Raw genomic sequence first — 71503 nt, forward strand, 5'->3', positions numbered from 1 at the left:
GTATTCTCAAGACAAGATCTCCCATTTTTTGACTTTACCATCTAAGAATCTTCCCACTTTTTATTATAGTTTAACCATCTCTTATTAGCATTCTCAATTCATCCTAATATTTGGTATATTGGTGCTGTTAATCCCATCACAAAACTTAATTTTGTCATAAGGAAAGGACCCTCACCTCTTAAAAAATTGCCCTTCTTATCCCATCTTAACAGATTGCTCATTTTATCACTTCAGGGGTTTTTTTAAAGATATTTTACATTCTGCTTCTGAAATTCACTTTACTTGATTTATTTACATCAAGTTATGCCATTTTAAATTTGAAGATAATAAAATGAAGGAAGAAAGTGTGGTCTCACCAGTTTTGAAAAACCAGGCACTAAACTCAGCATGGATTAAGCAAAGTAAACTGGTTATATGATAACAGGGGAAATATGGAACATTGTTGGCTAAGTGCAAAATGACTTCATAAAAGCATAAATGGTCTTATACAGTACAGGCTACTATATCATCTAGTTAAACCTGTAAAAAAGGGATCACCTTTTATCTTTCCAAGATGTTGTACATCTGGTCACCAGCTTTCATGCTGTGTATTTTGTTGGCCCCCCAAAAAAAATTAGTTTTAAAGGAAGAGCCACTACACAGCTTAAGGCTGGCCTCTTACAATAAATATCATGAGATGATAATCCACTTATTTATGGACATGTTGGTAACTGTATAGGTTAAGCGGGTTCTGTTTTAGTCCAGATACTTGTCCTTCCAAGTTATGGAGAAGAAATACAGTTATCTGTTCCCAAAAGGAATGCATTTGCAAACTAAGCAGTATAATGCAATCCAACTGTAGGTTTTAGACAGTACTGAAAATTATCCAAATTGATATTCTGCACCAAAAGCCATTTAAACACAAAACACCCTGATAAATTTCCAGCTTTGGGGGACTATAAGGTTCAATTAAAAAACAAGCCAGCCTGCTTGATGTTAAGCCCAAAACAGTTATATAGTTTACAGTGAATTATACATTACAATCCCATAATAATGTCAAGTATCCATCTCCTTTTAAAGAACTTTCCAGTGTTGCCCTGAGAAGGATCACATAAGACATGTAGAAGTTGTGGATATAGCTGGAAGGTGAAGGCATAGAATATGGGTTCATAGCCCTACACTGAGCTGGAGGGAATATTTGGAAATGCTTTGTTCAGGTCCACAGATTACTGGCTTATTCCAGGTCAAGAAAGCAAGACACAGATAAGGCAATGTAATGCTTCTCTAGGTCCAAAAATGAATGACAATTGTTAATATAGATGCAGGGAAGGAGCTAATGATTAGCAGCTGTTTCTTTTCCAATAATGTCATTCTATGTTGTCTTTTTCTTTCTACCTTGTATAGCTTTTCTAATTAAATACTCAAGGGCTATATTCTAAAGCACAATTAGGCATATTAAAAGCAAGTTAAATCATTGGCTGTAACCTCAACATATCTAGGATAGCAATCAAAGTGATTTTTTAATGCAGCAATGTACAATTAACCAAATCCAAATTTTAAAAAGCAACATCAAAATAATTAACTTGAATCCACTACTAACGTTATAACAATAGTTGTTATATCTACAGTGGTTTTAAATGCATGAAAATCACTTCCCAAGCTATTCGAGAATACTTCTGCCAAGTCAGTTACATGTTTTGGGGACCGAGAGAGTATATTGATGGGCAATATTTTGGAAGTATTTTATGGTGTTTTTATGATTGTTTTATGCTATTTGATATTGTTTTTACTGTAGCTTTTAATTCTGTAAGCCCCCCTGAGACCGTAAGCCACCTTGATACCTATAGCGTGGGGTATAAATTCCAAACTTAAATAAATAAATTGCAGTACAATACTTGGGAGGGGGATCCCCTTCTGGAGGTGGGGTGGCTTCCGCTAGCATAAATGTCCTGTTTGGGACACTTCACTGGTGGAAAGGCAAATCCACCAGTGCCCAGCTGCTGTGATGCCCTGCGACAACTAGCCACAACACCAGGCCTCAGGCTGGTGCTTTCACATTGCCCCCAGCTACGCCAGCATTCTGGGGATGTTCCAATGGGTGGGGCCAGCCTTAGTTGGCCTTCAGACCCCTCTTGACACCCATATGAGTTTTGTGGGTGTATCTCTATTCTCCCCCATGGCGGAGTTGGAGAGTTTTTTCCAACTTTTTCAGGCTTCCCATACCATGGGAAAGCCCTGTGGAACAGATGGAGTGGCACTCAAGCCACGCCCTCCCCCTTCGCCTCAGCTTTGGATTGTTCTGTAAATATTTTAAAATAAGGTAAGCAATAATATCAGTAATTTCATTTGTCATAACTATTGATTGTAATACAGACATTAAGGGCGTTTTCCCACTCACCATGCGAACTCAAGTTCGACCTATGTTCAACCCAAGTGCTCCCCACATCTGCTGAGTTCGACGTAGGTTCGTCCTGCTCTGCTCCGTTCTGCCATTAAATTTTCGAATCCATCACGATGGTGAGGTGAACCGACGAAGCTAGGTTGAACTCAAGAAAAACCGACGGAGTGGGAAACGTTCGTCGGGTCGATTCGCCGAGTCAGCCAATCACAGGCGAGTGTTTTGGGCATGCGCAGAACGGAAGACTCGCGCCGGGTAACAGTGTAACACTACGATCATGCGCAGTGACGAAGGGTAGATTGGACGCCGCTCGTAGCAACGAAATGGCAACGTAATTTTTTTTTAAAAAAGGGACGCACGTTCGCATTCCCGCCCGAACGCAGCAGCCAATCAGATATGACGAGTGAATGATGAGTCGAGGTGATCCCGCCCTCTGAACTCGGCTCCGGCAGGACCACCTCGGCTGCTGTGGGAAGCAACGAAGGGATTAACACAGGTCGACTCTTTCAGCCTCATGAGTCGACACTATTCTACTCTCGAGTGGAAAAACGCCCTAAATGAACTTTTTTGCCACCAAATTGCAGCAAACCTATGCTACACTCAAAGGATTTTTAAGACAAATGACATTCAGAGGTGGCTTGCCATTGCCTGCCTCTGTATAACAACCTTGGTGGTGCAGGGCACACCTTGCTTTGCTTCAAAGGTCTGATGAAATCCATCTAGCCTGGGCTAACCAGGTCAATGCTGTTCATCATTGCTATATACAGCTGAATGTATGATTTAAATTCCATTTTTATCCAGTTTCATTTATAAAGTGAATATGTATGTCATATAGCATGACTTTCTTTCAAACTACATGCAGGTTGTATATATATTCACTGTAAAGTGTGATTAGATGTCATATATTTATGGCAATGTGTAGTCCCTGTCCTTTCATTTTGTTTTGTTTGTCTAGTTTTCAATAGCTAGCAAAGATGTAAAATCTGGTGCTTTTGTCCTTTGTTATATACAGTGGCTTTTTCCTTGCACCAAGGATGTAGGTAAGGGGCGGTTCTTGGGTTCAACCCCCCACATTCATGTCCGAAGCTCCGCGCCCCCACCCCCGTTTGTGGGTTTTAAAAACATTTTTAGTGTTTTTTGGTTTTTGGCCTGCAGGGGGGCATTGTTTAGGCTAGCAGCACCAAACTTTCAGGGCTTATTTGGGGGACTCTCTCCTGATGATACTACCCAGGTTTGAGCCAGAGCCACACACAAGGACCAGGGGGTCCAAAGCGGGACTCTGTGGCTGCCCCATCCTCCATTGTTTTCAAATGGGAGCCACAGAAGATGGGGGTTACACCCCTTGAGGGGGTCCAAATCTCTGGACTCCCCTGAACTAAATCCTCACTAAACCTAGGTGGAAATTAACATTAGGAGAGTCTCTTAAAGATACCCTAAAAGTTTGGTGCTTCTAGTTTAACAATTGCACCCCTGACAGCAGGCACCCCCCCCCAAATTTCCCCAGATTCTCCTTTTAAATGCACCCCCTCTGGCATGGAGTTTAGAAGAAGAAGAGTTTGGATTTATATCCCCCCTTTCTCTCCTGCAGGAGACTCAAAGGGGCTTCTATAATTTCCCTTGGCAATCTTCCCTCCTCACAACAAACAATCTCTGGTGAGATGTAAGGTGGGGGCTGAGAGAGCTCCAAAAAGCTGTGAGTAGCCCAAGGTCACCCAGCTGGCGTGTGTGGGAGTGCACAGGCTAATCTGAATTCCCCAGATAAGCCTCCACAGCTCAAGCAGCAGAGCAGGGAACGTAAACCCGGTTCCTCCAGATTAGAATGCACCTGTTTTTTTAACTGAATTACACCACTATTACTGAAAGTGATGTTGTTCTAGGGTAGTAGATAATTCATCTCTAAGTTTCAGCATCAATTTCTTACCAATGTTGTTTAACCCGCTGGGGATCTGGGAGTCTCCCTTGCTGCGGGTGGGATGTAAAAGGAGAATTTGGCCTTTCTAGCTTGCAATTACTCATTGAGCATGCTGTTTGGGGGTGGATTCCAGCATCACAGCAGCTGCCTGGGGGTGGAGGTGGGGCAAAACTCAGATTTTGCACCGGGCTCCATTTTTCCTCTACACCTCTGCCCAGAGGGGAGGGCAGAAGGAACTGCCGGCTGCCGGCTGGGAGCCCAGCTGGTGGGAGCAGGGGAGGGCAGGGCGGGGGAGTCTGCTGTCCTTGGCTTCGGAGATCTGCTTTTATAAGTGCTAGGCCAGAGGCGGGGCTTGGGGAGGTGTGGCCATGCCCTAGGGGTGGGTGGGGGTGTGGCCCCACCTCGAAACCCCTCCCCATAAAAAATCTATACCTACATCCCTACCTTGCACCATTTCTTGCTTTTCTGGATACTCATGTCATTTTTTCTCTGGAGTGCATAGGGAACAAATCCAGGTAAGATATAACATCAGTATAGGCTAAGGCTATGCCAAGTATTCAGTCATTTTTCTTTCTAGTCAAAAATAGTGCTTCCAGAGACAGGAATATTTCTGGAAAAGCTCTAAGCTGTGAAAATGTTTATTTAAAAACAAACAAGCCACTGCTTGCCATGACTATTTCTGATCTGTGCTCTATAACCTATTCTGATTCTGTTATTACTTCTCAATTAGATTTTTGATCATTCCTATTTTTTTAGTATATTTTTAAGTTTCTTTAATTAATTATTTTCCTATACTTGACATAAACTGTGTTCCTTAATACAGTTTCTTGTTCTCGACTTAGCATTCACTAAAGCTGTGACCTTTCTCAACTGAGGTAAGAACCCAGGTGCTGGAAGGAGGTAGTTTCTTTTCTGACTCTCTTAGGTCTTCAAAGTCAAGAACATCTGAGCCACATTCTAGCCAATTAGTAGAAATGAATCATGAGCCTTAACACAAGAGAAATATGGGAGGGCTCAGCAGCCAGTAATCCCCCACCGTTCCATCTCACTCTGACCCCTTTGGATCACCTAGCTAGTTACAAGGTTATGCAATTAATTGAAATCAACAGCCATGGATCTGATTATTTAAATATGCTCAGACCATCTCAGACCCCTGGCCGTAAAATTTAGCTTTATTTTTATCTTTATTAACCTTTAATAGGCATAAATAGATCAAGATTTACACAGACACATTCTTCAGTCTCAAGTATAGTTCAGTAGCAAGGAAATAGACCACATAACTTGACGGTTGACTTCAAGGGGTTCAAATCACTTCAGATTTTTTTTTAAAAAAAGAAATAACCAGAGCAAATGACAATAAATACCCCTACACATCAATGTAAAAATACAATCTAATATAAAATTGCAATAAAAATAGATCTGTTTAGCAAGTTAAAAGCAAAATGATACAGCAATAGGTATCCTACCATGCAGATTAGACAGATTGGAGAAGATACCTATCTTTTATAAGTTCTACGTTTGTTTTATGTATCATATTTTATATTTAAAAATTTGATTCTGTGCCAAATAATAAAAAACCAATTTGGTTTAGTGTACTGGTATAATATATATATATAAATACAGTTAAAAGTAATAAAATGGGAATAAATTAGCACTTTAAAATGGTTGTCAGGTATAGAGCTACCATACTTGTTGTATGAGCATTTCCTCGCCACTAATAAAGGGTGAATTAATCTGAGACGCGCATCTGCATTTATTTGACACTCTAGGAGGACATGGGTAAGAGAGTCAATGGAGCCACAGCGACAGTGTCTTTGTTGTTTTGGAATTTGGTGATACCTTCCGTTGGTAGAGGCTGAAGGAAGACTGTTGAATCTGGCTAACATAAATGCCCGACGGTGGGCAACTGGTAAAGTAGCTGCTATAACTCCATACTTGGGAAGGATGCCCAAAGCTCGAGGAGAACAGACTGGAATTTTGGATGAATAGAAAGCCTGGCGTTCATGGTCTTTCAGTCTGTCTTTGATTTGGCAAAAGATAAAGTTCTCATTGCTGTTTTGAAGGACAGTTAGATCTATTCCAATGCTCCTAATTTTGTTGGTAATTGCCTTGGACCAATTGGAGACGTAATTATCTTTGAGTAGGTGTATGGTGATGTCATCATCCTTGGATCTAAAGTGGATCTTGAGCCAGAATTTTATTGTGAAAATCCAAGCTAGGGTTTCGACTGTGGATAATCCACATTCAAGACACAGAGTAGTGAAGGTGATACTATTGGGGACTCCCATTACTCTTCTCAGAAATGATGCTTGGATTAGATCAATTTCTGAGTTGAAAGCATTGATCCATATGGGGATCCCGTAAAGAGTCTTTGGAATCACCTTTGCTTGGAAAATCTTCAGGGCAGCAATGATGGATTGAAAACCCTTCCCGTAATAGAATTGGGCGATACCTGATAGCAGCCTTTTCCCGGAAGTTATGGAGCAAGATCTTTGCAGTGACCACTGGAAATTATATTGGAAATTTAGGCCTAAATATTTAAAACATTTGACCTGATTAAGATGGATGTTATTGATTTTCCATGTCATCTGTTTCCAGCGAGTTGAGAAAACTACTATTTTGGATTTTACGTAGTTAACCTTTAGTTCGTTTATATCACAGTAGTTGAAGAATGCTTTTAAATATCTCATAAGGCCGACTGTGGTTTGCGATAGAATAGCAGTATCGTCGGCATACAGTAGCAATGGAATAGGATGGCCTCCTGCTTTCGGTGGATGTCCTTCTACCATGTTGAGATGGTCTTGCAGGTCATTTATATATAAGTTAAATAGGTGCGGGGCCAGCACGCACCCGTTTGACTCCTCTTGAGGTAGGTATTTTGTTGGAGAGTGAGCCCGAATGGTTCAATTTTACCTGGCAGGAGGTTGCACTGTACAATTTCTGAATTAGCATGTCCATTTGGTCTAGTTTGGACCAGAGAAGGGTCCTAGAGACACTGTCGAAGGCATTACTCAGATCCAAAAATGCTACGTATAATTTCTTTTGTCCTTGGTTGGTATATCTGTCCACAAGAAAAGAGAGAGTGAGACAGTGGTCAATTGTAGATTTCCCAACTCTAAATCCACCCTGTTCTGGACCTATAATCCTGTTTTTATTTTGCCATGTCATTAGTTTGCTCTCAAGATATTTTGCATAGAGTTTCCCTAAAGTTGATAGTAAGCTAATAGGTCTGAAGTTCTCTGGTCTGTCCGTTGGTCCTTTCTTATGGATTGGCACAATAATTGATGAGAGCCAAGTTTCAGGAATTATTCCATACTGGTCAATGAAGGAGAACAGCTTGACTAAAATAGGGGCCCACCAGTCAGTATGTTCCAAGAATACCTTGCCAGGGATCCCGTCCGGACCTGGGGCCTTATTTTTCTTTAATTCATGAATTAAATGATGTCGTAAAATTTAGCATTTTGAGTCTAGTTTTGATCTTGATGTCTTATCCATGGCTCCCTGAACTAACTTTGGACCTCTTGATTTTGCTTGAAAAAGATGGAAACCATGGTATCTGAACTACTATCTAGACTGAATAAGTATAAAATATAAAGTGATATGTGATTTAATAAATAGTAACATCCAGTTCTCTATATCATTGTATCATAGGAATTCCAAGATATGCAGCAGAGTAAAAAAAATATCAAGAATTATGCATCAGAGTCCACTTATTATAAGTCTTGCAAATGGATAATCAATCTTTATAGTAAGGTCATCCAAACCTCTCACATCATACAATCCTCAAACAGACAGGAACTCCCAAAGATGCTCTCTTATAAGTGGAATCATATGGTAAGAAGTCAATCTCCCAGTTGATTAGTAATCTGAGAAAAGAGAATTTCCCAGTAGGTGGCAGGTAATTGGCAACAAGCTGATAGAAAAACACAATCTGCAGAATATAACCATGTTTTCATGAAGTCTTTTTCAGTTCTCACATAAAGCTAGCCAATACATTTTATAGGGGGTTTAACGTAGAATCAACTTAGGTATCCCCATTTCTGGCTTAGAAGCACATTTAAAATGAAAGTTGATTTTGCACCTGCTTTATAGGCAAGAAATGCTGTCTGCCTATTCTGACTTTCAGAAAGAGTGGACTTTGATTGCTGGAGAATTTCAGCTGGAAGGGTAATGTCTAGTCACTTGAACCAATGTTTCTACTGTGTAGTTAGTCCTTTTGATTGTGCCTTTGTTATTTAACCCTTCACTGCTTAGTATTCTTTTGGAAATATTCTTGCACAATTACCTTAATTATATTGTGTGGTATTTTGCCTTCAGGTAGCTTCAATCTAATTCCAGTAACTAGGTATACATGGCTGCACCTACCAGGTTAATTGCTTTGTGAAACTTAAGCTACAAGTGGTCTACCTTGAAGGAGTGACTTTCTTGATTTTAATCCCAGGAAAACTGGAAACTGGTTGCTTGGTTCCTGACTGTTGGGGTAAGGGGTTGGTGGCAGCTACCAAGACTGAGATGTGAGGATTCATACCCCAGGGTTTTTTGTGTGTGATTTTATGTGTTGTTGGCCTATTCACAGAATCCCTTGGAGGAGGGGTCCTTGACAATAGTTAGTTATAGCAGTAGTTCAAGGGATGGCTCTTTCATTTCAGGATACAGATGAACATAGGAAGTGGCCTAATGCTGACCAATGTCATTGGGCCAATCTTGTACAGAAATGTATATTCTGAGGTTTCAGCCAGAGGTATCTTTTCCAGCACCCCCATATTCAATTCACCGGAGTTCCCTGGGACTGAAACTCAAATTTTAGTTTAGGAATGTAAAACAACATCAGCTGTTCTTGTGGATTCAGACTATTTAATGCAAACATCCTTGTATATATGTGTATGTGTGGGTATATGTAATTTCTGAATCAAATATAAATCGCCAGTTAAGGTCAGGTATGTCATTATTTCCTTTTATATAATTGACATTTGACTTTTTAAAAAGCACATTTTAGTATTTCCCATGAACAATGTAAGTAGTACAGCATTTTACATTAATCTTCATATTTAAATTTCAAATTTGAAATGTCACATTCTGCATTCAAATGGATACACAATATTTGTTACAGATCTGCTTGAAGGTAATTCCATTTTTCCCTTTTAGAAAGGTTTATTGCATTTCAGTATCAAACATGCCTAATTTATTTTGGTAAATTGTTTGAGGCATGAAATGTTACCAGAAACAGACATTAGATCTGGGCTCCTACAAGCCTCACCCCAAACATCATTAACTTCTATTAAAGTAGAATAAAAAGAAAACATTATGGTTCAGGTTTGGAGGCCTGCAACATTCAGGTTGTCATTTGAAAAACCCATTATCAGGATGTTTCTCCTCTAGTTTCCAACCACAAATGTCCAACAGAGGGTGAAGGACTGAGATAAAAGGCGCAGGGCTTGCTACTTTGTTTTAATAAATAAGGTTAAAAAAGATGTTTGGGTTTCATTTCCGCCAAGCCACAGCATTCAGGTTTGGCTCTGAAAAACCAAAACAAATAGAGGGTGGTTTGGGATTTAGTTAGGGTTATTTTATCTGAACTATTAAAGTGAAGCAGCAGGATTTGATAAAGCATTCTAGTTTTGCTCCCACCTCTGATAATAGAATAATGCTGTAATATTTCTTTCCAGAGGGACAGAAAACAATAAAAATGGATCTCTTTATTTAATATAGTTCTTTGCTAGCACATTGGTGAGAACTTTATATGACCACAACAACTATGAGACATTTGGGTGGCTAATGGTATTATCTTACAGAACAGAATCTGGCCATAAAGAAACAGATTCATGAGTCTGGTGGTATATTTATATGTGATCCCTTTGAATAAATTCCCTTAGTTTAAAACAGCAATGAAGGAAACAAAATGAAATGGATATCCTTAGGGTAGAAGTAAAGCTAGGAGTAAAGGCATTCAGCAGCTTCTGGATAGGGTTACACACCCTCCAAAGGGTGGGTATATAGCCTGTGCATCTTTGGATAAGAGTCTAAGGTTGCCAGGAGTGTCTTTTACCTGGGTGTTATGGTATGACAAAAGCATCCAAACCTACCCTCAGTCACAAAAGTTTTAATGTGATATAAGAGTTGTTTGACTCGTACCTGGGTTCCCACTAATTCCTCACTGGGTGACCTTCAGCCAGGCATTGTGCCTTGGCCTAATCCACGTCAAAGGATTGCTGTGAAGTATGCTGCCCTGAGCTCTGTTGAAGAGGAGTGGGATAAAAACACTATATACAGACAGGGGTGGACTTGATTACTGTAACATGCTTCACATTTGAAGATGCTTGGAATCTGTACTTAATGTACAGAATTTGGCAGTATGTGTGAACCAATTCTACACAATCATTAGCAGTTCAAAGGTTTTTGCATAAAATCTGATTCTGTATGGCAGTGGACATGTAGTATTTTACCATCTGGTGTCTTTATTGGAAGCAATTAGTGAGAAGGTGTTTCAGAGCTCCAGATAACTTTTCCTTCCATTGATTAAATATGCACCTGAAACTGGTTTACAGTTGATGTATGCGTTTCACCTACCAGTACATTATTTTTCATAATATAAACTAGTTATATAAACTAGGGAGTGGTAATTTAGGTACTATTTTTATTTTAAAGTTGTATGAATGTTTTAATTTAATTTTCCTGATTGTTATTGTACATAATATTGTTGATGTATTTTTTGTTGTGATCTGCCCTGAGTCCACTTCGGTAGGGGAGGGCAGAATGAAGAAGAGGAAGAGGAAGAGGTAGTGGCAGTAACACAATTAGTTTTAACTGTAGTTTTTTTGTAGTATGTGAATACTGGCAACCTGCCTTGTTCTCTGACAGTGCCTTCCTCGGCTGTAGAGTGAAAGTCATGAAACCAGCATTTTTCAAAGCCGATCAAGGCCTGAGTAAGCATCTGCAAGGTAAATCTTTGTTTCACAAACTAACCATGGAGCTATGATTTGGGGTTGTGTCTGAACTCATTTTATTTGTACACTGAATTGCATTGTTGCATTCTTTTATTTCACTTATAGCCCAATCCAGAGGGAGGTATAGTGATAGCTGAGGACAGCACCATGGCAGTGTACTCACTTTGCCACCAATGGAGTGTCAGGCAAAGCAAAAATAAAAAATCAAAATTCTGGCTAACCTGAAAAATGTCATTGTCCAGGGCTGGAGCGAGAAGAAACTGTGCCCGGGACACACATGCACCCTGCGCCCCTGCCATGCCCACCACCCCAGAATGCCCACGCCCACACCACACACATGCACCAGCGCACACCCAGTACATCGTGCACCCCCTCCCGTCCCTTTGGCGCTACACCACTGCTTAAGTCGACTGCCAGTGTTGGGGGCTTTCCCAGGCTAAAAGTCCTTTGAGAGCTGACTAATGTTTGCTTTGTTTCCAGGAACAACCCCAGAATGCCCCCGTGCACACCGGTGAAGCCTATTGTGGCAGAAGTCTGCCACCACATGACCAAACCTCCAGGTTTGGGTGTTGTAGCAGTCGGCCACCGTGGTAAGTCCCTCTGTGCCGACGTCCATGCCACTTTGCATGGTGCTGGTGCCAGCACAACCCTTCCAATGCTTGCAGTGTGGCTCTCCCCTCTTCTTTGGATTGCACAGTTAGTAAACTATTTTATACAAAGAATGAATGCAGTAAAATTCAATCAATAAAATGTCCAAAATCCTTTTTATAGTGATATATAGTAATATATTTTTATAACATCACTGAAGGAATTATTGAAATAGTAAATATTTTTACTAATCTATATAAACAGCTTCGAACACAGTGGGCAACTGTAGCACTTTTCTTGCACCCTGGACAAGCTTCTCTGGACAATCTTTGTTCTAAGTAGAACATCAGTGTCTAATATTCTGATATTTTCTCTTGTTGGATCTATAGCAAGTCATAGAATTACTGATTATATGTCTATCCAGCTTAAACTATATTCCAAAACATACAGAAATAAGGCAGAATTATTTTTTGTTTTCATCAGAGCTTCCATCCCACATTGATATTCTGGTTTTCTTTCACATTTCCATTCTAAAATGTGGTTCCACTTAGACACAGCTTGATAATTTCATAACCCAATTTAAATTTTCCTCCAGAACGGCTTGTTTCTTTTTATGTACACAGCATGTAACAAATGGGAAAATGGGCAATACGCTATACAGTTCCATTATGGCTTTACAGCACTATGTGAAAATAATTTTAAAATTCTTTTGTTTCAGTAATAAAAAGAAACCATATATTTCTACCTTTAACCCTGAAATTGTTTCATTAGTGATTAATTTAAATAGAATTGGATCCAATTCAAAATATAATATTGTGGAGTCAATACTTGGCAATTAGGACTATCAGAAAATTATATAGTATATGAAGTATTTCTGTGTATCCCTACCAGGGATCTTCCCATAGGAGTAAAGAGAAAGCTGCTAACCTGACTTGAATCCTGCAGTTTTTCTCTGGAATAAATTTAATGGAATGGGTCTACCTTTATTGCACTAAAAAAAATCCACTAAACAGCAAAAACTCTATTAGAAAATCACCCAAGGTGTATTAATATTTTAGTGAGAGTTCAAGATGTACAATAATAGGTAGTACAGAATTATTTTCTAACCCCTGGAAAGATTATGCCTGGAGTTGTGGGGTTTATACGGACAAAACATTGTAGGGGTTCGTGAGATGGTGTAGAATTACTAAAAACTACCTCCATCCCTTTCCTTTTCTATTTGCTGAGCTCTGTTTTCAGAACATGAGAACTTTGCCTTGATTTCCACTAACAGCATCCTCTGGGCTTTTTGTCCATGACAATGGAGGCATCATCTTTCCAGGAGTCAATGGATTGCCACAGGAAAGTGAATGTTGGGGCATCTGTGTTCTTTCCATTGGTGGATGGTGGGATATAATCAGTACAGTTAGTGTCAATGGGCATTAATCCTTTGAAAGTATACTATAGTTCATGCACTAACATTTTAATAGTCTGAGGCTAACTGGAAAATAATTGATTCTTTATTCTGTTGCAAACAAATAAAACATCCCTCCAGCTCAAACCCAATGCCACAAATATTTCTAGAGGAGCCAAAGATAAAACATTCCCTTCTGCAGAATTCTGTGACAACTTTAGTTCATTCTTATTTTTCTGACTGACTCCTTATTGATGTTTCCTTAGATCTCTCTATTCCATGTTTTAAGTCAATGTATGCATATTATGTCCAGAGTTGCCACCCATCTCCTCCCTGTACTCAGTACCAGTTCTAGTACTGAACCGCTAGCAAGCTGAAACCTAGGAGTGTTTGAAGTTTATTCTGAACCAAACTCCAAAGAAGACTAACCTTGAATTATTTCTGTTGGGGAAAAGGGAAAATTGGAGAGTCTGGAAATCACCTGAGCAACATTCTCAAGTATGGAGAAGGGCGGATTTTTCCCAAGCCTCCTATGAAGTTCCTAAATCATTTGCTATGAGAAACTTATCATCGGAGATATGGCTCGAATTGGCAACATCAGTCTTCAGCCTGGACTTGGCTTGATAAAGTAGCATGAGCTATAAGGGTTCAGGCTACAGAGCCCCTTTCCAGCACAGAAAAGCATCTATTGACCAACAGGGTTAAGGCTCTTTTTGGATTCACCAGAGAATTTGTGCACATGCCATTTTTACCACTGGGCCTGGGTAAGTTGTATATTATAGGTCATGTAGTAGTGAGACACCTGATTGGTTACAGGCTTGACTTGATCAGTTCTTCCTCTAGGGCAGCAGGAGCAGATGTGCACTGGGAGGTCAAAAAAGTCCTTGGAAAGTCCTGTCCCCTTCCCCTGCCTTTTACTGACAGAAACCAAGCTTTGACTTTGCAGAAAACCCAAGCAATAGGAAGATAAAGCTGTCCACTGAAATACTCTCAAAGGTAAATTCATGAGGTTTCTATTCCTTTTGTAGAAGTAAACCAAAGTAAGAACATTAGCTCATCTTCAGACCTACCAGTATGTAATTTCAACTTCACTACCATGTGTGCATCCCAATGTCTATATTATTTCTGACAGTACACGCTAAACATATTTCAAACTGGCACTGCCCATTAAAGAGCTATTGCAAGGAAGGACTTTGCCTGCTAATGAACCCAGACTTGCTTTTAATGCACTCCCTTTATAAAGAATGGGTAATCACACTCAAAAGTAATCAAAGTACATTTACACTCCATGTAAACCATTCATTTTTATGAAAGAGACATAGGGACATATCCATTTTGATGGCTGAACTCAATATACCATCCACTCAGTTGTAGTCAAAAAGAAAGAATAGAAGCAATCCTACTTTTTTCTGGACCTTTTTCACCTGTTAAGTTTGGTAAGGAAAGGTCAGTGACATAATAAAATCCTTTGACCCTCTCTGTCCCCAGTCAGTTTTGTGGGTTGACGCTTGGGGGTGGGGACATAAAACATGATGATAACTTTTCTTTTTTTTAATCTATGGAGAAGAGATATTGGGCTGCTGTTTTCTGTTGTAACATCAAAACTAATATTTTTATACATGAATTAAGTATAGATTGTTGGGATTTTATGGGTCGATATGGAGTGTTGGATAGGCTGACTGAACTTGGATTGAATTTCACTGAGCAGCCTGGAACAGAACTTTCATCTAATGTATTTCATATGTTTGTCATGGAGACAAAATGAGCAAAAGGCCAGAAAGTGAGTAGAAGGTCCCTGAAAGAAGTCTAGAACACATGTAGTGTGTAGATATTCATTTCATCCCTCAGTTTTATATTTTACCCTTCCTTTTCACAATAGAGTATGTGGAGAGATTATCCCATTCACCCCCTTCCAAGTACCCTATAGACGCGGGTAAGGCTGTTACAAAGTGACCCAGTAACTTCTATCCCATAGTAGGCAGTGTTTCTTCACCATACTGGTTCTCATCTTATCCAAGAGCACTTTTTATCCCTTTTTACTTAGTACTTTTCACACAGATAAGTAATTGAAGCTTTAAACATTTTTCCTGGCCAGTCTTTCTGGCAATGGCTAAACATTCCAATATATTGGTCAATGCCACCTCCTCTGGCATTGTTAAATTCTCTTCTGTTATCTGTTCTGCGACATGAGACAAGAGGATTAACTTGTTCTAGTTGCAGAGTGGTCTTGCCGCAACAGCAGTTCTCTTATCAATGAAATAATGAATTGATTCCCTAGTGAAGTGTGATTATCTTTTGTTCTTTTCTCCCGCACAGTGTCCTTTTACGACTCTGCTAAAAGCTTGAGTGATCTAAATGCCACTCCCAATCTCACCATGACAGAAAAATTAAAAACAATGTAGCAGGTCTGTGATAACAGTAAACCGCTGTCCAATTTAATGGAGTAAGAAACTCTCAGGAGATACCACATAATCTAAAACAGCAGACAGATAAAGGCTGGAAACCTTTTAGAATTATGCAGATGGATAAACCTCATCTTGAACTACCATTATGGTCAAACAAGAGCAAGTTTCTGAGGAAAAAAAGCATGCCAAGAAAAGTGCAGAAAGGTTTTTTAGTGTTTCTTTTTGAAGCATCCAGGGGGGAAAGGCATTTAAAGAAGGAGTATTTATTTTGCTACTTAATTTTTTTGTGACACTTCAGAAGGGAGATGGTCCAATAACTAGCCAAGCTGGAGGTCAGTTCAAAAAGTGTGAGTGGGAGATTTAAAGCTGAAACACCCAGCTGGATGCCCATTTAGTTTAGGCAAAGCAGCTTGTCATTTGTTGCCTTGTAGGACCCAATCCTAGAATGTCTTGTCCCTGGGTGATGCTGAGATGCTCTCTGCCTTCACAGATGAGCCTTTTCTTCCTTCTCAGGCCAGGAAGTAGGAATGATTGTTGGTCTCTCTCCGCAGAATGCTTGTTTATTTTTCAGTTCATTCCACTGGTTGTCTGCACTTTTCCTTCTCCTTGTTCAGCTGCTTCTAGATCTGGTGAATGAATTATGCCTACCCAAGGGATACACTGTAATACCTGCCATGTTTATTGTGTCTAAAGTATTCTTGACTCCAGTTACCTGCCGCCTGTACACATGGTCAAAATTAGTGAGTTCCCTCCTCCCAAACTTACACGAATTACATACATTGCTATGGATGTTCACTGCATATTCATGGTGTACCTGTCTTTTTCCCAGAGTCCAACTATTCATGGGCACAGAAGTTAATGTTCCCTAATCCTATATCACAAATGTTAGAATAATTAATTGCTTTTGCCTTATCCAATGCAAAAACAAAACAAGCTAGTGAAGAAAGCAGATACAGTCAGCTTTTAATTTATAAAAGAAGCCCCACTAATAATCCATAACAAATTTGGAGAATTAACACATGCAGTAGAAAATGTGAACTTGTCCTAGTTGTGAAATTCAGTGGATCCTGGAAGGCAAGGCAGAATATTAGGATACATTTCTTCAACCTGCCCAACAAGCTAGATTTCCTCATCTGAATAGGATGCTGAATTCTCCCACTGATTCATAGTTCCATGTCTTACTCAAATTCTTTTCAGGTCTACCAGGACCATTGTCTAACTCAGGAACTACATTTCGTAGCCTTTTTTTTCTTTATAATATTTGAACTTTATTAGAATTAGTTAGGGATGGCAGAAATTGAAGAGACTATCCCTAAATTCACAAACCTACAAGATTACTTCACTTTGATCCCTAGCTTGTCATTGCTGACCTAAAGGTGTTTGGCTGAAAATCTAAACATCTTTTATTTGCAAAGAAGTCTCACAGAAATCAGTTAAACTGATATCTGAATAAACACGGCTACCACTGAAATGATAATGATGTGGTCAGTGTTCTGTTGCAGTGAAGTGATTCCCCCAGATTGTGACATCAGCAGCCCAAATTCCTGCTTCTGCTTCTTGCAGGCGTAATAAATTCCAACCCTTCAGAGCAGAGAGAATAGAAGCCATGCAGTACTTACAGAACTCCTCTGAAGCAGTAGCCCATGGGTCCTTCCTAATTTAAAGGGTTAACTTTTATCAAAAGCAGTTATTTGAAAAACCATGGGGAAATCGTGCTGTACAGAAAAAGCAAGAAAAAATATGGACAAAATAGGGACACTGACCATTTACACACAGGTTATTTCACCCAGGTTCAATACTGTTGAGAAGTGTTCCTCCTTCCTGCTTCTTCCCTGCATCATTGTGCTGCATTTGTGTACCTCCTAGAGTTTTCTACAGTCTCTCTCAAAATTAATTTACTGTGGAATTTTGGGAAAGGTTTCAGCAAACCCTGAATGGCTCCAGTAGGAAAATCTGAATTTTCATGTGAAGTCCCGATCATTGATTATAGTTACATTTTCCAATCCACAGCAAAACCCTATGGTGGCCATTTCCTCCTCCCCTTGCTACCCAGAGATTTTTTTTAAGTGGGTAATTGAATATTGTCATATTGTTACAATAACATAATCTGTGAATCAGGTTTCTAAATTCTCATCTTTCAACTCTCATCTTTTCCTATATCACTTCAACAAAAGGTGCTAGAGACTTTTTTAAAAGAATAAAAGTTTGGAATTCAGAAAACCTAATATGATTGCTGTATGAATAACAGCCTTGTTGTGAGCCGCCTCGAGCCCTTTGGGGATGAGGCGGCTTATAAGTCAAAAAATAAATAAATAATTGGTAACAGAGTCAGCAAGATATATCATCACACAATGATAGAATGATACAGGAGTTGAATCGTAGATTTAAAACAAAAAAATGTGGAAAGTTTTTCAGTGGATGCTAACTCTTCTGACTTGTCAGGACTGTTCATGATAGGGTGGAATCTACTTTGCCCCTGAGAGTGGAGAAGTCTCCTTCTTTGGAGGTTTTAAAGCAGAGGCTGGATGACCATACATCAGGGATGCTTTGACAGTGCATCTCCTGTATGGCAGGGGATTGGACGATAGATGGCTCTCTGTGGTCTCCTCCTCCCACCCTATGATTCTACCGCAATTTCTAGCAAAAAAGAAAATACAAGAAAAAAATAACACATGCGCATGAATTATTTTATAGGGCAAAACAAACTGGGCCAGTAGTGAGGGAGCAGTTAAGAGAAAATGTACTCTAATCTGGAGGAAACTGGTTTGATTCCCTCACAAAGCTACTCTGAGCTGTGGGGGCTTTATCTGTATCTCCTTAGAGATTAGCTCAGTGCACTCCAACATAAGCCAGTTGGCACTTTGAGCTTAATCATGTTCTTCTGAGAGCTCTCCCAGCCCCACCTCCCACTCACAGGGTGCCTGTTGCTCATAGGGGGAAGGGAGGGATTACTGTTCTCCCTTTGAATTTCCTAACAGGAGAGAAAGGGGGGGATATAAATCCAACTCTTCTTCTTCCATGGAAATCTTGCATGGATGAGCTGCAAGCAGAGGAACCTTCATGGGAAACCTTCACGGGGAATCTTCAGCAGCACACAAAATGGCAGGCATGAATGGCAAAAGTGAAAGTAAGAGGTTTGGGTGGGAGAAACAAAGCATTTCCTGCCTGCTTTTGTTCACTCAACAGGCAGGAAATGTCTTCAGCCTGAGTTGGGGGAAAAGATAGCTATTTTATCAGTTTTTATAAAACCCAGATTGAAAGTAGTAAAATGCTCTAAAGATGTTTTGGGGGCAGAGCTATGTGATCTTCTTACCCAAAATGTTTTTTTAAATGTCCTCAATACATTTTATTTCTTCTGTGCAGAAATGACAGAGACATAGTGAAACAGGATATAACATATTCATATTCATATTCTGTGGAGAGTTCCAGAAATGTCCATTGGCCAGCTGAACTAAATAAACCTTTCACTGGGGAACATGACCATTTCAGAAACAAACTGAAATATCAGAAATAGAAAACACATTCAAGAGGCTTAGATTCATAGAACTTGAATCTTTTTTCCATGTACAAGTCCTGCATATCTTTCTTCAACCTCCAGATCCTTGAAACCATATTTCCATACTGGTCAGACATCCAGTCTGTACATCTCTTCTAGGACTAACTGTACTAATTATACAATTTATAAACCAGTCATTCAGTGAGGTTCTGGTATGGAGCATTAATTTGGCTGTTTTCCTTTCCTTACAAATATTTGTTTATTGATTTTCTATCCCACTCCTCCTTATGTGGGCTAGGTACAGTTTCAGAATCCTTTATTGTGATCAAACCTATCAGAAATCTTTTTCTCAGTTGCTAGAAAATGTGTGCTTTCCCTCCTGTGCTTTCTCTTCCACTTCCATGCATTACCTACATGTCTTTTTCCTGTATCGGTAGATTTTCTGTCTTTTCCCCAACTGCCTTCTGTTGTTTCCCAAACCTGCTTGGAAACAGCGTGAATGACAAGGTATAGATTTCTGTACTTTATCTACTTATATCTGGTGCCATTTCTTCCCTAGAATCCTCTGTTCTTGCCATTATACCTCTTCATTGGCATGCTTTATTTTAAAAATTGGTAGTAATAATATTATTATAGTGTCTTAACATAGCAGTGATATTCCTACTAAGATGGACTGGAGGCTGTTCTGTCACTGAAAGGTAGAACAGTAAACCACCTGTTTTGTACCTGAGTCTTTAGGAGTTCTGTTCTAGCACCCATCACTTTTCAGAGGGAAAATGGAATGTTGAAGTCAAGTAATGAAAGTTTAGATCTGTCTTAGTAAGACAGCAGACAGTTTAAAGGGCAGCTCTGCCTGGCAGGATGGCAGAAAGGTTGAACTCTACTTCCGGGGGTACCTGGTTGTGAGGTCTTTCTCTGGTAATCTGCATCCACAAATGTTAAAGGAAATTCAAATCACAACCTGAAACCATAACTAACATTTTATAATGGCTTTTCCTGTGACTGGAAATCTGTGCTGCTGAACTGTTTTTTAAACATATCTGTACATAAATAAATATTTTTTTATTTTATATAACTCCTGCTTCAGTGATCTCTGTATTCTTACTCACCACAAAACTTGCTTCATGGCAGTGAACACAAGGCTTTTATATGCACAGTCCCCCATTATTCCTTATAAATGAGGGAAACATGATTTTAGTTTGAAAGTTTTATTTTGAAAAAGTGCAGTTCCCCAAAATTTTTAACAGGTTGTGTGGATCCTGTTCATTGATTTCTGGGAGCATGTCACCTTTACCAGTGTATAAAAAACCTCTGGAGGTGGGAAGTTTTTCCTAGAACTTTTGCAGGTTGAAAAAAAGGCCTGTTCACAGTACAGGCCAAAAACGGCCTGAGGAACTACAGTTCCCAGGAGACCTTGAGGCTCACAAGGTCTCCTGGGAAGTATAGTTTCCATCAGGCCATTTTTAAGCCTGAACTGCGAATAGAACTTTTTTTCAGCCTGAAAAAGTTCTAGGGAAAGGAAAGGAACTAAGGTAAGTGTGGGAAGGGGGGAATGGGGGCAACGTGGGGGGACCGTGGGGGCAGAAAATATAGACTGTGTACCGGGCGCAGTTTGGCCCTGCTACGCCTCTGCAAAAGCAGGAGTCACCCGTAGAAAGAAACTTCTAAGAAACTTTACAATGCAATCCTAAACTGAATAATTGGGCTTAAAAGTGTGTAACTTCCCTTTAAGACTGCATACTGTTAATTATATTATACTTAATCACAACACCTGGTTGGTAAAGGATAACATTGTAATACATTCCCATATTTGTAAAGTGCTTCATCTGGGTTGGAACTTGGCACCAGATTTCAAAAAAGGGGTGTTGCTAAATTTGAGTCAACATTCTTCACATTTTTTTATGTTCTTTTATATTCCAGTTCTTTCTTCCCCATCTCAAAAACTGGTGTGTTTACAAAATGGGTGCATTATTAGTTCTTAATGGAGCATGGTGGCTTTAGATCAAAATTGCGTTGTTTTCAAGGAAAGGTTATTGTTCCCATGTGTGGTATCTTTCTTATATGGCCAACAGATTTGTTATGATGTTTTTCACATATGGTATGAGTATCATACTTGACAGTTGACTTTAATTGTAGTCCAAACCAGTCAGTCAACATGGTTTAAACAAAAGGGCATAAAACAAAGAATAAAACTCCTAGCGCTTAACTTGATATTTTGGATAGGCTTCAATAAGTCATTTGGCCACTAATATTTCTCTAACCATTTGAAATTACTAGACTTTTGAATGGTCTAATTGACGACGCCTTGAACTTTGGAAGATCCAATCACACATAATGCCAATTGACTCAGAAATACCAAAGGCTTAGTGTTCACGCTTTCATAGAAATATAGAAATATCTGGCTAGACGGTCCCTCAATGGTCATGGATATGAACTCCTCATTAGAAACAGGCATCACACCTAAATGTATCATTGTGAAAAGATTATATCCCTCCAGCTACATGGATGGGCAAGATGGGTTGTTGAACAAGCAGTTATTATATAAGCCTTCATTCAATCCTCTTACCTTAGAGATGGGAAACTACCTAAACTAATCAACCAAACATTTGTATAACTTGTTCTTAAACACATCCAGGGTTGGCATTCCACCATATACCAAGGCAGTCTGTTCCAGATTCTCTTTTTTAATGCCCAGTCTTACAGCTGATCTAGAGCTGTCATGTGGGCCGGGATGGTGCCACTCCACTCCACGCCTCCCACTCCCACTCCAAAGTGCTTTCCTGCAGTGAAGGAAGCCCAAAAGTTTTTAAAAACCTTATCTTTAACTTCCCCATAGCATTTAACCCCCCCGCCCATTACATGTCCAAAGCTCCGCACCCATGTTTGTGGGTTTTTTGTATCTTTAAGTGTATTTTAGTTTCTGGCCTGCGGGGGGCGCTGCTTTCAGACTAGAAGCACCAAAACTTCAGAGATTTTTTTGGGAGGCTCTCCTGATGATACCACCCATGTTTGGTGAGGTTTGGTTCAGGGGGTCCAAAGTTATGGACTCCCAAAGGGGGTGCCTCATCCCCTATTGTTTCCAATGGGAGCTAAGAGGAGATGGGGCCTACACCTTTGAGGGTCCATAACTTTGGACCCCCTGAACCAAACTTCACCGTACTTGGATGATATCATCAGGAGAGTCTCCTAAAGGTATCCTGAAAATTTAGTGTTACTAGCTTAACAATTGCACCCCTGGCAGCAGGCACCCCCCAAATTTCCCCAGATTCTCTTTTTAAATCCACCCCCTTTTGCAAGTTATACAAATGTTTGGTTGATTAGTTTAGGTAGTTTCCCATCTCTAAGGTAAGAGGATTGAATGAAGGCTTATATAATAACTGCTTGTTCAACAACCCATCTTGCCCATCCATGTAGCTGGAGGGATATAATCTTTTCACAATGATACATTTAGGTGTGATGCCTGTTTCTAGTGAGGAGTTCATATCCATGACCATTGAGGGACCATCGAGCCAGATATTTCCCATGCTAACAGAGGAGCAATTTTGCCATGAAAAACCAGCCCAGGTAGCCATCATACAGATGCCCTGGAGATCAACCCTGGCAAGAAAAGCCGCTGAAGAGGTTTGGGCAATGGTGGAATGAGCCCTAACTGTAGGTGTACAATGTACCTTGGCACTGCTATATGCTATCTCAATGGCAGAAACTACCCATCTAGAAATGGTTTGGAAAAAAGTAGCTTTGCAAATGTTAGGAACTTGAAGCAAACAAAATAAATTTTGTGTGCTGCTGTAGAGATTCTCCATGCCTTCGCCATTTGGTGAATGTTTTCCATGGAGGTTTGCTCTGCTTGCAGCTCATCCATGTGCAACTTCCATGTGAAAAGTAGATGAATAAAATTTGTTTTGCCTAGCAATCCCCCCTACATGTTGCTTTTTCTCTCTCTTTTGTTTTCAGGGGGATGTCTGAAAAGCTACGATGATACAAATATTGCATCTTCTCTAATTGTGATGTTGTAGCTTCACAGACATGCCCCTCCAAACCAAAAAAAGGAAAAATGAACTTGTGCAAAATAAATTTTATTCATCGACTTTTTACATGGAAATCACATGTGGATGAGATGCAAGCAGAGGAAACCTCTGTGGGGAACCTTCAGAGAATCTCTGCTGCAGCACACAAAATGGCAGATGTGAGTGGCGAAAATGAAAGTAAGAGGTTTGGGCAGGAACAGTAAAGCGTTTCCTGCCTGATTTTGTTTACCCAGCAGGCAGGAAATGTCTTCAACCCAGGTTGCAGGGGAAAGATCACTAGTTTAGGGATTTTCAGAAAACCCAGGTTGAGAGAAATAAAACAACCTGAAGATATTATGAGAGAGAGTTGTGTGAAAGTCCCTCAAATGGTTTTTAAAACAACCTCCAGACATTTTATTTCTGCTGTGCATAAATCACCAGTTTCTGGATGCAGGTGGCCCTTTGAAACCTGTTGTTACGAAAAACATTGATGAAGGATTGAATGGCCTTGAATGATGAAAATGGTAAATAAGCTTTTTGTGAAATGGCATCCAAAACTTCTGCAATAAACATGGTGTTTTCCATAGACCTTAAATTAGACTACCTTCATTGATTACCAGCCCAAGATTGGTTAATTACTGGGAGGTGAAAGCCAGGTCTTGATTGAAAGACTGGGAGGAAGAGGCAACAAACAGCAATTGTCTGATACTGCGCAGCTTTGACGTTAGGAATGCAACTATATCTGATATGCATTTTGTGAAAATATGTGAAGCTGTAGCTAAACAAACGGATAACACATTATATTCAGGCAGAATACTCCCATACTCAAATCTTGAAAATTCCCTAAAGGTTTTATGGATGGAGATGTGAAAAGTGGTGTCCTTTAGGTCGAGGACCACAAATTAGATATCTCCAGATAGCAAGGGAGGGATGTCTGAAAGACAGCATTATAAATTTGGGTAAGTTTAAATACTTATTGAGAAGTTTGAGGTCAAGTATGAGCCACTTACCACCATTCTTCTTAACAACCAGGGAATAACTACAGTAAAATCCCCTTTCAGAAAGAGGTGAACTGAATTGACTGATTGTATCTTTCTGGAGCCACAGCTGCTACTAGAGATGAAGAGCACTCAGAAGGAGAAGGTGGAGAAAAACAGGTAGGAATAGATTTAAAGTTAAAGTGTAAATTGTAACCATGCTTTATTGTAGAAAGGACCCAATGATCTTAGCTGGTCATCGACCATTGATCTCAGAATAGTGACAAACTGTGAAGAAAAGGACATTTGGCCTCCTGTAGTTCTGCCACTTGTTTCCCTCTGGATGGTGGGTTCCCAGACAACTAATCCCTGTCTCTTCTTTTGCACATGCTGTGAACATTGCCCATGTTGTCAGGGAATGGATTGAGACCAGTGTGGTGTAGCGGTTAAGTGCAGGTGCACTCTAATCTAGATAACTGGGTTTGATTTCCTGCTCTGCCACTTGAACCAGGTTAGCTTGTGCATCCCAACACATGCCATCTGGGCTAGTCACAGTTCTTTGGCGCTCTCTCAGCCCCACCTACCTCACAGGGTGTTTGTGGTGGGGGAGAAGGAAACGGAGATTGAAAGCCCCTTTGAGTCTCCTTACAGGAGAGAAAGAGGGGATACAAATCAAACTCTTCTTCTCTTCTAAAACCCTGGAAATAATGGGATTGTTGGTAGAGATATGATTTACCAGAATAAGACTGACTGGAATAACGAGTAAAGTACTTCTGTGTGAATCCCCCAGTACTTACCTTTCAGTAAGGTGACTTCTCCTAATACTATCAAGGACAGAATCAGTTTCCCCATTGAAGAGAGCCTTGTTCTTAAAAACAGGGTCTTCAATTCTGGCCCTAGCATCAGGAAGCAAAGAAGAAGCTCTGCACCAAGCCTGTCTTCTCAGAACCATCCCAGATGCCATGGCTCTGCTAGCACTGTCAGCCATAAGTCACAGTGTTTAATTGTTGTCTACTCAGCCTAGAACCTTAAGCAAACAGCACCTTGCCCAGAGTCTTTTTGTCCTCTAGCAGGGGATCAATATTTTGTGCTGTATGGTGCCAAAGGAACATTTGATATCATTTCATGGCAGCAGTGAAATTCAAAGACCTAGCACACATGAGAAATACACTTTTCTACATAAACTGTCTAATTTTTCCACCCTCTCTATCCATAGGGGAGGAATGGGAGCCAGCTCTATAACACAAAGGGAGTATCTCAGTGACCGTGGAATTTGAAGCAGGATGACAAAATAAGAATTCACATCCATCCTGTTTAATGTTTAATAAATGTTCCACTTTTTTGTGGTAGCCTGACTGGAGGAAGGTCTAATCTGCACCCCTTGGGCTATTTCTCAAATATCTTTACTTTAAGGGATGGCAATTGGCCCCATATCAGCAGTGTATAACACACTCATGATCTGATTCAAGGATCTCAGATATGACTGGGCATAGTCAATGTCCAGGGCTTTCACCACTCTAATCAATTGGTCTGAATAGAGCTTAAGGTCTTCCACTAGGAGATTCCCAACACTGTCTTCCAAGGAAGTCATGAAAGTATCTTCTAACTCTTCATCTGAATCCAGATTGTCTGCATCTGAATCCAGATGGAGATGCAGTGAATCAGCAGACTCATCATGTCTTGGCATCAAAGATGTTTGAAAGTCCACTTCAGAAGATGACAAGAAGAGATATAAGATGGAGGCATGTCCCAATGGGTGCATGGAGGCGTATACCTCTCCAAACAGCCTAAATAGGAAAGCTGGCAAGGGTAAGAGTTGAAACCTTGTGGAAATCTTGTGGCTGACAAGATGAATGAGGCATTGGTTTCCCAGATCTAAGGTGGGGGAGGAACCTCGAAGACATCATTCCCTGAATAAAAGAAGTGTGTCTTTCAAAGAAAGGAAAGGGTGTCCTCAGATGATGGAGCAGCTGTGGACTAATAGGGACAGCAGAGTCCATGACAGGAGACAACGATGTTCAGCATCGAGTAGTGTGGGGCTATGATGCCAAAAGGCAATCAGGTTCTGACTATGTGTCCTTTTATTGTTTTTATAATGTAATTGTTATATTGCTTTTGGAGAGGCAGCTGAAAATGTTTCTAAATAAACAAATAAGAATATGGCTACAAGGAATATAAAGAAGTATGGGGGGGAGAGAGAATATGATGTATTGGTGTTGAAAATAATTTACAGAATTGGATTGAAATACTCAGCTTGTAGAAATTAACAAAAGTATGTTCACTTTTGTTCACAAAGTACTGATAATTAGCCTAAACTGATTTCACAATGGAGCTAAATAAACACCATTTATCTGTGACAAGAACAGTTCTATGACAGGAGAATCTTAATATATTTTAGTTTGTTCCTTTTGTGCAGTCACAGGGATTATAAATAAACTGAAGAAAAAAATGGGCTTTTGCTGGACTTAATTAAAGACTTTTCTTTTCCAGAAGTATTTCAAGCTATATTAAAAAGAAACAATACTTGTTTTAACTCCTGCGTCCATGTTAACTTGTTAAGCCCAGATTGAAAAGGCCATTGCCCTCCCTGCAGATCAGCCTGCTTCTGCCACCAGCCCCCACTGCTTAGTTCTTCGCCAGCAGGTGTGTTGGATATCTCAGAAGCCATTTGCTTACACTCTGTCCACCGCGTGCATTGTGTACTTGAATGCTATTAAAGTTTATAGTTCGCTGCCTGCCAGGAAGCGTCTCCCTGGGTTCGACGTTGGTTCTCACACCACCGACTCACTGCCTGGAAGTCACTTTCTCCTTCTCCGCTTGCTGGCTACAGTCGTTGTTTACTTGAACAATGTCAATGTTTGTGACCCACTGCCGACCAGGGAGTGTCTCCCTGGTTTCGGCATCAGCCCTCACACCACCAACCCATTGCCCGGGAGCCAACTGCCCCCACTCCACCTGCCCACCATTGCTTACTTGAGCATTTTTTAAAACAGTCTTAATAACCTGACTGCAGACTTGGACTCATTTATTTATTGATATCATATCTTTCTATAACTTGGGAGAAAAATCTTGCAACAGCCCAAATGGCCTCATGTTGAGTATCTGCCAGGAACACTCTCAGTTTCTCTCCAATAGGTATATTTGCCGTCCCTTGAAGAAGCAGCAAAATCCATAATTCATTTCTATCTAGTTGTGGAGCTACAAGGGGGCCGGGGGGGGGGGTGCGCCATGCACCGGACACACGACTGGGGGTGCAAAAATCACCCCCAGTTCTTCCCATCATCTCTTATTTTGTTCATATTCTTTTTCCCAAACTTTAGGTTTGCCAGGCTCTGTACTCAGTAAAAACTGCCTGAGGTGAACTGATGCACCTCCTAGGAGAGACCCTTGGGGCCTGCTACAAGGTCTCCTGGGAAGTATCGTTCCTCAGGCAGTTTTTACTGAGAACAGGCCTTTTGCAGCCTGAAAAAGTTTTGAAAAAGGAAAGGAACTAAGGTAAGTGTGTGAAGGGGGTGCCAGAGGGGGGCACCGCGGGAGGGGGCATGGGGGGCGGAAAATGTAGAATGCGCACTGGGCGCAGTTTGGCCCAGCCATGCCTTTGTTTCTATCTGAATAAAAGACACATTCTAAAAGGCAATTCACCCCAGTTGACACAACCATATTCAAATAAGGAAGCTTCTTAAAACAACCATTCATTACATAAGCAGATATTGCATAACATATAATAAACACTCTTCTATATCATGGGACAATTAAATATTTTAAATAATCAGGAATTGTCTTTGGATGATTAACATAGGGTGCCATCCTTGCCTGCCTGTGATGCCACCCAGACCTAAGCAAATGCAGAAGGGGCAGGCTGGCCAAGGGAGCACTGTACCCAGTGTCATTCTTTGGAAGGAAATGCAGGCTGGCCTGGCAAGAAAAGGCAACTGGAAGCAGCAGCAGACCAAGACAGTACTGAATGCCTTCTGGCATTTGGGAAGGGTGCCACTGAAACAGTCTCCCCTACAAAGGCCTGCCACCCATGAGCTGGTATTGCTTGAGATGCATTTTGAGTGTGCAGAGGCTTTCCTCTGCTTAGATCCAGAACCAGTGTTTAATGCAGAAAACAGACCAGTGAATAAAAATGCCTTTGAAGGTGCAATGTCAGTGCTTTCTCTAGGCTCTATTTTGTACTGATACTCCCCTGACCCATTCCCATTCCTGATGTTGATCCAATTTTGAAGATAAATCTAATAAAACTCTCCAAGTTGGAGAAACATTTGTTTTCCATCAATAGGAATACGACTTAGGACCTGGGTGTGTGAGTAGAGTTGAGAAGAAAAGATGATCATGAAAAAAGCCACCAGAAATAATATACTGCTCTTCACTATGATGACATGGTATTTGATACAGCACAATATGGCTCCTTAATTTATTTTCAATCACCTCCATTTTAGCAGCAAAATAATGACCTGGGATGGAAATTTCATTAAGAAAGACATATTTTGCTATTATAGGTCCAATGGTCATCACTCACACATTCAAAGGGTACCTTCTGCACATACATTTGCAAACACCCAGAGAGACAGAGGATATTTTAATAACAGTCAACTGAATTTCCCCATCCCCCAAATATTTGTAAATCATTGTAAATAATCACTACTCTTAAATAACATAAAAGGCCCCACAAAATATTTTCTTTTTTTTCATGAAAAAAGAAGTACATTCTTCCCCTGCTTTCAGTACTTCAATCACAATAACTTTGAGCGCATTCTAGTAGACTTTCAACCTCAACATGGAGTCCATACTACAAAAAAACTGATTTCTTCTTAAAATGATGTATCAGGTGAAAGATTTCAAGGTACTATTAAAGGACAAAAAATGGTTGATTATTTAGTAATCGTTATATTTTTACTATCAGGAAGCCCATTCGTAATCTGCTTCTCGAACTATCTCTGTGAATAATTATATTTAAAATTGAGGTTGTTCACTCAAACAAGTCCTATTAAGTGCCAAAATGGCTGATCCTTAAAAAAAAAGGCCCCTCGTTGTTATCAGTCCTGCCATGATAATCTTCCAGTATGGCTTATCTTCCATCTATTTCATACTCATCACCTGTCTCCATCTGTGTTGCTGTACATATGTGCCTTCCTAGGAAATTGTACTCCTGACTTAGAATAAGTTCTTTTCCTCTGTTTAGCAAAAGAAAATGGAAAAGTAAAGCCTCATCAACTTTACTATGTATAATTGTATAGAAAATAAAATGTATCTTGTTCATATATAATTTGCCACCAAATTGTATTCAGTGAAACCCTGGTGACCAGTTTAAAGCCATAAATCCTCCCTGTGTTGAAAAAGCTCCTTTTCAAGCCAAAGCAGCTATGGAGCCAAGCTCCATCCATGGAATGTTTCAATTGTATTGGATTTATTGCTTTCAAGAAAGGGGTTTTTTTTAATGACCCCTAATTTTCTGCAATAAAGAAATCAGCAGGGATTCTCTGAATGAAATATCATTTGCAAACAGAAGTAAAGAAAACACATGAGAACTAATTAAGTCAGTGCTGTAGAGTTAGCACACTGAGTTCCCATTTCAAAGCCAAATTATGGAAGACGATAACAACAGCAGAACTGATTGAGCTGCACCTATTCAAATACAGAATAAATTTATTTTCTACTTAGTGCATTTTGAAAATATTATGATATCTTTATTTCCCTCAGATCTTTTCCTTTGTATAAGAATACTACAATGTAAAATGAAATGCTTGCTTTGAAGTGAAGCTTGAAGTTCAAAACGAAGAGCCTGAACATTTTAACAAGAGATGCAGAGACTGCTGAACTGAATGGCCAATCCCTCTTCAGTGGCATCAAAAGAATAATAGTATGAAGCAAGGATCTGAGTCAAGACTTCAGTGGCTCTTGGACAAAGTTCCCTTAACAAGCAAAAAAGTGGCAGAATTTGGTCTGACTATGCTAAGACGTGAGCAGGAGGCAGACACAAAGGTCACAGAAGAGGCCATCAGAGAAACCTGCCTTTTGCCAGAGATCTGACAGGCACCCCTTGAGCCTTTGGAGTAGATAAGATGGAAAGTCTGGATAGATGCTCAGCTGCAGTGGTGGAGGTACTAGTTGACTGCCCAGGATCTCTCTTCTATCCACAAAGCTCCATCAAGAGGTTTTGAAGGCTAACAGACCAAGTCAAGCTGTAAGAACCTGAAGATTCTGGTCTCAGTGACAGCTGTATGCACTCACCTTCATAAATAGCCTCAGTCCTGCTTGGGTGATTGTGGGATCAACAGCTCTACTATAACTCACAATTGCCTGCCCACCCAGAGCACTGATCTGCTTGAAGAATAGTCTGGATAAGTGGCATCCCAAAGACTAACCAAGCATTTAGTTCAATATCATTTAGTTCAAAAAACATTTTGCTCTTAGAAGTGGGAATAAGGCTACACTCATTTTGCCAGACAATCTGAGAGAGTTTTGGACTCTCTCAGGTGCTGGATTCCTAAGAAGTCAGGATAGTAAGTGAAGTGTAGTGGTGGACACTAATCTGGAGAACCAGGTTTGATTCCCCAGTCCTCCACATGAGTGGTGGACTCTAATTTAGTAAACCAGATTTGTTTCCTCCTACACATGAAGCCCACTGGGTGACCTTGGGCTAGTCATTGTTCTCTCAGAGCACTCCCAGCCTCACCTACCTCACAAGGTGTCTGTTTTGTTGGGGGGGGGGGGGGAAGGGAAGAAGTTAGTAAGCTGCCTTGAGACTCCTTAAAGATATAGAAAAGCAGCGTATAAATCCAAACTCTTCTTTTTCTAAGAAATCTATGCAGTCTTTTATTTGAACCAAGTGACTGCTGTACCATAGTCAGCCTTTGACTCATGATAGCCCTTCCCAAGGCAAAATGCAGTAGGAACATACTTTGACTGATCATATATACAAACCCTAATTGTACCAAGAGCAAAGGGCAAACATTATCATCATATATTGAACTACTTAAATTATGTCTGTTACAAGAAAGCAAGATGTACAGAACTAAATAAGAACTGTCTGTGCTCTCTGGAATGTTTGTGGTTACTAGAGATAAATTCTGTACAAGTTCTGAGTCTTCAAGTTTTTTTTTAAGTGTTATCACTGCAATAAAATTATAGGTCATAAAAATGGAAACAATAATATATTAATTCCCTGTCTTGGACCTCTCCTGTGTTTCCTGCAAAGAAAATAATCAGCACTTCCAAGACATGTTGACTGCTATTCTCAGAGGCAAAGCCCTTTGCCACGAGATCTTGATGTGATGACAGGAACAACTGAAAGGGAGTTGAAAGTTCATCCCAACTCCTCCAAAATTTGTTTTTCATCATCAACCCCAGCTCTCTGATCCATCAAACTGATCCAGAAAGTTTTTGTATTATGTATTTGTATTCTCATTGCCATTTGGTGCTTGACATCACTAGATGAACCCTGGGATGTCAATACTGTTGTATCTCTACTACATAGTTTAACCAGTAAAACAGTTACATTAAGGCTTTAGCTAGTTAATCAGAAGGGGTCTAGTTTGATTGATGGAGAGGGGGTGCAGTTTGATTTTTTAACTGAATAGTTTCAAAAATAAACATGGCTTCCTTTGAAAGAATGGGAGCATTTGTTTCAGTAACATTCACCTGCATCTATACAACATTAATTACTACGGTAGAACAAATTATGTATCAACAGATTCTGACAACAATAACAAAAATTGCTTGAATACAATAACAAAACCATGTAAAACCATGTAAATGACAGCATGTATAAGCCAAGGTGTGCCAATTTTAAGGGTTTTAATTGTTTTTAATTATTGATTCTGGACGTTGTTGCTGTAAACTGCCTAGAGCCCTTCGGGCATGAGGTGGTCTATGAAATCAATCAATCAATAAATAAACAAAGTTGAACACTTTTGGGGCGTTATATTTACAGAAAAAATCCAAGAAATTTAAAGAACATCAAGTGTAGTCAGGATCTAAAGGATTACAATAAATTCAGAGCTTATAGATTGTGCTACAAACTAGATTCCAAAAAGCACGCTACTTGGTCAGATCCCATTGCTAGCACATCAGAGCAGGATTCCTCAGCAGTCCACCTCTGGAGAGGAAGATTGTTCTTATCAGTTAAGACCTTGTTACCAAAATAGACAGCCACATTCTTTTCACAGGGCTCAATGCCCATGGGGACACAAGGAGGACTTAGTATCATCTGAGTCCTGTTCTCTACAGGAGTAACAAGTTCTAAATTTGGACTTAGGTTTCATCCCTACTGCTTTCTATGATCCTTTTCAAGTGCAAGTAGCCTTTTAAAAACTGATTAGATCACTGAAGTTGAGGGCTTTCTTTAATTATTCCCAACCTACTGACATAACTTTTTGAAAAAAAATCCTCCTTTATACCTCCATCAGAAATACAATTTAACTAAACAATGGCATACACTTAAGAACTTAGCTGCAGACACATTATTAATAATTAAGCCTGCTGACAAAGTGCAGTGCTTGTGGGAGCATTTTTGGGAAGGGCAGGCTGCAACACTCAGGCACAGAGATCAGGGCAGCGGGCGGCTGGGCGGGCACACCAGGTGACAGGGTGAGCATATCAGGTGGCTGAGCAGTAAAATACTCTGGTCCTGCTCTTGTGGTGTCTACATGACAGCACGGTCAGCTCACGATTTTTTTAAAGAATCATCACACTGGCGGTTTTTGAATACTCGAGGAGAAGGGAACTATTGTGGGGCAAACCCTCTTTAGGACCGGGAACAGTGTGAACATCTTGGCTGCCTAGGGATATTTTTCTTGCTCAACCCTGGCTATTTTGACCAATGATCCAATGATCAAAAGCAAATGATCTTTAACTCATCTTAAAGGGAATGTTTATCTTGGTGGCTGTAAATTTATATAAGATAGATGGATAGAGAAGCAGTTTGCACTGGGAGTACACTGGGAGTTAACTGAATAAAATTGAATGAATACGGAAGGACGTCTAGTGTCAAATTGTAGAACTGCACAGGAGTGAAGAGTAAAGATGACAGACAAGAGGCTGTGCTGCTTCTAGTGATCCGGATGCAGTGCAAAAAATATAACTGTTACTAACCTCTATGTGAAATCATATATCGAATATGAAAGATATGATGGGATAAACAGCTGCTATAAAGCAGGAGATTAAAGCACTAGCCACTGATTTTAAAAGGATTGCAGAAGAATTTAAGTCCCTAGAGGCAAAGGTGGAAGTAAACCAGAAAGAGATTCATCGTCAGGCTGAGAGAATACTCTGGCTCGATTTGAAGCAAAAAGATTGTGCAGTGAGAATACATGTGATGCCTGAAATGGAAGGAGAAAATCTCAGAAAAGATTTTCTAGAAGAGGCCTCACTTACTGTGGAGAGAATGGAAAGTGAAAGTGGGGCTCGGGGAAGTAAAGAAATCTTGCCATGACAGACATTCGCTCCCATTGTGCAGCGGACACCTTGAGCATAATCAGCCATTGTGTAGTATTTGCTCTAGATAGCTCCTATTCCTAAATTGCGCTTGTAAATCTGCAGCAGCTGACATAATCAACAGCTAAAGGGACATTCCTTCTAATATGTAAGAATTGGCCCAAAGGTAAATTGATTCTTAGGTGCCAAGGATGATAGAACTTAAAATTCAGCAAGGAATTTCTATCACAATATTTTTTTAAGGGACAGATAAGAATTATTTGGGATAAGATATCCCAAAGAAGCACCTCCATGTCCAGAAATGATATTTTCTCATGATCAATGTGCCCAGTAAATTTTAAGTGACCTGATCCTGGGCCAGTACTGATCCAATTTAAAAAAGGGACATGTTCTGGATCAAAAATAAAAAATCTATGTGGATCTTGTACACTATCATATGTGCTGCAAGTTTGTTATTTAGATTGTTAAAATAAACTTATTTTCAAAAGAAATCAGATATAAGTTGGTTATAGAAGGAGTGCAGGCAGAGTCCATACAGACACCATGTTTTTGTATATAAAGGGGTTGTCATAATGAAAATAATTATATTCAAAGATTTTAAGCAATTAAAATGTGTTGGTGACACATTTTCAGATATTTTATCAAGGATTTGTAAAATTAATTATTTGGTTTAATCTAAGGGTACCTTAGTATATAGGGAGATGACATCAAAGGTGGTTAACAGTGCTCCCTATGAACCTTCCTATGAATATTCTCTAATTTAATTATGAAATCCTATTTATTTTTAATGTATGACTGGGTTTCTACTTGAAGATGTAAGAAGCATTCTAGATACATAGAGTTCTTGGGGTTCTAGGATGGAATGACTCCCTGGGACTATGGGACAACCTGGTGACAAGTTTTCTGGTTTGTGAATCTTAGGAATGCCATAGAAAATGGGTATGCATAGGAATTCTTTAATAATAATAAGAAGAAGAAGAAGAAGAAGAAGAAGAAAAGTTTGGATTTATATCCCCCCTTTCTCTCCTGTAAGGAGACTCAAAGGGGCTTACAATCTCCTTGCCCTTCCCCCCTCACAACAAGCACCCTGTGAGGTGGGTGGGGCTGAGAGAGCTCCGAGAAACTGTGACTAGCCCAAGGTCACCCAGCTGGCTTGCGTGGGAGTGCACAGGCTAATCTGAATTCCCCAGATAAGCCTCCACAGCTCAGGCTGCAGAGCTGGGAATCAAACCCGGTTCCTCCAGATTAGATACACGAGCTCTTAACCTCCTGTGCCACTGCTGTGTGATCATCAATGTGCCCTAAACCTAACACCTTCATGCGTACAGCAGGTATTAAGGATCCTAGATGTTTAGTAGGATCTTGTACTATTTGAGAGTAAGTGTTCTGGTTACTAAACTATCATCTGATTTCCTGATCATAATCCTCTCTGTTCATTACAATGATCACCCCACTTTTTAAAAAATCGTGAACCAAAATAGTGAAAAAAAACGTTTTTTGCTCATTGTGTCAACCGAGTGTCATTTGCCTGGTTCAATCAGGAGTAGAGTCACAAAATGTGCCCATGGAATGCCCAAATGCTTATGGTGTGAAAATTCAAAAGGCAGGGCAGAGCCATTAATTGAAGCTTTCTCTTAAAAACAAGTGCCAATCATACCATGGAACACTGGGCATGTGTGGATACGCTTGTGGTGTAAATGTAGAAGTCCCAGGCTTGTGCGAAACAAACTGGGGCATTCTCTCTTGGTCTTCACTCGACCCATTCACAGAAACAGGCAGCCATGTGAACAGACAAACCAGGATAAAATAGACCCAGGTTTAAAAAAACAGTGGTACACAGGAATAGTTCAGCCGTGAGGAAACGACCATTAACTATCTTTCCATTGGTTCTTTAAAAAAAAGAAGGCGGCAGTTTTAAGAGAACATTTTAGTTTCTCTCTAGCTTTTCATTCATTAAACATGGCAACTGCAGAAACAATTATGCAGTTCATTAAATTGGCATACAGACAGATAGTACTCATCTCTCAGCAGGTCCAAAATTATCTCAGATTGTCTGGCAAAATGATCCTTCTGTTTTCACATACTCCATCATTTTTCAAAGGCAGCACTGCATCATGCTAACTTCTGACAGCTATTGTTTCCTCCTTCTCCCTCTGTCAGGATGGTATGAAGCAGGCTTCAGTGGGGAGAGGCAGTGGAGCTGCTGGCATTTCTCCAGTGCCCCTCACCTCTCCTACCCACCTCTGTGGAGCAAAGTGCTTCCTCTTTCAACTCTGTATAATCTAAAAGCTGGTCTTGCCCCAGAATCACATTCTGAATGAAATAAACAGGGGGAATCTCTCCTTTTTGGAGAGTTGCTGCCATTGACAATGACTGGCACCAGAACCACTCAGGGCGGCTTCCAACAAATGATTAAAAAATTCAACACAATATATCCAACAATCTGCAGCTAGCTATAAACATCCTGATGGTGATTCTACAACTATTGTAGAACTATTTCCTCATAGAAGCTGTTAAAAAGATTCACTTTACAGAAGAGATTGTGCTAGGGGTGAAATTTCTCAGAAATGTTTTCTCTAATGTCTTCTCTTTTTAAACTTGTGCCATGCTGAACACCCTAAACCTGGATTCACTTTGAAAAAAATATTCTTAAAGACCTCCACCTTTGCATAAATGTTTTTGTCTCCTCATAACCAAAAAGCAGTCTGGTCTTTGCAATGCTTGGCTTCCTTAACCCGAGTATTTACATGAAATAATCTGCAGGATTGGTGTCTGGGTGTGCCTACATAATAATAATGAGTTGATAGTCCAACACTTGCTTGATTTATTATCCTTTCAGAAAGAAAACAACCTTGGCCTTTTTCCTATCATGGAAATAAAGCCACTCCATATAAAACGAAAACAAGAACCAATGAAACATCCACTAGAATTGATTCAAACATGCAAACTTTCTAGTAAAACATTAGAACCAGATGTTGCTAAAGATTAGTGATAATTAAAGAAGATAAATTAAAGACATGTGAATGGCTCTTTTGCATTCCAATTGCTTCTGTATAAGAAAAAAACTAATTATGGCTGCTGTCTGTTGTCAAGTATTTGTGCTAATCAGAGGCAGAGCAGGTTCCTTCACAATTTTGCATCACACTCTACTTCAGCTGGTTTAAGCCTGAGGTAGTTTAGCAGTGTGAGGCTTTTGCCTCAGTGGGTCAAAACCAAGGAATGATTTGCCTTTCAGGTTTCTTTCTGGCATTGGCCCACAATGAGCCTCAGAAGAATGAGAGGAGGGAGGTTCAGTTTCACCCCATCTTTGGTCCTGCAAGCCACAGGAAGGATCTGGCTGTTCCTCCCTGACCCACCTGTAGATAGATTTTTAAAGGGTAGCCTGGAGGCATGCTGGCCTTGGGCTCTATCATTTCCAACAGCCCTACATTTCTAATGGCTGTGCCAGCTTTTAATTTTTCCTAAAAACAGTTCATAATATTAATTTAACCAGTAAAAAGGTTTTTTAAAAATGAAATATTGCTGACATCATAATCAATATTCATAAAAATAGCAAATATTGAATCAACAACAATGAATGCAGTTCTGTTATCCATACAGCGGAACCTCAGTTTTCATCGCCCTTCCTTTTCGTTCGTGTTGGTTTTTGACAATTGCCTGGGCGAAAAAGTTGACTCGGTTTTCGTCGATTGCCTCGGTTTTTGTCAATTTCCGTTGCCTGCTATCATTCAAAACCACATCAATAGAGGGCGACCCAGGATTGCAAGGTAGGTGGCCCTATGGTGCCTCAATTTTCGTCAGTTTTGGTTTTCGCAGGCTCCTGCCGAACAGATTACCAACAAAAACTGAGGTTCCACTGAATAATAAAGTTTCACAAACACAGTGGCGTAGCTGCAAGGAGATGGGGTGCGGCACTGTGCATCAGATACACACCAGCAGGTCATGTGGGGGGCGGGAAACCCCCCCCCCCCAATTACCTTAGTTTAGTTCATTGTTGTGTCTTCAGTGCAGTCTTGCACGGGGAATGCTTCCAGAAAGTTTGCGCACTCTCCCCCCTCCTCTCCAGAGCTCAGAGCAGGCTGCTTTACTCCCAAACGGTCGCATGAACTGAGGCAGAGAGAGTGTTCCTTGCAAGGACTCCTAGGAAATGTAGTTCCCAGTGAAAAGAGAAATATCTGAACAATTTATTTTCCAATGTAGTGAAAGCCAGCAAGGTGCATTTTTTAAGAGAAGTGGATTCTATTCTGGAGAACCAAGTTTGATTCCCCGCTCTTTCAGTGAAGTCTGCTGTATGATCTTGGCCTAGTCACAGTTCTTAATAAGTACCTCACAAAGTGCCTAGTGTGTGTGGGCGGGGGCGGGGGGAGTTGATTGTAAGCCACTTTGAGACTCCTTTTGGTAAAGAAAAGTAGGGTATAAAAACCAACTCTTCTTCAGGGTATAAAAAGTAGGGTATAAAAACCAACTCTTAGCACAAATATTATACCATGTTTGGTGCAGAAACAAGACTGGAATTCTTTGCCATTTGTGATCATCACACATACAATGAATCTAGGCTCAGTGTTTTTACCATAATTTCACCTGGAAAAAAATAGTATTTTGTTTTGAAGCAAAGTCTATTTCAAATGAAACCACAAAGTATTTTGTTTTCCATGAAATAGGAACATGTTTAAAGGCTTCGGTTCCAACTAGCTGTGGATAAAAGACAAATTTCCACAAGCTTGATTTTAAAAAAAAGCTAATTCTGACTGACGCATGGTTTATGACTTCCACACGTTTCTTAGTGTGGTCAGGTTCTTGACCTAATGAAATCTATTCTTTCATGAAAAGGTAGTAGAAGTAAAGTCTACCTTTTTGTATAAAATATTTTGAGTGACACACTCTGTTCCCTATGCTACCTTGTGCCTAGAAGCTGGACAACATCTTCTGGAGACCAGGGTTTGGTATATAATTTTCAAGCACTGGATCTAGCTTTGCTTCAGGCATGAGGACATGAGCCTCACTGCCTAGGCCTTAACTTTTCTGCATGCCACTGAATGGTGGGCCCACATCGAAGCGAGACCCCATGTCTTGGGCCTGCCTCCCGATGTTATAGTCATGTTCCCTCTCAACAAGATGTTCTCCACTGTAAAATCTAGACTTTTTGAATTAGAACATCAGGAATTTGATGGCTCATGTAAAAAAGTTCTGCTCTCCCCTCTCCCTTGGCATTCCATATGGGCGCCTAGGCATGGCCAGATATTTGTTTGCTTTTTCTGAACCAGAGCACCGACATGCCATCACTTTGGCCAGATGCAATGTGCTTCCTTCTGCTTTGAGGGGTGGAAGAGGCTCCAAAATACCCCATAGTGAGCGTTTTTGCATCTGCACGCTGAAAAATGCAGAAACCGTACACCATGTTCTGACTCATTGCCCCGTTCATAAGGGGTCCTGAACAAAGTTCCTCTCAACCTTATTGATGGGCTTAGAGTGCTGTGCAGATCAGCAGAAGACAGTTTATCTATTAAATAATGAATGCAGATATGCTCTGAGCAAATGACCAGGTTTTTATGCACAGACATAAACAAACGATCTTAATTTTGCTTTGTATGTTGTCTTTTAATTTTTTGTATCTTGTTTTGGGTCTTTGTATTATGCCATTAAAGGTTATCTGTTAATCTGTTAAAGTGTCCTGACAATAATTTTGATAAGACATTCAAAGGAAAAACAACAACAGTCAGTCCTGCCTCTCTACCTCTTCCCATCATCTTCATCTGTAGGATCTTGTACAGGTCAGACTTTTACACATCACAAAACTGTCTGTCAGCCATGCACTAGGAATTCCTAAGCAACTAACTATCAGTTATTTAATTATGGCCACTTAGCACAGATCTTTTTAAAAACAAGATTACACAAATTAATGGAAAATTGATAGATGACTGTTTGTCAGTGTAGTGAACATCCACATTTAGAGGAAATGTACCTCTAAATAACAGTTGCTAAAGAGCCTTGGGTATAGGCATTTCTTTCTTTACAAACAGCCTCCCTCCCAACTTCTACTACCGTGTTTCCCCGAAAATAAGACAGTGTCTTATATTAATTTTTGCTCCCAAAGATGTGCTATCTTATTTTCAGGGGATGTCTTATTTTTCTGTGTTCTGTTTGTCGGGCATGCTTCCAAACAAAAACTTTGCTACGTCTTACTTTCGGGGGATGCCTTATATTTCGCACTTCAGCAAAACCTCTACTACGTCTTATTTTCAGGGGATGTCTTATATTCGGGGAAACAGAGTATCTGAATGGAACTTGCTGGTCCCCACAACAATGAATGCAAATCTGACATAAGAAATCACAGCATTCAGAAACCAGTGGGGAAAAATTTTATACTTCCTGGACCTACTGTTGCAGATATGAAAGGTATTGTCCTAAAAACAAACAAGAAACCTTCTAAGGAAGTATACAACATGAACATGCTGAATTAGAACTCATCAAGAAATAAAACACCAGCTATCATTCTTCCTTAAACAAAGACTTGGATTTGTACATTCACTATAATATTTAACAGCTCAACATTATATACTTTTTAGAAACTTTAATTAGCTGATCGCAATATATTGTATCACACTATACCCCTTCAATTTTATTGGTGCTTATCTGTACTCCAGGAGACAGGCTGCAACCTCTGACCTCAGTCCCTCATCATCCACTGAATGTAACAACCTAATCTGTTCCACCTAAAAGATTTATGACATATTCTATGTCAAACCTTTCTCTTCCACCTCCAACTCCTCCTCCTTCCCTGTAATTTTCTTTATAAATATATGTGAAAAATGGTTTCCCTCTGATTTGCGCCTGAAGGAGTAAGTTCTGACTCACAAAAGTTCGTGCTGGAGTAAATGTTGTTAGTCTTTAAGATGCCCTTGGACTTCTGTTTTATTTTAGTAACAATAGGAGACTTAATTCCTTTCTATGTCCCTTCCAATTGTCTGTTGTGGGAAATCCAATTGTCTGCTGTGGGAAAAAGGATAGACCATTGTTCATCCAGCTGAGATATTTTTACTACCACAAATCTAGCAAGAAATACAAGGTCTGTGTTGGCTTTGTCTGAACGAACAGAAGGCAGTTCTGCAGACAAGTGCGGGAGATTGCCTGACATCAAAAGATACATCTCCATGGCCCTTTCCACACAATACAAATAAAATGTCTTGAAGCTATAATATAAAATATTAGGAATTCCGCACAGCTTTAAGGTCAAAATGTTTTGGAAAAGTTTTATTTCCACCCAGAACAGTTTATTTTGGTAACGCTAAACTAGCAATCTTTTTTCCTGGATTGGTTTCAAAATGTTTCTTGTTTGCTGTACAGAGCTCAGTAAATGTTTTGTATCTCCTGCCCAATTTTTAAAGCTCTCACTTTCATTTCTCTTCAACTTGCTGCGCACCATTTTTTGCTGCTTCAATTGGATTCCCCGTGCTGCTCACCATTTGCTAAAGTGTCCAACAGATATTTTGTCATCTATCATCATGGCTGCCTACCATTTCTGTCATTGCTTCAGTATTATTTGCCAATTACACAAATGTGTTGTTTTTCCATTTTTGTGTGTGTGAGGTATCTTCAAAGCTACAGAGACACAATATGAGACTCAGCAACACACACAGATTTCAAGTCTCCATAGCTTTGAAGATACCTCATGGAAAGCTTTTAAAAATGGCAGAGGTGTACCGGGGGAAAATGGTGCCCAGAGCCATCTGTTCTCTGCCCCCCACCCGCTATGCCCATCCCCAGCCCTACCCCCGAGCCCCACAGTCAGCAGTCCTCTCTGGGGAGGACAGAAGAAACTGTAAGGCTCCATGCTGATGCCTTTGCTTTTATAAGCCTGGGGTTGGGGCCATGCCCCCAAGGGATAACATGAGCGGGCTGAGGGCGCCAGAAGATGACAAGGCAGCAGGACTTCCTACTGCCTTGCTGTCTTCCTGGTGATTTGGGGGCCAATTTAGCACCCCCACGTGACCAGATCAGTGGTGCCTGGGGACAGAGGGTACTCTGTTTGTAGGCAAATACGCCTCTGAAAAATTGAAAGAATCGTGTTTGCATTATGCAGACAAAAAAATCAAAATGGTTCTTTTCAAAACATTTGCAAAATATTTAAAATATTCTTTGCAAAAAAGCCCATGTTACTTTCAGTTGTGTCATCTTGTGAAAGAGATCTTCTGTGTCAAAATCCTTTTGCACAAGCCCCTCTCCACCACTATGAACAATTTTTTGTCAATCTTAAGAAGTGCTTTTCAAGTGTTTACAGTTATTTGTGGTTATATGTTCCTTATGGAATACACAACTATCACTCAATAGTGTGTTGCTATAGTCTCAGGTGGACTCTAATCTGGAGAACCAAGTTTGTTTCTCTACTCTTACAGTGAATATTTCCCCAATCCTGGTCACCTGATTTTAATCAGAAGTAAAAGCCATCATGTTCAATTAAATGTATTTTCTAGTCACCATTTTTTACAACCACTGTGTTAGAATATTAGCACACTATTCCTACCTATACATAGCCTATCATATCAGTTTATTTCTTCAATTATAATAAGAAACAATCTGTGTAAAATACAAGGATATGATTATCTTTGTGAAGTACTTTGAACCTACAAATACCACTCAGATACCTGCTGTTTTGAATGATTAAATTCCATCTTGGTGCTAAGTGACACACAAAAGAATGCATTCCCATCCTACTGGTTTCTCAAGATTATTGACCATGACTTTATCTGAGCTTACATTTTAAAATAATCACCTAAACCTAAAAAGAAAGGAAGTCAAAAGGAATGCTGGTTGTTCATTAACCAGAACAGCATGACTGATTAATATCACCTAAAGTTTAATCCCAGAATTTGCTGGAATAAGCAAATAAACACATAGAATCAGTAGTAATAACCACAACAACCCTGCAGATTGACAAATCAGACCATTGTAATGAGATTTCAGGAATGTTATGATATCATTGTGGGCACATGATATCTAGAACTGGGTGAAAGACTATTATGCAATCCTACACAGAGCACTGTAAATATTCACCATTTTAAGGCTATTTGTTTTAATTCAAGTGCATAAAATTATGGTTTATTTGCATTGGTACTGGCAATATTGTTATTTATGTATTGAGTTTATGCCCACCTTTCTTGGAACTCAGAGTAGGTTATATGGGATTCCCAGGAGGTCCACCAACTTTCATATGAATTTTCTTGACAGTTAAGTCTAAGACACTAAGGCTCATTCCGCACACGCAAAATAATGCACTTTCAAGCTGCTTTCACAACTGTTTTTGCCATTCCACACAGCTTCAAAGAGCCCTGAAAGCAGCTTGAAAGTGCATTATTCTGCGTGTGCGGAATGAGCCTAAGATAACTTTCTGAATGAATACAATCTAATAAAGGCATGTCAGAAAAGCAAAATGGGTAGAACATAAGCTTTCCCAACCAACATCAAAGTATTCTGCATTCTGACTGGCAGAGGCTTTCCAGAATCTTGGGTAGAAGTCTTTCACATCACCCGCTACTTAATCCTTTTAACTGGAGATTCTGCATGCCAGGCAGATGCTTTACCACAGAGATAGGCCCCCTCAATGAACTGAGGGAAGAGCTAAGGTAGTCACAACAGAGGCAGAAGATATGGAGGGAATGAAGAAAGCTGTTTATTCAAAGAAAATGGAGAGGAAAACAGGGATGAAACCAACAAATGGCTATGAGTAATGTAGAATATACTGTGCATAGAGATGTCCTTGAAAATGATCCAAGAACCCCCACACAAACCAGTAAACTGTCAACTACACAGTGCTAAATTGTTGCATAGGTTGATCTTACTATGAATGTCAGTACTGAAGAAACATTAACCTCGTGCACTGTTAGCAGCTGTATCCAAAGGAACATCAGGTCTTTTCATGTAGGGAATTCATCACTATCAGTTCCAAACCATATACATTGCAGCGGTTTGGACTGGTTCTTTTATGTTTGCTGACCACAAAGTTAGTCATGCCAGGTATGTTGCACTGTCAGGTGTCATAGATCAGAATGGATTTCTTCTAGCAAGGAAGCATCACATTTCATGCAAACATAAGGGTTGTCATGTTGAGTTAAGACAATGACCCATCTAACCAGACTGTCTTCCAAGAATTGCCAGCCAGATGCTGCAGGGAAGTTCTCACTCAAGGCAAAATAGTCTGCAACTCTTTCCAAGAATCTGTGAATGATACCACTTAACATTTATATAGGACTTTAGGTGTTCAAATCATTTCACATACATTATTATATCATAGTCCTTACAACAATCCTATGAGGAAGGCTAATAATATTAATTCCACGGTCCAGAAAGATCCTGCGGCTTAGTGACTTGCACCAAATGAGGCCATGTCAGAGACAAGATTTAGATTAGGAACTTCCAGGTTCATAGATCAATATTGCACTGTAATTAGGTAAGCCACTAAGGAGCACAGACTGAATATCCTTGTCAGAGGTGGAATAGCCACGTCTGTCACAATACTCTACTCTGTTACTCATGCAGCTGCGTGAGAAGCTTTAGTCCCAGCGTAATGCTTCTGGATATCACCAAGTGTTGCTGACTTGCATATTCTTTAAGACAGGCTTTTGTGCACTCATAAAACTGATCCAAATCTGGAAATATACTTCTGTACACAGACTCTTGAAGCACTTACTTTTACTGAACAATTCTTACCAGCCTCTTGCATTATACAGAGAACGCTCCACTGTTAGATTGACATGGAAGGGGAAGAAGCAATATTTTTTTTCATCTTTCATCCTTAACTAGTATTAGAAAAAAAAACTGAAAACTTATGGGCAGCCCAATCCACAGATCCTGCTGCTGCCATGCCCCCACGCCCCCTCCAGAGGACTTTCCAGTGGCAGGAAAACAAAAACAAAAAAACCTGCCACCAGAAAGTCCTGCATAGGGTTAATGGACTCATGCTACCTGAACGTGTGGCATTAGTCCAAGTACTTGGCCATGGCTTAACTGCCAACAAAGCTGGGGTGAAAGCCGACTAACATAGGCTTCACCCCCGGGCATGCTTCCAGTATACCTCTGCCGCACCAACGGGATAAGAGGCGGTGCAGGACCACTGACAGTGGCCCGCATTGCATCCAGGGATCCCAGAGGACAGTGGCATCTGCCTGCCAGCGTGTTTTGCCCCTCCACTAGGATAAGTAACTTGGGAGGGCAAATCCACCAGTGCAGACACACGCTACATCCATAAGATGCTTCAACACCCACCCACCCCTTTTCTGGATTGGGCTGGTAAAAGTTTTAATTCTGCTATAATGAATAAGAAAAATTAAGACTGAACTGCAAAAGAACTAATCCCCTCAGCAAAAAAAAAGGTATTTCAAGCGCTCTTCCTAAGAACTACGTAATACACTTTGCCAAGTAGCTCCTCCTGTTTTTTAATACCTTATGAATACAAATAGTTATAATTTTCTTATTGAACTAGTACTTGCATCCCTGGAAGAGTGAAGAAAATGAAGAATCTATGGAAAATGATGGAAAATGAAAAATCTAAACCAGAGAATGCCCCTTGCCAAGCAGCTGGCTGTACAGAAAGTTTCTGCCACAAGAGACTTTCAACTACAGATTCAGAGAATCTTTTTCCTGCAATCTTCATACAGTTATAATCAACTGGAAGCTATATCTTCTGAAAAACATCCATATAGAACTTTGTTACTGTTTTGAATACTCTCTGCTAAATGATGAGAAGTCAAGAGTACAGAAAGCCAACCTAACCAGGTCTTTTCAGAATCCTTATGCTCTGGAAAGTGTTCTGAGGAGTGCAACTCTTTATGGATCAGAAAACTCTGAGATTTTATTATTGTCTTTGTAATATCTGTTTTATACAAGCAGAACATAATGGGATCCCTGAAAGTGAGCAGCATAATGATGAATTGTGCTCCTCAAAGCAACAACATGGGGCCACACAGTTGCCATGTTGGTTCCAGCCCAACTAAATTCACAGCTCTTGCTGGCTCCAAATTCAGACTACCCACTGTTTTCTTCCACCTCATACATATAGGCCTACAGAGTACTAGCCTCAGACCCTACCCTACTGGCAGAACATTTTGGAAAATATATATCCCAACCATTAACATCCCTTGAAGAAGTACCAGCAGATCATTCCTGCCTATTAGCAACCAATCAGTTTAACAAAAGATGTGTATAGGTGCCACAATACTTTTTGCTCTTTTAAGTCTATACATATTTGTCAAGGTATTCTAAGTATTCTACAACACAAGTTAGCATGCTTCAACACAATGCAAAAACTGTGCTGGTGATATGTTTCTTTAATCCCACACATCAGCCACAACATGACAATGTGTCTAATACTTTTAAACAGCAAAATGTGAAATGCTGAGCATGCGTTTCCTGGCCACCCCCTCAAAAAAGGAGACTGCATTTGGATAAATACATAATTTACATTTTATATGGTATATTTCAGAATAAGATAGTTGGTGTGATATGTATTCAAAGTTTCAATCCGTGAATGATAATCTTGAAACTCTACACTGTCTTAAAACAAAATACAGGCCAGTATGAAAAGGAACAGGATGGGTCAGATATATGGTATTATCTTTCCTTTCACCTTCTACAAACAAAGTATCATTCATCAGAGGCAGGGCATTATTTTTAGAAGAACAAATAAAAAGGAAAACTTTGAAAATAATCTGCTGTGCATATGTTGCTGGGACCTATTCCTCACCTGCTTTTCCTGTGTTGATGTGATGTATCTTGTGAGGAATACTAACAGATCTCTGAAATGTGCCATTTTTATCCACACCTTGTCATTTTTGCTGAGTGACAGGCCTGGTTCTGAAGGGCCTATTCTCCCTGCAGAAATTAAGTGTCAACACTGCTCTAGATTTCAAATCTGTACTTGAGGGCAACATAGTACTAAGCTTCAGAGAGAAAAAAGTCCCCAAAATTAAATAGCAAATGAATAACCAATGTCAACATATATCAGAATATAATTGTGTAAAATGCCGCTAAAGCAAATGATAAGGCCTTTATTTTTAAGATTGTTTCAAGTATTGACTCATTGCTATAGTTCCAACATCAATAAAGTGCTGTAACACCATAAAAGACTAATGGATTTATTAGGCCATAAATTATTTTGGATTAGAGCTTTCTTTACCAGATGTATATTAGTTACCCTCAGCTGACTGTATATTTATAAATATTCACACAAGAAGCACAGATACAAAATGGGAAAATAATATTTTTTCTACATAGAACCTACACTTAAGAGGTACAGCTATGCTATAGTCTGGCTGTTAGCTTCCTTTTGTACCCATTGGTACACCTGTCAACTAAGAATAACCCATCAAGCATCTGAGAAAAGTGAACAACACAATGAAAGTTAGGAAGCTCCAAGATTCTGTTGTTTTTGCTTCAGCATGCTAACCTGACTAAGACACTGGTTGTTTTTTAAGTTATAATATATTTAGATTTAGAAGCTAGTGAATACTAGGTCTCTTGCAGTCTTGGTAGTTCTTTGGCTGTATAACATTTTCTAGTCAAAAGATACAGTGGCATAGCGCCCAGGGGACGAAGGGGGCATCTTGCCCCAGATGCGTGCCTGTCCAGGGGCGGGGCAGGAGCATTTCAAGGCTGTTCTGGGGGCGGGGCGAGGGCACAGGGCACACACATGTAATTCCCCCTCGCTACGGCTCTGAAAAGATACCATCCCTTTGCCTTCTAGTCATAACCAGGGTGCCTGACTCGAAGAACTCTTGGTGATAAAAGAGCGGAGTAAGAACCTATCCTGACTGCAAGGCTTTCAAGAATGTGAGCAGGGGTCTCATTCCCCCAGCTGAGGTTAAGGAATCCCCCCACTCCTGTTGCCTGCTGCTGTTCCAACTTACCTTGAGATAATTTTTTAAAAAACAACATTGCATGCACCATCACCTCACATCCAGAAAAAAAAATTGCAAGAGACATAGGGTAGCTCTAGGAATTGCTGGCAAGCTATGGTAAAATCTGTCACTTCCAATTTTTTTCCAGAGGTGATGTGATGTCACTGCTGGTGTCACACACACCCATAACCCTGCCCACACCATTCTATGTTTAAGTCCAAAGACAGACAAATGTGGCACTAATAAAAGTCAAAGCATAATAGGCTGAGCCTGCAGGGAGCAATGCAAAATCCAAAAACAAAAGCCATGCAATAGTTTTCATTAAGATACATTTTGTGTTATTTTGGTTGGTCAGCATATAATAGCAACTATAGTTGAAGAGTTGGTCCTATTATTCCCCTTCCAATACTCACCATCTTTGGCCCCTGTAAGAGCATTGGTGGAGATCGTGGGACTTCAAGGACAAAAAGCCACTGCCTATTTTGTCTCTAAATTTGAAATGGTGGCCATAAAGGGCCAAAAGGAGAAGCTAAGAAACTGTTCCTTTACACAGAAAAATTATACACACATGCACATACACACCACTTGCCAAAGGTCGCTTTGCCTGAATTTATTTTGTGTGTACAACAGGAATGCTTTTAGCTGTTTATTCCTTTTCCTGCTTTCCAAGTCAGAAATTTAGTCAGCCAATGAAAATAGGCAGTGGAAATTTTCAGCTGGTCTGTGAACTTCACATGGAGGATAACATAATTGAAGATGATATTGAACTTGTGAGAAGGTGAAAATTGTACAGTGTATCCTCAAGCAGCAAAACTTAATCCTTCACTTTGTATGGTGGAACTATGGCCAGTAGCATTGTATACCTATAGCCCTCCATGTGCATACTATAATTTTAAATTGTGAGAGTCCTACAAAAGGAGATAAAATACCTTTTGAAAATGGTGCCTCTGCTAGTATTGTTTAGCACAGAAATTAAAATCTCAGGGTTGAGGAGGACAAATAAACAACTGAGATGACCCCCCCCCCCACCCACAAAAAAAATTTTTTTTGCTTATTTATATTGCCTAAGCAGATAATAAATTCAGGAATACTTGATGCTGCAGGGCCTCAGCAGTTCTGCTGCCAGGATTTCAATTTGAGGTTTTCAAACATCCATTTTAATCCAAATTAGTAGGAGCTTCAGAAAATGAGCTTGGAGACATCACAGCTGTCATTGATTTTGCCAAACATAAGCAAATGTTCAAAGAAGGCAGAAAACAAGAGTGTCTTGGCTCTGGCTGTCTCTTTTTTAAAAAAAAATCTAAATTAAAATCCAGATTTCATTATGAAATGCTCCCTAAATTGTTTGTACTAGTGAAAATATTGTTGGATCGTTATTGCACAATAATGAAGGGGAAATAGCCTTAATTTTAAAAGGGGAAAATTCTATTTTTAAATTCCAGTCTCCTGTTCTTATACAATTCCTGTTCTTCTGCAGAAGCACTCACCTTTGTATATTCGCAAGTAATTCCCAGGGGAAAAATAGTCTTAATTGGTATAAGTTGCAATTTATAACAATAAGCTCAGACAGAAGGCATCTGTGTCCTTCAATAGCAATGGAAATTTGATCAACATGTAATCAAATGTATATTCAACCACATCATTCTAAAATTTATGTTGACAAATACTTTAATGTGATGTCATTAGCACATTTCAGGATCACTAAAACATAAGTGAAAGTCATAGCTGATCATTTAGGAAGAATTTGTTGTATTCTATCCATTTAACAGAGTAGCTTACGCTGTAAAATGACACCAGGCCTCTTCCAGGTGAGTGGGCCAGGCGACCTTCTTATGCTTGTCCCAAATTAGACCAGCAGTGCAACCATATGCAAGCTTACTTAGAAGTAAATCCCACTGTATACACAGGAACTCGCTGCTTAATATTGTACCATGTCTCCTAGGGCTTTGTGAGATGGGGGCTGCTGCAGCATGCCTCTTTTTTTCCCCAGCTGGATCAGGAAATGTCAGAACTTCAGGTTTGCAGAAGAGCTGAGTGTATGCATAGGATAGAATCACATCATGGACTCTTACCATCCTGTACTTCTGAGAAAGATTCTCTCTCCATACATGTTAATAGCAACCCCCAGCACAACAACAAAAAAAGAAAGAAAAAGAAACAGCAAAAAAGTATAAAATGACTCTATTGGGCTTGCAAGCCAAAATGTTGGACTCTATGAGCCATTTGAGATACCATACACTGGCTGCTCATTGGTTACTGGATTTAAAGCATTGGCTATCATAAACAAAGCCCTTTGTGGCCCTGGACCTGCATATTTGTGAGATTACATTACCCCCTACATGCTGCCATGACAACTTCACTCACCTGACCAGGGTCTTCTGCAAGTGGTGACCCTGCAGACGGGCCAAGCCAACTACATATACCCGTACCTTCTCCATTGTGGCCCACACCTGATGTAATGGTCTGCCTGAGGAGGTCAAGAAGGTTCCCACTGTCCTGGCTTTCTGCAAACCCTGCAAAATTGAATTATTCAAGAGAGCTTTTCTATGTAGGCAATAGCGTTAACACTGTCCTAAATGATTCACGAAGTTACTTGTATAAGTTATTAGGGGCTGTGGTCTATGCTACTGTGTTTGGCTTACTGAAATTACTATGTAATTTTTTGTATAATTTAATGGGTCATGTTAACATTTATGCTTTGCTTCAGTTTTGTTTTTGGATTTCTGAATTGGCTCCACAATTCTATTCCTATTGATTATATTGACTCCCTGTAATCTGCCTTGACTCCAAGTAAGAAAAGCGGACTATAAATGACTTTTGTTTAAAAATAAATAAAAGTGCAAAACTACTCCAAGGACCGGAAGAGAAAGATTTCTTGGTGACATCATGAAGACTAGCCAGATCAGTAGCACTCTCTGCTTCAAACATGCTATTACAGCTTAATTCTTAAGAACAAAAATTTGTTTTTGTCGCACCTATGCTCTAAAAATATTATCTTTGTCTCCATCTTGGCTGCAGACACAAAACCTTTTAAAAGTGCCAAGGCAAATAAAGTGTTTTTATTTATTTTGCATCCTTGCTGTAGACAAGTCAAGGGTACCAGGAAAGAACAACCCAGTATCACAGAAGTATCACAGTATCATTATCTTATGGGGGTAAGAAACCTTTTGACATTTGTTGCTCAGTGAAACAAGCATTTCTAATCTCTCTCCTTTCTTTGCTTACTGCAGCAATAAAAGAGCGGTAAGAAAAAAGTGTTCCAAAAATAATATTTTAAATACTGGAAAAATCTTCAAAGCACCCCAAAAAACTGTCAAAAGCAATGATTTCAGAGCAAGCTTCTGAACAGACCGTCTCCACCAGGGGCAAAAACTGGGAACTTAACGCAAGCTGGAGTCAGTCTGGCGAGAAAGCGCCAAAGAACCCTTGGTTGCAAATGACCAGTTTCTGGCGGGAAGAGAACCTATCCATCTCTAGTCCAGCAAGAGGTCACAGAGAACTTGTGAGGCTTAAACAAGGGAAGCCTTGCTCCAGGTATCTTTTTCAAGAAGAGAGATACAGCGGTGCTTGGGCTAAGGCTTCCTTGATAGCAGGAGCTGTCTCCCAACGGAGGCCTAGCATGACATGGCTTACTCTTAGGGCAATTACTGCAGCTTTGTTGTTTACTCAGGAAAGTTCATTCGGACATATCCATGGGGTGCTGCTTTCACTCCTCCAGTACTGCCGTTGTGTAGACGGCTTTTTATCTTAGGCTGCTTTAATGTTTTTATTGTTCATCATCATCAGTGTCCCTGAACAGAGATGATAAATAAGAGACACAAATAAATATAAATTGAAAGAATCAGAGCTGCCAATAGATTCATGATGATCAAAATGATGGTTGGGTTCCGAATTGGTGAATAAATTGTAATATCTGTAATAACAGATTTTTAAAACTCCAGAGGAGTGTATGCCAATTCCACACATTTAATGAAGTATCTTTGAGTTTTAATTTCACGCCATGTCATAAATCAGAAAGCACCTGTTAATACAAAAGTATGACACGCCTTCATATTAGAGAAAAAAATGGAGGGACTGGGTGAACTTGTGGAAAAGGAAAAAAATCTAAAATACCCTGCGGAATTAAAGGAAAAGAAAATGGAAAATGTTTATATAGCTTCTTACAGAGCTAGGAAAATGTGTTATTAGGTATATGCGTTAAGCATGTTCTGTGATTAAGTGTCCATTTCTCTAAGCTAGTGGTTTTCAAGTTTTCTGACATAAGGGAATACTTTCCACAACAGCTAGTCTGCTGATTAATCCCTGCTTACTGAAGAAGATATGTGAATGCACACTCAGTCATAAGAGCTGCTGGGTAATCTTGTTGCTCCTTACATTCAACACTTAAGACACAAACTCCATTAGTGACCCAATTACAGTTTTCAACTGGCTACATGGCTACCATGTAGTAAGAAGATAGGTATAAGTGGTCTGAAAAACACTTGTGTAAACCAAAGAGATGCCATTGCCAAAGTCTCTCTTCTTGTACATTATTGTACTTAATGAGTATGAAACTGACAGTTATGACAGCAAATACACTCCCTAAATATGTCAACTGGTTAATAATGCAAGAACTCTCCCTAGAAGCTAAAACGACTAAACCGAACTACTGTACTTTGGTCACATTATGAGAGGACAAGACTCACTGGAAAAGATAATAATTCCAGGAAACGTTGAAAGCAGAAGGAAAAGAGGAACACCCAACATGAGATGGACGGACACTATAAAGGAAGCCACAGCCCTCAGCCTGCAGGACCTGAGCAAAGTTGTAAACAATAGGGCGCTTTGGAGGACATTAATTCATAGGTCAGAAGTGATTTGATGATGCTTTACACACACAAAACTTATTCACTGGGGAGAATTAGTGGATAGAAGAAGGATGTCCTGGTGGATTCCTTGCCACCCACTGATTCTGCAATGCAGTCATTTATAAGCGAGGCTTATTTCGACTGTCTGAGTCTAAGAAGGGAAAAAATGGGTGGAAATATTGTTGAAGAAAACGAGTTGCAGAAGAAAATAAGTGGTTAAGTGCAAAGGTTCTTAAACTTCTCTCCTGCCAAGTGATTTCCACCCCCTCCTGATGTAAAAAACTTTGGCTGTAATTCAAGGCATGTGGGCAAGGGAAATAAATGATAGGGCTCTGAAGCATATAAGCAATACCTATTCCAAAAGTTGGCTGAATCAGTTTCACCTTCAAGACTTAAAGTTACATTTCCAAAATACTTTATTTTATCATTCTTTAACTTTAACAGTCCCATCCAAAGGTGGGGCAAATCCGCTGCAGGAAGCAATGAGTCTGTGCCGGCATATTTGCCTCCCTGGGGCACTCACCCTGGCAGAAGGATGGATTCACTGGTGGGCAGCCCCCACAACCCTCCTCAGCAGTCAAATGCAGCACAGAGCATAGCAGGGGCATTCTAGAGGAGTCGCTGGGGGAGAGGCCGACATTATTCAGCTTTCACTCTGCCACTGCTTCTACTATGCCAGTGCCCAGGGCTTTGGACTCATGCCACCTTTTTGGTGGCATAAGTCCATTAAGCCCAAGAGGGTGAATTCTGGGAGCAGGGAGGCCTTTCTGTGGTCTCCCCACACTGTCGGAACATTTGGGGAATGGAGGTGTGGTGTGGTTGCAGAACCGCCTCTGGGCATCCAGCCGGATGGGGCTGTCTGTGACATGATATTGATACTGTAGGTCTAACAGGCACTAATATGGAGAAATGCTCTCCGAATCCACAGAACTTAATCACTCCTAAATGGATTCAAAAACTGTGATAAGATGTGTAGCTAGTACACATCAGAACAAGTAAGCTAGTGAAGGCAAAATATTTCTAGAGCAAGTCACAGCCAGCTCAGATGAATGCTATGAAATATATCTGATGTAAGTGAACAATTTCTGGCAAAAAGATGGGACTTCAGGCAATTGGGGTTTGAGAGGCTTGTGGTAATGCTTTAAAATAGCAGAAATTTTCTAATATGATCTCCTGCCAAATCTCTTGTTCCTCATATGCTGGATCTAGTCAATACTTGGGAGCCAATTTTGCCTTCCCATGTGTGACTCACATTAGACAGGAGTCTAAGGACAAGGCAAATCCCCCATCCCTGGGTAGATACGCCACTGCCCAGAGTTGACCCCAACAATGGTGAAATAAAAAATTCACTTAAACCTCGATGACTTTGCCACCCCTAAATAGATGAATTGCTAATGGCCCCTACAACATACAAAATATATAGGAATGTTTTGAGCCAACAAGCTCAAGGAAACTGGATGATTATATTTATCAGTGACCAACCGAAGCATAATCGGTACTAAAAGTTAAAAAAAAGCCATCGAATAGCATGGACTCAAGGATTTTGTACTTTCCACGAGAAAGATATAGGTATGTTTTAGTCATTCCAGATTTGAGGAACTGATTAGATAAATACTATTAAGGATCCATTACCTTCCCCCCCCCCCTGGGGGGGGGGGGGGGGGGGGGGGGGGGAGGGGGGGGGGGGGGGAGGGGGGGTGGGGGGAGGGGGGGGGTGGGGGGGTGGTGGGGGGGAGGGGTGGGGGGGGGGGGGGGGGGGGGGGGGGGGGGGTGGGGGGGGGGGGGGGTGGGGGGGGGGGGGGGTGGGGGGGGGGGGGGGTGGGGGGGGGGGGGGGTGGGGGGGGGGGGGGGTGGGGGGGGGGGGGGGTGGGGGGGGGGGGGGGTGGGGGGGGGGGGGGGTGGGGGGGGGGGGGGGTGGGGGGGGGGGGGGGTGGGGGGGGGGGGGGGTGGGGGGGGGGGGGGGTGGGGGGGGGGGGGGGTGGGGGGGGGGGGGGGTGGGGGGGGGGGGGGGTGGGGGGGGGGGGGGGTGGGGGGGGGGGGGGGTGGGGGGGGGGGGGGGTGGGGGGGGGGGGGGGTGGGGGGGGGGGGGGGTGGGGGGGGGGGGGGGTGGGGGGGGGGGGGGGTGGGGGGGGGGGGGGGTGGGGGGGGGGGGGGGTGGGGGGGGGGGGGGGTGGGGGGGGGGGGGGGTGGGGGGGGGGGGGGGTGGGGGGGGGGGGGGGTGGGGGGGGGGGGGGGTGGGGGGGGGGGGGGGTGGGGGGGGGGGGGGGTGGGGGGGGGGGGGGGTGGGGGGGGGGGGGGGTGGGGGGGGGGGGGGGTGGGGGGGGGGGGGGGTGGGGGGGGGGGGGGGTGGGGGGGGGGGGGGGTGGGGGGGGGGGGGGGTGGGGGGGGGGGGGGGTGGGGGGGGGGGGGGGTGGGGGGGGGGGGGGGTGGGGGGGGGGGGGGGTGGGGGGGGGGGGGGGTGGGGGGGGGGGGGGGTGGGGGGGGGGGGGGGTGGGGGGGGGGGGGGGTGGGGGGGGGGGGGGGTGGGGGGGGGGGGGGGTGGGGGGGGGGGGGGGTGGGGGGGGGGGGGGGTGGGGGGGGGGGGGGGTGGGGGGGGGGGGGGGTGGGGGGGGGGGGGGGTGGGGGGGGGGGGGGGTGGGGGGGGGGGGGGGTGGGGGGGGGGGGGGGTGGGGGGGGGGGGGGGTGGGGGGGGGGGGGGGTGGGGGGGGGGGGGGGTGGGGGGGGGGGGGGGTGGGGGGGGGGGGGGGTGGGGGGGGGGGGGGGTGGGGGGGGGGGGGGGTGGGGGGGGGGGGGGGTGGGGGGGGGGGGGGGTGGGGGGGGGGGGGGGTGGGGGGGGGGGGGGGTGGGGGGGGGGGGGGGTGGGGGGGGGGGGGGGTGGGGGGGGGGGGGGGTGGGGGGGGGGGGGGGTGGGGGGGGGGGGGGGTGGGGGGGGGGGGGGGTGGGGGGGGGGGGGGGTGGGGGGGGGGGGGGGTGGGGGGGGGGGGGGGTGGGGGGGGGGGGGGGTGGGGGGGGGGGGGGGTGGGGGGGGGGGGGGGTGGGGGGGGGGGGGGGTGGGGGGGGGGGGGGGTGGGGGGGGGGGGGGGTGGGGGGGGGGGGGGGTGGGGGGGGGGGGGGGTGGGGGGGGGGGGGGGTGGGGGGGGGGGGGGGTGGGGGGGGGGGGGGGTGGGGGGGGGGGGGGGTGGGGGGGGGGGGGGGTGGGGGGGGGGGGGGGTGGGGGGGGGGGGGGGTGGGGGGGGGGGGGGGTGGGGGGGGGGGGGGGTGGGGGGGGGGGGGGGTGGGGGGGGGGGGGGGTGGGGGGGGGGGGGGGTGGGGGGGGGGGGGGGTGGGGGGGGGGGGGGGTGGGGGGGGGGGGGGGTGGGGGGGGGGGGGGGTGGGGGGGGGGGGGGGTGGGGGGGGGGGGGGGTGGGGGGGGGGGGGGGTGGGGGGGGGGGGGGGTGGGGGGGGGGGGGGGTGGGGGGGGGGGGGGGTGGGGGGGGGGGGGGGTGGGGGGGGGGGGGGGTGGGGGGGGGGGGGGGTGGGGGGGGGGGGGGGTGGGGGGGGGGGGGGGTGGGGGGGGGGGGGGGTGGGGGGGGGGGGGGGTGGGGGGGGGGGGGGGTGGGGGGGGGGGGGGGTGGGGGGGGGGGGGGGTGGGGGGGGGGGGGGGTGGGGGGGGGGGGGGGTGGGGGGGGGGGGGGGTGGGGGGGGGGGGGGGTGGGGGGGGGGGGGGGTGGGGGGGGGGGGGGGTGGGGGGGGGGGGGGGTGGGGGGGGGGGGGGGTGGGGGGGGGGGGGGGTGGGGGGGGGGGGGGGTGGGGGGGGGGGGGGGTGGGGGGGGGGGGGGGTGGGGGGGGGGGGGGGTGGGGGGGGGGGGGGGTGGGGGGGGGGGGGGGTGGGGGGGGGGGGGGGTGGGGGGGGGGGGGGGTGGGGGGGGGGGGGGGTGGGGGGGGGGGGGGGTGGGGGGGGGGGGGGGTGGGGGGGGGGGGGGGTGGGGGGGGGGGGGGGTGGGGGGGGGGGGGGGTGGGGGGGGGGGGGGGTGGGGGGGGGGGGGGGTGGGGGGGGGGGGGGGTGGGGGGGGGGGGGGGTGGGGGGGGGGGGGGGTGGGGGGGGGGGGGGGTGGGGGGGGGGGGGGGTGGGGGGGGGGGGGGGTGGGGGGGGGGGGGGGTGGGGGGGGGGGGGGGTGGGGGGGGGGGGGGGTGGGGGGGGGGGGGGGTGGGGGGGGGGGGGGGTGGGGGGGGGGGGGGGTGGGGGGGGGGGGGGGTGGGGGGGGGGGGGGGTGGGGGGGGGGGGGGGTGGGGGGGGGGGGGGGTGGGGGGGGGGGGGGGTGGGGGGGGGGGGGGGTGGGGGGGGGGGGGGGTGGGGGGGGGGGGGGGTGGGGGGGGGGGGGGGTGGGGGGGGGGGGGGGTGGGGGGGGGGGGGGGTGGGGGGGGGGGGGGGTGGGGGGGGGGGGGGGTGGGGGGGGGGGGGGGTGGGGGGGGGGGGGGGTGGGGGGGGGGGGGGGTGGGGGGGGGGGGGGGTGGGGGGGGGGGGGGGTGGGGGGGGGGGGGGGTGGGGGGGGGGGGGGGTGGGGGGGGGGGGGGGTGGGGGGGGGGGGGGGTGGGGGGGGGGGGGGGTGGGGGGGGGGGGGGGTGGGGGGGGGGGGGGGTGGGGGGGGGGGGGGGTGGGGGGGGGGGGGGGTGGGGGGGGGGGGGGGTGGGGGGGGGGGGGGGTGGGGGGGGGGGGGGGTGGGGGGGGGGGGGGGTGGGGGGGGGGGGGGGTGGGGGGGGGGGGGGGTGGGGGGGGGGGGGGGTGGGGGGGGGGGGGGGTGGGGGGGGGGGGGGGTGGGGGGGGGGGGGGGTGGGGGGGGGGGGGGGTGGGGGGGGGGGGGGGTGGGGGGGGGGGGGGGTGGGGGGGGGGGGGGGTGGGGGGGGGGGGGGGTGGGGGGGGGGGGGGGTGGGGGGGGGGGGGGGTGGGGGGGGGGGGGGGTGGGGGGGGGGGGGGGTGGGGGGGGGGGGGGGTGGGGGGGGGGGGGGGTGGGGGGGGGGGGGGGTGGGGGGGGGGGGGGGTGGGGGGGGGGGGGGGTGGGGGGGGGGGGGGGTGGGGGGGGGGGGGGGTGGGGGGGGGGGGGGGTGGGGGGGGGGGGGGGTGGGGGGGGGGGGGGGTGGGGGGGGGGGGGGGTGGGGGGGGGGGGGGGTGGGGGGGGGGGGGGGTGGGGGGGGGGGGGGGTGGGGGGGGGGGGGGGTGGGGGGGGGGGGGGGTGGGGGGGGGGGGGGGTGGGGGGGGGGGGGGGTGGGGGGGGGGGGGGGTGGGGGGGGGGGGGGGTGGGGGGGGGGGGGGGTGGGGGGGGGGGGGGGTGGGGGGGGGGGGGGGTGGGGGGGGGGGGGGGTGGGGGGGGGGGGGGGTGGGGGGGGGGGGGGGTGGGGGGGGGGGGGGGTGGGGGGGGGGGGGGGTGGGGGGGGGGGGGGGTGGGGGGGGGGGGGGGTGGGGGGGGGGGGGGGTGGGGGGGGGGGGGGGTGGGGGGGGGGGGGGGTGGGGGGGGGGGGGGGTGGGGGGGGGGGGGGGTGGGGGGGGGGGGGGGTGGGGGGGGGGGGGGGTGGGGGGGGGGGGGGGTGGGGGGGGGGGGGGGTGGGGGGGGGGGGGGGTGGGGGGGGGGGGGGGTGGGGGGGGGGGGGGGTGGGGGGGGGGGGGGGTGGGGGGGGGGGGGGGTGGGGGGGGGGGGGGGTGGGGGGGGGGGGGGGTGGGGGGGGGGGGGGGTGGGGGGGGGGGGGGGTGGGGGGGGGGGGGGGTGGGGGGGGGGGGGGGTGGGGGGGGGGGGGGGTGGGGGGGGGGGGGGGTGGGGGGGGGGGGGGGTGGGGGGGGGGGGGGGTGGGGGGGGGGGGGGGTGGGGGGGGGGGGGGGTGGGGGGGGGGGGGGGTGGGGGGGGGGGGGGGTGGGGGGGGGGGGGGGTGGGGGGGGGGGGGGGTGGGGGGGGGGGGGGGTGGGGGGGGGGGGGGGTGGGGGGGGGGGGGGGTGGGGGGGGGGGGGGGTGGGGGGGGGGGGGGGTGGGGGGGGGGGGGGGTGGGGGGGGGGGGGGGTGGGGGGGGGGGGGGGTGGGGGGGGGGGGGGGTGGGGGGGGGGGGGGGTGGGGGGGGGGGGGGGTGGGGGGGGGGGGGGGTGGGGGGGGGGGGGGGTGGGGGGGGGGGGGGGTGGGGGGGGGGGGGGGTGGGGGGGGGGGGGGGTGGGGGGGGGGGGGGGTGGGGGGGGGGGGGGGTGGGGGGGGGGGGGGGTGGGGGGGGGGGGGGGTGGGGGGGGGGGGGGGTGGGGGGGGGGGGGGGTGGGGGGGGGGGGGGGTGGGGGGGGGGGGGGGTGGGGGGGGGGGGGGGTGGGGGGGGGGGGGGGTGGGGGGGGGGGGGGGTGGGGGGGGGGGGGGGTGGGGGGGGGGGGGGGTGGGGGGGGGGGGGGGTGGGGGGGGGGGGGGGTGGGGGGGGGGGGGGGTGGGGGGGGGGGGGGGTGGGGGGGGGGGGGGGTGGGGGGGGGGGGGGGTGGGGGGGGGGGGGGGTGGGGGGGGGGGGGGGTGGGGGGGGGGGGGGGTGGGGGGGGGGGGGGGTGGGGGGGGGGGGGGGTGGGGGGGGGGGGGGGTGGGGGGGGGGGGGGGTGGGGGGGGGGGGGGGTGGGGGGGGGGGGGGGTGGGGGGGGGGGGGGGTGGGGGGGGGGGGGGGTGGGGGGGGGGGGGGGTGGGGGGGGGGGGGGGTGGGGGGGGGGGGGGGTGGGGGGGGGGGGGGGTGGGGGGGGGGGGGGGTGGGGGGGGGGGGGGGTGGGGGGGGGGGGGGGTGGGGGGGGGGGGGGGTGGGGGGGGGGGGGGGTGGGGGGGGGGGGGGGTGGGGGGGGGGGGGGGTGGGGGGGGGGGGGGGTGGGGGGGGGGGGGGGTGGGGGGGGGGGGGGGTGGGGGGGGGGGGGGGTGGGGGGGGGGGGGGGTGGGGGGGGGGGGGGGTGGGGGGGGGGGGGGGTGGGGGGGGGGGGGGGTGGGGGGGGGGGGGGGTGGGGGGGGGGGGGGGTGGGGGGGGGGGGGGGTGGGGGGGGGGGGGGGTGGGGGGGGGGGGGGGTGGGGGGGGGGGGGGGTGGGGGGGGGGGGGGGTGGGGGGGGGGGGGGGTGGGGGGGGGGGGGGGTGGGGGGGGGGGGGGGTGGGGGGGGGGGGGGGTGGGGGGGGGGGGGGGTGGGGGGGGGGGGGGGTGGGGGGGGGGGGGGGTGGGGGGGGGGGGGGGTGGGGGGGGGGGGGGGTGGGGGGGGGGGGGGGTGGGGGGGGGGGGGGGTGGGGGGGGGGGGGGGTGGGGGGGGGGGGGGGTGGGGGGGGGGGGGGGTGGGGGGGGGGGGGGGTGGGGGGGGGGGGGGGTGGGGGGGGGGGGGGGTGGGGGGGGGGGGGGGTGGGGGGGGGGGGGGGTGGGGGGGGGGGGGGGTGGGGGGGGGGGGGGGTGGGGGGGGGGGGGGGTGGGGGGGGGGGGGGGTGGGGGGGGGGGGGGGTGGGGGGGGGGGGGGGTGGGGGGGGGGGGGGGTGGGGGGGGGGGGGGGTGGGGGGGGGGGGGGGTGGGGGGGGGGGGGGGTGGGGGGGGGGGGGGGTGGGGGGGGGGGGGGGTGGGGGGGGGGGGGGGTGGGGGGGGGGGGGGGTGGGGGGGGGGGGGGGTGGGGGGGGGGGGGGGTGGGGGGGGGGGGGGGTGGGGGGGGGGGGGGGTGGGGGGGGGGGGGGGTGGGGGGGGGGGGGGGTGGGGGGGGGGGGGGGTGGGGGGGGGGGGGGGTGGGGGGGGGGGGGGGTGGGGGGGGGGGGGGGTGGGGGGGGGGGGGGGTGGGGGGGGGGGGGGGTGGGGGGGGGGGGGGGTGGGGGGGGGGGGGGGTGGGGGGGGGGGGGGGTGGGGGGGGGGGGGGGTGGGGGGGGGGGGGGGTGGGGGGGGGGGGGGGTGGGGGGGGGGGGGGGTGGGGGGGGGGGGGGGTGGGGGGGGGGGGGGGTGGGGGGGGGGGGGGGTGGGGGGGGGGGGGGGTGGGGGGGGGGGGGGGTGGGGGGGGGGGGGGGTGGGGGGGGGGGGGGGTGGGGGGGGGGGGGGGTGGGGGGGGGGGGGGGTGGGGGGGGGGGGGGGTGGGGGGGGGGGGGGGTGGGGGGGGGGGGGGGTGGGGGGGGGGGGGGGTGGGGGGGGGGGGGGGTGGGGGGGGGGGGGGGTGGGGGGGGGGGGGGGTGGGGGGGGGGGGGGGTGGGGGGGGGGGGGGGTGGGGGGGGGGGGGGGTGGGGGGGGGGGGGGGTGGGGGGGGGGGGGGGTGGGGGGGGGGGGGGGTGGGGGGGGGGGGGGGTGGGGGGGGGGGGGGGTGGGGGGGGGGGGGGGTGGGGGGGGGGGGGGGTGGGGGGGGGGGGGGGTGGGGGGGGGGGGGGGTGGGGGGGGGGGGGGGTGGGGGGGGGGGGGGGTGGGGGGGGGGGGGGGTGGGGGGGGGGGGGGGTGGGGGGGGGGGGGGGTGGGGGGGGGGGGGGGTGGGGGGGGGGGGGGGTGGGGGGGGGGGGGGGTGGGGGGGGGGGGGGGTGGGGGGGGGGGGGGGTGGGGGGGGGGGGGGGTGGGGGGGGGGGGGGGTGGGGGGGGGGGGGGGTGGGGGGGGGGGGGGGTGGGGGGGGGGGGGGGTGGGGGGGGGGGGGGGTGGGGGGGGGGGGGGGTGGGGGGGGGGGGGGGTGGGGGGGGGGGGGGGTGGGGGGGGGGGGGGGTGGGGGGGGGGGGGGGTGGGGGGGGGGGGGGGTGGGGGGGGGGGGGGGTGGGGGGGGGGGGGGGTGGGGGGGGGGGGGGGTGGGGGGGGGGGGGGGTGGGGGGGGGGGGGGGTGGGGGGGGGGGGGGGTGGGGGGGGGGGGGGGTGGGGGGGGGGGGGGGTGGGGGGGGGGGGGGGTGGGGGGGGGGGGGGGTGGGGGGGGGGGGGGGTGGGGGGGGGGGGGGGTGGGGGGGGGGGGGGGTGGGGGGGGGGGGGGGTGGGGGGGGGGGGGGGTGGGGGGGGGGGGGGGTGGGGGGGGGGGGGGGTGGGGGGGGGGGGGGGTGGGGGGGGGGGGGGGTGGGGGGGGGGGGGGGTGGGGGGGGGGGGGGGTGGGGGGGGGGGGGGGTGGGGGGGGGGGGGGGTGGGGGGGGGGGGGGGTGGGGGGGGGGGGGGGTGGGGGGGGGGGGGGGTGGGGGGGGGGGGGGGTGGGGGGGGGGGGGGGTGGGGGGGGGGGGGGGTGGGGGGGGGGGGGGGTGGGGGGGGGGGGGGGTGGGGGGGGGGGGGGGTGGGGGGGGGGGGGGGTGGGGGGGGGGGGGGGTGGGGGGGGGGGGGGGTGGGGGGGGGGGGGGGTGGGGGGGGGGGGGGGTGGGGGGGGGGGGGGGTGGGGGGGGGGGGGGGTGGGGGGGGGGGGGGGTGGGGGGGGGGGGGGGTGGGGGGGGGGGGGGGTGGGGGGGGGGGGGGGTGGGGGGGGGGGGGGGTGGGGGGGGGGGGGGGTGGGGGGGGGGGGGGGTGGGGGGGGGGGGGGGTGGGGGGGGGGGGGGGTGGGGGGGGGGGGGGGTGGGGGGGGGGGGGGGTGGGGGGGGGGGGGGGTGGGGGGGGGGGGGGGTGGGGGGGGGGGGGGGTGGGGGGGGGGGGGGGTGGGGGGGGGGGGGGGTGGGGGGGGGGGGGGGTGGGGGGGGGGGGGGGTGGGGGGGGGGGGGGGTGGGGGGGGGGGGGGGTGGGGGGGGGGGGGGGTGGGGGGGGGGGGGGGTGGGGGGGGGGGGGGGTGGGGGGGGGGGGGGGTGGGGGGGGGGGGGGGTGGGGGGGGGGGGGGGTGGGGGGGGGGGGGGGTGGGGGGGGGGGGGGGTGGGGGGGGGGGGGGGTGGGGGGGGGGGGGGGTGGGGGGGGGGGGGGGTGGGGGGGGGGGGGGGTGGGGGGGGGGGGGGGTGGGGGGGGGGGGGGGTGGGGGGGGGGGGGGGTGGGGGGGGGGGGGGGTGGGGGGGGGGGGGGGTGGGGGGGGGGGGGGGTGGGGGGGGGGGGGGGTGGGGGGGGGGGGGGGTGGGGGGGGGGGGGGGTGGGGGGGGGGGGGGGTGGGGGGGGGGGGGGGTGGGGGGGGGGGGGGGTGGGGGGGGGGGGGGGTGGGGGGGGGGGGGGGTGGGGGGGGGGGGGGGTGGGGGGGGGGGGGGGTGGGGGGGGGGGGGGGTGGGGGGGGGGGGGGGTGGGGGGGGGGGGGGGTGGGGGGGGGGGGGGGTGGGGGGGGGGGGGGGTGGGGGGGGGGGGGGGTGGGGGGGGGGGGGGGTGGGGGGGGGGGGGGGTGGGGGGGGGGGGGGGTGGGGGGGGGGGGGGGTGGGGGGGGGGGGGGGTGGGGGGGGGGGGGGGTGGGGGGGGGGGGGGGTGGGGGGGGGGGGGGGTGGGGGGGGGGGGGGGTGGGGGGGGGGGGGGGTGGGGGGGGGGGGGGGTGGGGGGGGGGGGGGGTGGGGGGGGGGGGGGGTGGGGGGGGGGGGGGGTGGGGGGGGGGGGGGGTGGGGGGGGGGGGGGGTGGGGGGGGGGGGGGGTGGGGGGGGGGGGGGGTGGGGGGGGGGGGGGGTGGGGGGGGGGGGGGGTGGGGGGGGGGGGGGGTGGGGGGGGGGGGGGGTGGGGGGGGGGGGGGGTGGGGGGGGGGGGGGGTGGGGGGGGGGGGGGGTGGGGGGGGGGGGGGGTGGGGGGGGGGGGGGGTGGGGGGGGGGGGGGGTGGGGGGGGGGGGGGGTGGGGGGGGGGGGGGGTGGGGGGGGGGGGGGGTGGGGGGGGGGGGGGGTGGGGGGGGGGGGGGGTGGGGGGGGGGGGGGGTGGGGGGGGGGGGGGGTGGGGGGGGGGGGGGGTGGGGGGGGGGGGGGGTGGGGGGGGGGGGGGGTGGGGGGGGGGGGGGGTGGGGGGGGGGGGGGGTGGGGGGGGGGGGGGGTGGGGGGGGGGGGGGGTGGGGGGGGGGGGGGGTGGGGGGGGGGGGGGGTGGGGGGGGGGGGGGGTGGGGGGGGGGGGGGGTGGGGGGGGGGGGGGGTGGGGGGGGGGGGGGGTGGGGGGGGGGGGGGGTGGGGGGGGGGGGGGGTGGGGGGGGGGGGGGGTGGGGGGGGGGGGGGGTGGGGGGGGGGGGGGGTGGGGGGGGGGGGGGGTGGGGGGGGGGGGGGGTGGGGGGGGGGGGGGGTGGGGGGGGGGGGGGGTGGGGGGGGGGGGGGGTGGGGGGGGGGGGGGGTGGGGGGGGGGGGGGGTGGGGGGGGGGGGGGGTGGGGGGGGGGGGGGGTGGGGGGGGGGGGGGGTGGGGGGGGGGGGGGGTGGGGGGGGGGGGGGGTGGGGGGGGGGGGGGGTGGGGGGGGGGGGGGGTGGGGGGGGGGGGGGGTGGGGGGGGGGGGGGGTGGGGGGGGGGGGGGGTGGGGGGGGGGGGGGGTGGGGGGGGGGGGGGGTGGGGGGGGGGGGGGGTGGGGGGGGGGGGGGGTGGGGGGGGGGGGGGGTGGGGGGGGGGGGGGGTGGGGGGGGGGGGGGGTGGGGGGGGGGGGGGGTGGGGGGGGGGGGGGGTGGGGGGGGGGGGGGGTGGGGGGGGGGGGGGGTGGGGGGGGGGGGGGGTGGGGGGGGGGGGGGGTGGGGGGGGGGGGGGGTGGGGGGGGGGGGGGGTGGGGGGGGGGGGGGGTGGGGGGGGGGGGGGGTGGGGGGGGGGGGGGGTGGGGGGGGGGGGGGGTGGGGGGGGGGGGGGGTGGGGGGGGGGGGGGGTGGGGGGGGGGGGGGGTGGGGGGGGGGGGGGGTGGGGGGGGGGGGGGGTGGGGGGGGGGGGGGGTGGGGGGGGGGGGGGGTGGGGGGGGGGGGGGGTGGGGGGGGGGGGGGGTGGGGGGGGGGGGGGGTGGGGGGGGGGGGGGGTGGGGGGGGGGGGGGGTGGGGGGGGGGGGGGGTGGGGGGGGGGGGGGGTGGGGGGGGGGGGGGGTGGGGGGGGGGGGGGGTGGGGGGGGGGGGGGGTGGGGGGGGGGGGGGGTGGGGGGGGGGGGGGGTGGGGGGGGGGGGGGGTGGGGGGGGGGGGGGGTGGGGGGGGGGGGGGGTGGGGGGGGGGGGGGGTGGGGGGGGGGGGGGGTGGGGGGGGGGGGGGGTGGGGGGGGGGGGGGGTGGGGGGGGGGGGGGGTGGGGGGGGGGGGGGGTGGGGGGGGGGGGGGGTGGGGGGGGGGGGGGGTGGGGGGGGGGGGGGGTGGGGGGGGGGGGGGGTGGGGGGGGGGGGGGGTGGGGGGGGGGGGGGGTGGGGGGGGGGGGGGGTGGGGGGGGGGGGGGGTGGGGGGGGGGGGGGGTGGGGGGGGGGGGGGGTGGGGGGGGGGGGGGGTGGGGGGGGGGGGGGGTGGGGGGGGGGGGGGGTGGGGGGGGGGGGGGGTGGGGGGGGGGGGGGGTGGGGGGGGGGGGGGGTGGGGGGGGGGGGGGGTGGGGGGGGGGGGGGGTGGGGGGGGGGGGGGGTGGGGGGGGGGGGGGGTGGGGGGGGGGGGGGGTGGGGGGGGGGGGGGGTGGGGGGGGGGGGGGGTGGGGGGGGGGGGGGGTGGGGGGGGGGGGGGGTGGGGGGGGGGGGGGGTGGGGGGGGGGGGGGGTGGGGGGGGGGGGGGGTGGGGGGGGGGGGGGGTGGGGGGGGGGGGGGGTGGGGGGGGGGGGGGGTGGGGGGGGGGGGGGGTGGGGGGGGGGGGGGGTGGGGGGGGGGGGGGGTGGGGGGGGGGGGGGGTGGGGGGGGGGGGGGGTGGGGGGGGGGGGGGGTGGGGGGGGGGGGGGGTGGGGGGGGGGGGGGGTGGGGGGGGGGGGGGGTGGGGGGGGGGGGGGGTGGGGGGGGGGGGGGGTGGGGGGGGGGGGGGGTGGGGGGGGGGGGGGGTGGGGGGGGGGGGGGGTGGGGGGGGGGGGGGGTGGGGGGGGGGGGGGGTGGGGGGGGGGGGGGGTGGGGGGGGGGGGGGGTGGGGGGGGGGGGGGGTGGGGGGGGGGGGGGGTGGGGGGGGGGGGGGGTGGGGGGGGGGGGGGGTGGGGGGGGGGGGGGGTGGGGGGGGGGGGGGGTGGGGGGGGGGGGGGGTGGGGGGGGGGGGGGGTGGGGGGGGGGGGGGGTGGGGGGGGGGGGGGGTGGGGGGGGGGGGGGGTGGGGGGGGGGGGGGGTGGGGGGGGGGGGGGGTGGGGGGGGGGGGGGGTGGGGGGGGGGGGGGGTGGGGGGGGGGGGGGGTGGGGGGGGGGGGGGGTGGGGGGGGGGGGGGGTGGGGGGGGGGGGGGGTGGGGGGGGGGGGGGGTGGGGGGGGGGGGGGGTGGGGGGGGGGGGGGGTGGGGGGGGGGGGGGGTGGGGGGGGGGGGGGGTGGGGGGGGGGGGGGGTGGGGGGGGGGGGGGGTGGGGGGGGGGGGGGGTGGGGGGGGGGGGGGGTGGGGGGGGGGGGGGGTGGGGGGGGGGGGGGGTGGGGGGGGGGGGGGGTGGGGGGGGGGGGGGGTGGGGGGGGGGGGGGGTGGGGGGGGGGGGGGGTGGGGGGGGGGGGGGGTGGGGGGGGGGGGGGGTGGGGGGGGGGGGGGGTGGGGGGGGGGGGGGGTGGGGGGGGGGGGGGGTGGGGGGGGGGGGGGGTGGGGGGGGGGGGGGGTGGGGGGGGGGGGGGGTGGGGGGGGGGGGGGGTGGGGGGGGGGGGGGGTGGGGGGGGGGGGGGGTGGGGGGGGGGGGGGGTGGGGGGGGGGGGGGGTGGGGGGGGGGGGGGGTGGGGGGGGGGGGGGGTGGGGGGGGGGGGGGGTGGGGGGGGGGGGGGGTGGGGGGGGGGGGGGGTGGGGGGGGGGGGGGGTGGGGGGGGGGGGGGGTGGGGGGGGGGGGGGGTGGGGGGGGGGGGGGGTGGGGGGGGGGGGGGGTGGGGGGGGGGGGGGGTGGGGGGGGGGGGGGGTGGGGGGGGGGGGGGGTGGGGGGGGGGGGGGGTGGGGGGGGGGGGGGGTGGGGGGGGGGGGGGGTGGGGGGGGGGGGGGGTGGGGGGGGGGGGGGGTGGGGGGGGGGGGGGGTGGGGGGGGGGGGGGGTGGGGGGGGGGGGGGGTGGGGGGGGGGGGGGGTGGGGGGGGGGGGGGGTGGGGGGGGGGGGGGGTGGGGGGGGGGGGGGGTGGGGGGGGGGGGGGGTGGGGGGGGGGGGGGGTGGGGGGGGGGGGGGGTGGGGGGGGGGGGGGGTGGGGGGGGGGGGGGGTGGGGGGGGGGGGGGGTGGGGGGGGGGGGGGGTGGGGGGGGGGGGGGGTGGGGGGGGGGGGGGGTGGGGGGGGGGGGGGGTGGGGGGGGGGGGGGGTGGGGGGGGGGGGGGGTGGGGGGGGGGGGGGGTGGGGGGGGGGGGGGGTGGGGGGGGGGGGGGGTGGGGGGGGGGGGGGGTGGGGGGGGGGGGGGGTGGGGGGGGGGGGGGGTGGGGGGGGGGGGGGGTGGGGGGGGGGGGGGGTGGGGGGGGGGGGGGGTGGGGGGGGGGGGGGGTGGGGGGGGGGGGGGGTGGGGGGGGGGGGGGGTGGGGGGGGGGGGGGGTGGGGGGGGGGGGGGGTGGGGGGGGGGGGGGGTGGGGGGGGGGGGGGGTGGGGGGGGGGGGGGGTGGGGGGGGGGGGGGGTGGGGGGGGGGGGGGGTGGGGGGGGGGGGGGGTGGGGGGGGGGGGGGGTGGGGGGGGGGGGGGGTGGGGGGGGGGGGGGGTGGGGGGGGGGGGGGGTGGGGGGGGGGGGGGGTGGGGGGGGGGGGGGGTGGGGGGGGGGGGGGGTGGGGGGGGGGGGGGGTGGGGGGGGGGGGGGGTGGGGGGGGGGGGGGGTGGGGGGGGGGGGGGGTGGGGGGGGGGGGGGGTGGGGGGGGGGGGGGGTGGGGGGGGGGGGGGGTGGGGGGGGGGGGGGGTGGGGGGGGGGGGGGGTGGGGGGGGGGGGGGGTGGGGGGGGGGGGGGGTGGGGGGGGGGGGGGGTGGGGGGGGGGGGGGGTGGGGGGGGGGGGGGGTGGGGGGGGGGGGGGGTGGGGGGGGGGGGGGGTGGGGGGGGGGGGGGGTGGGGGGGGGGGGGGGTGGGGGGGGGGGGGGGTGGGGGGGGGGGGGGGTGGGGGGGGGGGGGGGTGGGGGGGGGGGGGGGTGGGGGGGGGGGGGGGTGGGGGGGGGGGGGGGTGGGGGGGGGGGGGGGTGGGGGGGGGGGGGGGTGGGGGGGGGGGGGGGTGGGGGGGGGGGGGGGTGGGGGGGGGGGGGGGTGGGGGGGGGGGGGGGTGGGGGGGGGGGGGGGTGGGGGGGGGGGGGGGTGGGGGGGGGGGGGGGTGGGGGGGGGGGGGGGTGGGGGGGGGGGGGGGTGGGGGGGGGGGGGGGTGGGGGGGGGGGGGGGTGGGGGGGGGGGGGGGTGGGGGGGGGGGGGGGTGGGGGGGGGGGGGGGTGGGGGGGGGGGGGGGTGGGGGGGGGGGGGGGTGGGGGGGGGGGGGGGTGGGGGGGGGGGGGGGTGGGGGGGGGGGGGGGTGGGGGGGGGGGGGGGTGGGGGGGGGGGGGGGTGGGGGGGGGGGGGGGTGGGGGGGGGGGGGGGTGGGGGGGGGGGGGGGTGGGGGGGGGGGGGGGTGGGGGGGGGGGGGGGTGGGGGGGGGGGGGGGTGGGGGGGGGGGGGGGTGGGGGGGGGGGGGGGTGGGGGGGGGGGGGGGTGGGGGGGGGGGGGGGTGGGGGGGGGGGGGGGTGGGGGGGGGGGGGGGTGGGGGGGGGGGGGGGTGGGGGGGGGGGGGGGTGGGGGGGGGGGGGGGTGGGGGGGGGGGGGGGTGGGGGGGGGGGGGGGTGGGGGGGGGGGGGGGTGGGGGGGGGGGGGGGTGGGGGGGGGGGGGGGTGGGGGGGGGGGGGGGTGGGGGGGGGGGGGGGTGGGGGGGGGGGGGGGTGGGGGGGGGGGGGGGTGGGGGGGGGGGGGGGTGGGGGGGGGGGGGGGTGGGGGGGGGGGGGGGTGGGGGGGGGGGGGGGTGGGGGGGGGGGGGGGTGGGGGGGGGGGGGGGTGGGGGGGGGGGGGGGTGGGGGGGGGGGGGGGTGGGGGGGGGGGGGGGTGGGGGGGGGGGGGGGTGGGGGGGGGGGGGGGTGGGGGGGGGGGGGGGTGGGGGGGGGGGGGGGTGGGGGGGGGGGGGGGTGGGGGGGGGGGGGGGTGGGGGGGGGGGGGGGTGGGGGGGGGGGGGGGTGGGGGGGGGGGGGGGTGGGGGGGGGGGGGGGTGGGGGGGGGGGGGGGTGGGGGGGGGGGGGGGTGGGGGGGGGGGGGGGTGGGGGGGGGGGGGGGTGGGGGGGGGGGGGGGTGGGGGGGGGGGGGGGTGGGGGGGGGGGGGGGTGGGGGGGGGGGGGGGTGGGGGGGGGGGGGGGTGGGGGGGGGGGGGGGTGGGGGGGGGGGGGGGTGGGGGGGGGGGGGGGTGGGGGGGGGGGGGGGTGGGGGGGGGGGGGGGTGGGGGGGGGGGGGGGTGGGGGGGGGGGGGGGTGGGGGGGGGGGGGGGTGGGGGGGGGGGGGGGTGGGGGGGGGGGGGGGTGGGGGGGGGGGGGGGTGGGGGGGGGGGGGGGTGGGGGGGGGGGGGGGTGGGGGGGGGGGGGGGTGGGGGGGGGGGGGGGTGGGGGGGGGGGGGGGTGGGGGGGGGGGGGGGTGGGGGGGGGGGGGGGTGGGGGGGGGGGGGGGTGGGGGGGGGGGGGGGTGGGGGGGGGGGGGGGTGGGGGGGGGGGGGGGTGGGGGGGGGGGGGGGTGGGGGGGGGGGGGGGTGGGGGGGGGGGGGGGTGGGGGGGGGGGGGGGTGGGGGGGGGGGGGGGTGGGGGGGGGGGGGGGTGGGGGGGGGGGGGGGTGGGGGGGGGGGGGGGTGGGGGGGGGGGGGGGTGGGGGGGGGGGGGGGTGGGGGGGGGGGGGGGTGGGGGGGGGGGGGGGTGGGGGGGGGGGGGGGTGGGGGGGGGGGGGGGTGGGGGGGGGGGGGGGTGGGGGGGGGGGGGGGTGGGGGGGGGGGGGGGTGGGGGGGGGGGGGGGTGGGGGGGGGGGGGGGTGGGGGGGGGGGGGGGTGGGGGGGGGGGGGGGTGGGGGGGGGGGGGGGTGGGGGGGGGGGGGGGTGGGGGGGGGGGGGGGTGGGGGGGGGGGGGGGTGGGGGGGGGGGGGGGTGGGGGGGGGGGGGGGTGGGGGGGGGGGGGGGTGGGGGGGGGGGGGGGTGGGGGGGGGGGGGGGTGGGGGGGGGGGGGGGTGGGGGGGGGGGGGGGTGGGGGGGGGGGGGGGTGGGGGGGGGGGGGGGTGGGGGGGGGGGGGGGTGGGGGGGGGGGGGGGTGGGGGGGGGGGGGGGTGGGGGGGGGGGGGGGTGGGGGGGGGGGGGGGTGGGGGGGGGGGGGGGTGGGGGGGGGGGGGGGTGGGGGGGGGGGGGGGTGGGGGGGGGGGGGGGTGGGGGGGGGGGGGGGTGGGGGGGGGGGGGGGTGGGGGGGGGGGGGGGTGGGGGGGGGGGGGGGTGGGGGGGGGGGGGGGTGGGGGGGGGGGGGGGTGGGGGGGGGGGGGGGTGGGGGGGGGGGGGGGTGGGGGGGGGGGGGGGTGGGGGGGGGGGGGGGTGGGGGGGGGGGGGGGTGGGGGGGGGGGGGGGTGGGGGGGGGGGGGGGTGGGGGGGGGGGGGGGTGGGGGGGGGGGGGGGTGGGGGGGGGGGGGGGTGGGGGGGGGGGGGGGTGGGGGGGGGGGGGGGTGGGGGGGGGGGGGGGTGGGGGGGGGGGGGGGTGGGGGGGGGGGGGGGTGGGGGGGGGGGGGGGTGGGGGGGGGGGGGGGTGGGGGGGGGGGGGGGTGGGGGGGGGGGGGGGTGGGGGGGGGGGGGGGTGGGGGGGGGGGGGGGTGGGGGGGGGGGGGGGTGGGGGGGGGGGGGGGTGGGGGGGGGGGGGGGTGGGGGGGGGGGGGGGTGGGGGGGGGGGGGGGTGGGGGGGGGGGGGGGTGGGGGGGGGGGGGGGTGGGGGGGGGGGGGGGTGGGGGGGGGGGGGGGTGGGGGGGGGGGGGGGTGGGGGGGGGGGGGGGTGGGGGGGGGGGGGGGTGGGGGGGGGGGGGGGTGGGGGGGGGGGGGGGTGGGGGGGGGGGGGGGTGGGGGGGGGGGGGGGTGGGGGGGGGGGGGGGTGGGGGGGGGGGGGGGTGGGGGGGGGGGGGGGTGGGGGGGGGGGGGGGTGGGGGGGGGGGGGGGTGGGGGGGGGGGGGGGTGGGGGGGGGGGGGGGTGGGGGGGGGGGGGGGTGGGGGGGGGGGGGGGTGGGGGGGGGGGGGGGTGGGGGGGGGGGGGGGTGGGGGGGGGGGGGGGTGGGGGGGGGGGGGGGTGGGGGGGGGGGGGGGTGGGGGGGGGGGGGGGTGGGGGGGGGGGGGGGTGGGGGGGGGGGGGGGTGGGGGGGGGGGGGGGTGGGGGGGGGGGGGGGTGGGGGGGGGGGGGGGTGGGGGGGGGGGGGGGTGGGGGGGGGGGGGGGTGGGGGGGGGGGGGGGTGGGGGGGGGGGGGGGTGGGGGGGGGGGGGGGTGGGGGGGGGGGGGGGTGGGGGGGGGGGGGGGTGGGGGGGGGGGGGGGTGGGGGGGGGGGGGGGTGGGGGGGGGGGGGGGTGGGGGGGGGGGGGGGTGGGGGGGGGGGGGGGTGGGGGGGGGGGGGGGTGGGGGGGGGGGGGGGTGGGGGGGGGGGGGGGTGGGGGGGGGGGGGGGTGGGGGGGGGGGGGGGTGGGGGGGGGGGGGGGTGGGGGGGGGGGGGGGTGGGGGGGGGGGGGGGTGGGGGGGGGGGGGGGTGGGGGGGGGGGGGGGTGGGGGGGGGGGGGGGTGGGGGGGGGGGGGGGTGGGGGGGGGGGGGGGTGGGGGGGGGGGGGGGTGGGGGGGGGGGGGGGTGGGGGGGGGGGGGGGTGGGGGGGGGGGGGGGTGGGGGGGGGGGGGGGTGGGGGGGGGGGGGGGTGGGGGGGGGGGGGGGTGGGGGGGGGGGGGGGTGGGGGGGGGGGGGGGTGGGGGGGGGGGGGGGTGGGGGGGGGGGGGGGTGGGGGGGGGGGGGGGTGGGGGGGGGGGGGGGTGGGGGGGGGGGGGGGTGGGGGGGGGGGGGGGTGGGGGGGGGGGGGGGTGGGGGGGGGGGGGGGTGGGGGGGGGGGGGGGTGGGGGGGGGGGGGGGTGGGGGGGGGGGGGGGTGGGGGGGGGGGGGGGTGGGGGGGGGGGGGGGTGGGGGGGGGGGGGGGTGGGGGGGGGGGGGGGTGGGGGGGGGGGGGGGTGGGGGGGGGGGGGGGTGGGGGGGGGGGGGGGTGGGGGGGGGGGGGGGTGGGGGGGGGGGGGGGTGGGGGGGGGGGGGGGTGGGGGGGGGGGGGGGTGGGGGGGGGGGGGGGTGGGGGGGGGGGGGGGTGGGGGGGGGGGGGGGTGGGGGGGGGGGGGGGTGGGGGGGGGGGGGGGTGG

Source organism: Sphaerodactylus townsendi, linkage group LG01, assembly GCF_021028975.2.
Source record: "Sphaerodactylus townsendi isolate TG3544 linkage group LG01, MPM_Stown_v2.3, whole genome shotgun sequence".
NCBI lineage: Eukaryota > Metazoa > Chordata > Lepidosauria > Squamata > Sphaerodactylidae > Sphaerodactylus > Sphaerodactylus townsendi.